At 37.0% G+C, this 72089-nt stretch overlaps 2 protein-coding genes across 3 annotated transcripts in view; one reads left to right on the top strand and one right to left on the bottom strand.

Moving 5' to 3' along the window:
• Positions 1 to 3999, top strand: part of CHST11 (carbohydrate sulfotransferase 11) — a 262676-nt gene extending 258677 nt beyond the window's left edge. For both annotated transcript variants that reach the window (XM_060776906.2, XM_060776905.2), the window contains exon 3: positions 1 to 3999. This exon is cut by the window's left edge and continues 3434 nt beyond it. The gene's annotated coding sequence lies outside the window, so the exon portion shown is untranslated.
• Positions 4000 to 18995: 14996 nt separating this feature from the next.
• SLC41A2 (solute carrier family 41 member 2) lies at positions 18996 to 63384 on the bottom strand. Its single transcript, XM_060776903.2, has 11 exons — positions 63199 to 63384; positions 53465 to 54205; positions 52713 to 52820; positions 52073 to 52144; positions 48147 to 48291; positions 46428 to 46574; positions 40054 to 40201; positions 38906 to 38985; positions 29705 to 29836; positions 27683 to 27831; positions 18996 to 20755 (listed from the first exon to the last, which is right to left on the bottom strand). Exons 2-11 carry the CDS (start codon positions 54020 to 54022, stop codon positions 20570 to 20572), a joined length of 1725 nt encoding a protein of 574 aa, XP_060632886.2. The 5' UTR covers positions 54023 to 54205; positions 63199 to 63384; the 3' UTR covers positions 18996 to 20569.
• Between the last annotated feature and the right edge of the window lie 8705 nt (positions 63385 to 72089).

Here is a 72089-nt window from a genome sequence, read left to right as displayed (position 1 = left end):
CAGATTTAATCAGTTGGTCAATTAAAATCATATCAAATATTAATTTACTAAACTGAATGACAATAATGATTATTATCATTATAAGAAGGCCAGCGTGTTCCAAGTGATTAGTGATTAAGTTTCTAGACAAAGAGCCTGATCCAAAGCACAAAGGCATCAATGCATTTCTTTGAGCCGTTGAAAATCAGGTCAGAAGAATGTTTTCATCAGGCAGATAAAATCATATCTGACCAGGCTTCAGAGATGTGTACAGCAAACGATTCTCACTTGATTCAGTTATGATTTGGTGGAAGATTTATCATCTGTAAGAAACATACACAGAACATTTGTTGTCCTAGGAAGACAAGACCTGGAGTCCTTTCTACTACACACAGAGAGCTACGATTCTACTTTAAATGCCATTAATGCCAGCCTATGGAATTTTGGAATATGCATTTTGGAAAGAAGTATTTAGACCTCTGAGCAAGGGAGCACTAGTTTCTCCAAACTACAGCCCATGGGATACAACCACAGTTAAAGTGGAATCACAGCACTATAAATGCATAATGTGAAAGATTCAGATTTCTCTGTGGTCTAAGTGATGGGCTAATACCATCTCCCAGATATACAGGACCCATCCCCATTTGTAGATATACCTTTTGCAAATATGATTATTTACAGATTTGATCAATATAGCCTTTAAGAATCTACAACCCCTCTCTAGTGTGACTGTGGAGTTGTCTGGAAAACCCAGGGACTGCTAGAAGGAACACCTCTTTAGGAATCTCTTCCAGCACCAACTTTATTATAAATTTATGGTGGGAATTAACTACAGAATTGCAGTGGAAAACCTAGAGATTCCTTGAGAGATTTCCACTTTTGCGGGGGTCCTGCACCCTTAACCATGGTGAATATGGAGGGCTGATTGTATATAAGCCCAGGATTAAAGCCAGCACTGCTCTCACAAGTGACTTTGTTCAAGAAGCAGAGTTATCCAAGCTGACCATTAAACCTAGGCAATGTTTCACCCCCATACTAAAGAAGATGATGCTTCAGAAGTATCCGCACTGCCAGTTGAAAACTTTAGTGGGCTGTCTCAGAACTTCTATGAGGGATACTCTTGGGTCAATAACAATGTCTTACTTTAAGGGCATTATGAACAGGAGGGGAAATCCAACATCCAAGTGGTGTGTTCAGTGAGAGTTTAAATGGAGAAGCTGGACAACACTTCTCTGTGGGGAGTCACACCAACCACATAATGCTGATGCCAATACTCTCCTGGCCCACCCAAACATGTAATATTGAAATGCTGTTGCTTCTTAATTTGTCAGAGATTTCATGTCAAGTGTCTCAGTGATGACCACAGAAAGTTTAGAAGAAGAAGGCCAATATTTCAGCATTCCAGTCAAGAACATGGGGCAATCTTCAGGTATCATAGCATAAATGCTTCATTAGGTGTTATCCAAGATGGTACGCATCACCTATTACTATATACGTATACTATTGTTATATACGTATCACATGCACATTCCTTTTTACAACCCCTAAAGAAGGCTGTATAAGTATTTCCTGTCTAAAAAGCATTGAACTAATTTAAGAAATAAAATATTCTTTTACATATTCTGAGACTCCATATCTTTTCCACATTAGATGCGCTGAATGCTTCCAATTCCTCTGCATTCCCCTCATCCCACAAGCCTAAAGCATTTACCCTATATACTGATGTATAAGTCTGGAAATTTTAGTCCAAAAGGCAACTCAAAAAAATTGAGTCGACATATCCATGGATATGTAATACTGTACCATAACCAAAAAATAAGCAGTTACCCCCTTTATCTGCCACGGTGCTACTTCTGGTCTTTTTTAAATGTCTGGACAGGGAAATGGTAGCAGCAACCATGGGCAATTGGCATTGCTACTTTCCTCTCTCCACAGAATGACCCTCAAGTTATCCACAGATCATACCAAAAATCCATAACTGGCCTCCAAACTCACTCGATTCATACACGAGGTCAACTTATACATGAGTATATATGGCATTTTATTCCTGCCCATATCGCTACGAGTCCACCAGATCATTCAATAAAACAGCCATGTTTCCAAAGACAATACTATGTCATATGAAAGAGTTGTGGCTTGCATATCACACAGGCAAAAGTTATCCTCGATCCATCTTTTACCACCCCAGTTCTAGAGAGGCGGGTATGCTCTGAATGTCTCTTGCAATAGCAACTTAAAAGTAGAGTATAACCTTTCTTACACTAAAATTTACTTCTAGTGACAAATTTTACCGTTCTCTGGAAACAACTTCTCTTGGGAGTTTCCTCTGTAGTTTTTAAATATCACTGATCACTTACTGATTTGAAATATTAATTGCAAGGACATCTAAGGTTCACAACCTGTGGATTCCCAGATGTTTTGGCCTCCCAACTCCCAGAAACCTTAACAGCTGGTAAACCGGCTGGGATTTCTGGAAGTTGTAGGCCAAAATCCACAGATTGAGAACCACTGATCTAACTAAGGACATACTCAGGTCCCTTCCACACATCCCTTTATCTCGGAATATCAAGGCAGAAAATCCCACAATATCTGGGTTATCTAAGTCCACATTGCTATATATGCCAGTTAAAAGCAGATAATGTAGGATTTTCTGCCTTGATATTCCGAGATAAAGGGATGTGTGGAAGAGCCTCAGAGTAGTATTGAGTTAGACCAAAGGTTGATCTTGCAACCTAGCATTTTGTTGTCTGCAGTGGCTGTTGGCAACCACCAAATACAGTCCACAGAAAGAACACAAAGGCAAGAATCCCTTCCAACTGTTCTTCCCTAGCCACTGCCACTATCCTACAGCTGATATATCACTATGACTGTTAATAGCTATAAATAACTATATTCTAGATGGGTTTCTTTCCTAATCCTCCTTTATACCCATTCAAATTGTTCTCCATCGCTATCATCTTGTGGCAGCAAATTCCATAGAGTCACAATGTGCTATATAAAGAAATTCTTCTCTCAGTCTATCTTCAAATCAGAATATTGTGTTGCATTTCAGAACTGGAATGTCACTTACTGTTTACTACCCATGCCATTAAAACTTTAGCTTGTGGATATTTAAGGTTGCTTTAAATCACATTAATAACGCATTTAAGCATTAAATGTTAAAGGAACGCTTCTCTTTTAGGTAAAGCGATATTCCAGTTGCAGCTGCTTTGTGTACTTTGTCTGAGACAAAGGATTTTTTACCTAGAAATTGTTTTAAGTAGATAAGTATGAATAATTGATTCACTATAAACAAGAGGGAAACCATGTTTTTGACATCACAGGCTTAGCTGGTTCAACGAACAGCACTGCAGGACTTATGATTTATGGCATCATGTCATTCTTTGGCTTATTTTTTTACTTATGGGAGGTGCAACCGAATAGGAAACCGGAGGGCTATTTATGATGCAATCCCATGATTTTTATCTATAAAGCTGTTTCAATGGAGGGGAGGGGAATATACCAAGGGAAGAATAAATTGAATTCTTTTCTTTATAGTACTCATCTGTCTTATTTACCGTGACTGGAAAGGGGAATAGAATTCCATTTGTGAGCAAGAGGGTGTTGATCAAGCACTTTTTGCCTGTCAGTGCAGTGTGAGATTGTCACAGGAAGGAGGATGGGGAAGAGGAGGTTTGTATGAAAAGTTGACTTTAATTTTTTGCAAAGAAAATAATGCTGTTGTTCCTGCATTCAGTGGAAGGACTTGTTTATAACTGTATATTGCCTCAATCAAATAATCTACAAAAGCATCAGAACTTCTAGGGTGCCGAAGTTCTTTATCCTTACATAGGAAGAATTTCATTCCATTTTCAAATTGATATAAATGTACTAAAATGGCTCTTTCTATCCAAATCAATATGTAAACTCAGTTGTCCTTTGGTATTCACACCCTCCTTCAGTTCTGAGATTCAGTAGTACAATTTTCTAGGCCAGAAACATATAAAGATGCATACATAAAGAAGACGGCAATATGCAAAGGCAATATGCAAAGAAAAAGAGCAAGTATTATAGAAAGATGTGGGAGAAAATGTTTTATAATAAAAGCAAATGAAAAGAACCATTTCACAGTTTCATGAATGTCATAGTTTCATGCATTTCAACTGAATCACTGTTCCTTGTTCACAGTACTGTACTGTTCACAGTAAAGTAGGAGGGCCTACTTTACACAAGATATAACATAGAACAGGAGGGGGAATCATGCAGCTTGCAGATCACATGGAAACCTCAGCTGGGTCCTAAGGGTGACCCTCAGTCAACTGATTGGCATCTGGAGAGTTGAACAATTCCCAACTTTGGCCGGTTCCATGTCCAATAGACTCACTGAAGCAATGGGGTTTACATTTCATTTCCCATTCAGATTTCCCAAATAATTTCAATGAGTCTACTATAGTTGGGTCTAGCAATTGCATCATGTGGTTTGTTGGACCTCCACTCTCAACATTCCTTCTTCTGCCTGCTAGAGCTGGTGGAAATTGCAATCGGAGACATGATTTGTACCCTGATTTGGCCCATTAGCATAACAAAATTTGATATAGCTCAATCAGGGCTGTACCACTTCAGAATACAGAAGGATTAGATGTTTGAATTATATGCCATGCATGTAAACTCCTTGTTTGTAGAATGTAGTGATCCAGTAGAGACAACACAAAAATTAAATTTCTTGAAACTTGGATTGAATTTCCACTGGACAAAAATGGAAAACTACATTATACCACATGAGATTATATGTTCATCTAATCTAGGACTGTCTTTTCAAACTGGCAGAAACCATTCATGATTTCAGGTAAAGGTCTTTCTTGTAGCCTGATGCCTGATCTTTCTACATTAAGATGCTAGAGACAGGTGTAGACAGCTGCCTGCAAAGCATATGCTATCCTCCAATACCTGTGATCATTCCCCTCTGATATGGCTCAGCAAATGGACAAATATGGTCCCAATGTATTCTGTTTCCCTACTAAAGGGATAGGGAATATTGTTCCTTCAAGATTTGGTGGTGGACAACTTCCATCAAGCTTAGCCAGCCGTGAAGGATTGCAGGAGTTATTCAACAACATCCGGAGCTCATCAAACTACTATAGTACTATGATCCCACTTTAGCTTTCAAGGTTCCATACTAGGCCATCCTGGGATTTGCAGTTCACATAAGGTTGTTTAGAAGTCTCAGCTTGAAGGGTGCACTGCCTTATCAAACTACAAATTCCAGGATACTATAGAACGTTACTGTTAAAAGTAGAATCACAATGCAGCATGAAAGGCAGGGCTACACTACTATCACATACAATGACTCTGTATTGATAATGATTAATTTACAGGCAAATTATTATTTGTTTAAATAGATATAGCCTCTCCTTTCTCTTATATGGAGGCTACATAATCATTGTATGGTTATTTTATATAAATCCATGCAGTATACTGAAAGAACCTTCCCAATGAATCAATCTCTGGTTGTTTCAGGTATCCAGTGTAGGCATTTTAAATTTTTTGAGATGATGACTCTTATTGCCAGATGTGTAAGTCTACAATTCTCATTAGCCAGTATACAAATTTGGGAGCTGTAGTGCAATTCATCTTCGGTTGGCAAGACTATTATAGATTACCAAGTTCAGTTCTTGTGGGTTTTTTCGGGCTATATGGCCATGTTCTAGAGGCATTTCTCTCTCCGCCTCTAGAACATGGCCATATAGCCCGAAAAAAACCCACAAGAACTGAGTGATTCCGGCCATGAAAGCCTTCGACAATACGATTACCAAGTTCTTTTTAAATGTCCAATGAAAATCCACTGACTGAAATCAAATTTTATAATCCACATCTGTAGGCATGTAATCAATTCTGAGAACATTATCAGGTGCTTCTGATGTTCAGTGGACCATCAGTTGCTTCTGGTTAATTGAGAGCACTAATTAGACATTTATGATATGCACTGGAAGATAGGAATTATAGTTCATCAACCTCTGATGAGACAAAAGTCCTGACTCTTGATCAAAGGGAAGAGGGCAAAAAGCAACAGATTTCAAAGGGACAGTCCCAACTACAGAAAAATAGAGAAACATGGATGCATAGTGTAGTCCTATGCATATATTTGCTGATGCAAGACTTCATTCCATTAGGGCTTCTCATGTAAGCATGCACAGAACTGCAGCCTTGAGAAATAAAATACTTCTATAAGCAGATTGTTAGAGCAGGTACGTAAGCCCCCCCCCCCCCCCCCAATTCACCTCTGCTATATTTGTGTCCATTGCTATCACAAATGTACTTGTATCTATATTTTTAGTTTCCTCTAAATCACCAGAAGCAAAGCATTGGGTGTGGCCCAGGCTAAATTAAGCAATCATGTTTATTTTAGTGGAGGAGACTGAAAGATGTATTTGTAGTGTCATTGAAATAGATGGGAAATATAGAATTACTTGTCTGTTGAAAAATAAGTTTCAGTGAGATTCCGAGTATGAATAAGATTGTTGTCTAAAGCGCTTTTCACTGCACTATGCCTATTTTATTTTTGTGTAAGATAACTGCAAAACATTCAAGGTTTAGTATTGATGGAATCGAACTGCAACCAAGAATGGGTGTGATGCAGAGAAAAGCCTAAAATGCTTACCACTGTATAATAACTATTTATTTTATTTTACTTTAAGATAATTGCAAATCATTCAAGACTTCTTAGTGTTGGAATATTTTACTGAAAACAAGAAAACAGTCCATTTAACACAATTTCAAAATAGATATGTATACTTACCAATCAATTTTAAGGCCACTCACTTGTTTTCTTCATCCCGAGAGAACACATATCCTTACCCACCATCTTCTAGAATATTTACCCTTCCAAAAAAGGAAGGAAGGTGGTTTTCTTGGGGTTTTGGAATGCCTTTCCCTTAACCTTCTTGCCAGGTATGTTTGTGTGCACAAAATCCCCAGGACCCTGGAGAATTGGATAGCAGGGCAAAAACAATGCATTACTAGTAGGGTTCTTAGGTGAAAGGCAGGGCAGGGCTCCTATCCCTTCAATAGATGTTTAGAAGGAATTTCAGCAGGTGCTGCTTGTCACACAAGCTTCACCTGCTCAAAAGTCCTTCCAAGCAGACATTCAAGGAACAGGAGTTTTATTACCTTTTTCACATGGAAACCTTAATTACCATATAATGTATTTTTTCTATTCAGAAAGGGAAGCACAGCTCTGGGCCCACTGCCAGCTTTCACTAGCCCTTACCATCGGCTGTGCTGGCTGGGCCTTCCAAGAGTTGAAATCCAAAGCATCTGGAGGACTAAATGTTCCTTAGCCCTGCTCTCATTAATTATTTGTAGACTGTCTTTTAAGGGCAGTTTTGCAAATTAGTCAACTCAGTGGATGCTTACACAATTTCCTCTCTCAAAACATACCTATTGGGAGGGATAGCCAATAGTCCAGAGGACAGGAGCAGAATTCAAAACGATCTTGACAGATTAGAGAGATGGGCCAAAACTAACAAAATGAAGTTCAACAGTGACAAATGCAAGATACTCCACTTTGGCAGAAAAAATGAAATGCAAAGATACAGAATGGGGGACGCCTGGCTCGAGAGCAGTACGTGTGAAAAAGATCTTGGAGTCCTCGTGGACAACAAGTTAAACATGAGCCAACAATGTGATGTGGCAGCAAAAAAAGCCAATGGGATTTTGGCCTGCATCAATAGGAGCATAGTGTCTAGATCTAAGGAAGTAATGCTACCCCTCTATTCTGCTTTGGTTAGACCACATCTGGAATACTGTGTCCAATTCTGGGCACCACAATTCAAGAGAGATATTGACAAGCTGGAATGTGTCCAGAGGAGGGCGACTAAAATGATCAAGGGTCTGGAGAACAAGCCCTATGAGGAGCGGCTTAGGGAACTGGGCATGTTCAGCCTGAAGAAGAGAAGGCTGAGAGGAGATATGATAGCCATGTATAAATATGTGAGAGGAAGCCACAGGGAGGAGGGAGCAAGCTTGTTTTCTGCTTCCTTGGAGACTAGGACGCGGAACAATGGCTTCAAACTACAAGAGAGGAGATTCCATCTGAACATTAGGAAGAACTTCCTGACTGTGAGAGCCGTTCAGCAGTGGAACTCTCTGCCCCGAAGTGTGGTGGAGGCTCCTTCTTTGGAAGCTTTTAAGCAGAGGCTGGATGGCCATTTGTCAGGGGTGATTTGAATGCAATATTCCTGCTTCTTGGCAGAATGGGGTTGGACTGGATGGCCCATGAGGTCTCTTCCAACTCTTTGATTCTATGATTCTATGATTCTATGATTATCCACAGAGTATACCAATACTCTATCTAGAGCTAAATCATATTGCAGAATAACTCTTATAAATTGATGGCAACATCCTATATAACTCATGACATTTTCGTTTGTAATCTAAATACACCTACCTAAACCAAAAATCTCAAGATTCTATAGGATGAAACCATGGTAATTAAATAATAATTTGTGCTATAATTATGTAATGTGAACCTCAGCTCCCCCAAAATGTCTCAATAGGCAATCCCTATTTTCTATCTACAGCAAACCTTTGAAATGTACTAAGATGTTGCTCTGCTGTCTACTCAAAGTTGGATGCAAGAAAAGGGTCAAATTGTTAGTAGTCTGTATTGATCAGAGTTGTTCCCAGACTTAGATGAGTGTGTCTGTTTCTGTACTGTAAAAATACAGCTGCCCATTTGTGACAGGGGATTCAAATACTATTTTTCTCAACAACTCAAGTTCAAAACTTTTAGCTAAAAAGATGTATGTCATCCCATTCTCTGCCTCAGAGTATTGGATGAAGATATACTGTGTGTTAATGTCATTTAAGCAAGTATCATGGGCAGCTATTCACTATCATGTATTTTATCACTACCAATATCATAAACTCTGAATGTGTATTTGGGCTGCAATATCAGGTAGATGTAACATTTTCCTAAAACAAATCAGAAGACTAAATCTTTAAGGTATTACCTGTATTTCATCTCACCTTTCAAGAGGTGCAATAGTTGTGTTTGCTGTCATATCATGGTGAAAACATCATGATGAAGCTGATGTATCCTTTCCCAAATAATGAGATATGTGGTTCAGAAGGGCAATATAGTGAAGACTTCAAATCCATTGAAAATGACTTCACTTACAGTATTCATTTGAACATTTCTCATGTGTTGAGGAAGTTTACAAATCTCAATTGACTGCTATCACATCCACACTGACCATAATTCCAGTTGGTCTGATACCCACGTTGAGCTTCCCCATATTTTTAGACCCAAGGTCCCATTTCACCAGGAGGCGTTCTATACATCAGTGAGTAGATAAGGCTGCTTCACCATCCTACCAACACTTACAAATCTGTAACTATCCTTTTCTGCTGCCATCTCTGTTACTTGATTGAACGGTGCATCTCATAAACCCCAAAATAGAAGGGAAGCCCCCAAAAAAACACAGCACTGGGAGAATATTTGACAGAGATACCATCACTTGTGACATTGTGCATCCCCTTTGCATCGTGGAAATCTCGTGATCTTACCTGCACTTGTAGAACTGTCTAATTCTGGTACACACTAGCCTGGACGATGTTTCCTTTAACAAACATTTTTGTTATGAGTTTCAGCACACTGATAAATGTACCCAAAAGGCAACGTTTTCCCCAAACATTTTTCAAAGGTTTTTACCAAATGTTATCTACTGCAACAGGCATGCAAGGCAATGCACAGATAGTTTGAGAGCTTCTGCAAAGCCAGTTGATTCTTGGCCTTTTACAGTGAATTATATTTAAAAAGCTGCGCTGTTTTCAGGTACAAAAGGGGATGTCCTTAATATTACTCTTGTTACAGAGAGTGTTATTTTCTTACATGCATGAACAAAACAAAACGTGTATATATAATTTAACATCTATGTGGGTCTGACTCTTTTTTTTACCTATTTGTATGCGGTAGAAGGCTTGTTGTAGGAAAAGTATCTCTTCATATCTGAATATACTGTTAATAAAAAGAAACTAAGTTATACAATGCCATCACAAATGTTAACTGCTCATGAATTCTTTTAAAAAGCCATTCAAGCCTGATTATTTTTCTAAGTAACTTCAATTAAATTGAAGAAAATAAATACAAAAATGTAGTTGTGTTTTTATTGGGTTTCAAAGAGACAAAATGGAAGAGCAAGGCAAGCCAGATAAGAAGTGATGTACTAAAAAAATAGCAAGAGGAAGAAGACTATCATATTGCTACTCTTTATGGGTGGAATGCCTCATGAACTAGAAAATTTTTCCTCTTACAGATGATGTAAAAGTGTGTTGTTGAAGGCTTTCATGGTTGGAATCCCTGGGTTGCTATGAGTTTTCCAGGCTGTATGGCCATGTTCCAGAAACATTCTCTCCTGTTGTATCGCCCACATCCACAGCAGAGCACCTGATGAACCAACCTGGACATAGCATATTATATGAGAAAAAATAAATGCTGGACCACTCTAACAACTACCATGTCAGACTACACAGAGAAGCCATTGAAATCCACAAGCTGGTGGACAATTTCAACAGAAAGGAGGAAACCATGAAAATAAACAAAATCTGTCTACCAGCATTAAAAACAACTCTACAACCAGCAAATAAAGAACAACACTCAGAAAACAGGGGAATTCCAGACAAGAATCAATCAGGGCCAACAAAGGATCCCTCCAGGCAGCAATCAGCCAGGCATTGAAGCTCCAAGGCATTCAATGCTAATCAAGGTGACCAACTGCATCATTCACACTTGCCTCAAACAGACAAGGGTTCTTTCTCCCACCCTGGACATTCCACAGATACATAAACCTTACTTGCCTAGATTCAGCCCAGAAAGCTCACAGCAACCTAAATGATGTAAAGTCTGTGCAGTATATTTATTTCTAAACATGTGCCTACTTTCCTTTCGGCAACGTCTTAAGAATAAGTCCACATTGCACTTGTATATATCTAGTGTTGAGGTGTTTCACATCCATCCTCTACGACAACCAAAGGATTCACCCTCATTTTCCATAAAGATTAAATCACTGCTTGTGGGAAATGCATTTGCAGAAAGTTTGTGCAATAGCAGCTTCCTGTTCATGCTAGCTAACAAATGGTACTGAGACAAAAGACAGCACACTGATGATAATATATAGCCATCATAACTAGTCGCCATCGATTCTGTCAACCTTCATTTTCTTTCCCAAGGGAAAGGGAATTAATCTCACTACTCTGTTCTGCTTTGGGAGCTGTCTTGGTTTGAGCACTACAGCTGAAGAAGGATACCAGTGAGTAGAAATGCATCCCAGAGATGGTGACTAGGATGGTAAAAGATTTGTGAGGAATAGCTGAAGGAAATCTATGTGTTTCACCTTGAGAGGTGATGCGACAACTAATCTTCACATTTCTGAAGGGCTGAAAAAGTAAGAAAGTAAGGCTAGTCAGTCCCCCCCCTCCCCCCGGCTGTTCCTAAATGATAGGGTTCAACTCTATAATCCCAGGATCCTCAGGACTGCAGGTGACAGATCACCTTATTGGATACACATAATTGTTACAGTCAAGTGTGCCATTTCTCTTAATTTTCAGGTGCAACTTTATTTGAAATGTTAATGCCAACTGGGTCTCTGTCTGTACAAGCAAATGATTTCAATTAATCATCTCTGCCTGACTTCATTAAAAGGCCGTCTTTTCTGGAGAGCAACTGAAGAGGTTTAATATGGGGTGTTAATGATCTAGTTGTTACAGATGGGTAAAGGCAAATAGATGACAGAAGGTGTCAACATGAAGACAACTGCTTGGTTGAATCTGAAAATGCTTATGTTCATTTTATAAATTCAAGAGGCTGTATAGGTAGCTATGGCAGGTGCTTTGATTATATCCTCCCCCTCCCCCCTTTTACATTTTAAAGAAATGCTTGTTGTTGCTATGAAACCAGGCAAACACACTATAACCAATGATTCCAAATAGGAAATATCAAACCAAACACTATATATGGATCAATGTTATCTCAAATCTTGTCAGTCCTTGTACATTGCAGTTCCTATAAATGTCAATTAAGACCTGTTCTCTGTGAAATGATTGTCTTGCTGTCTACATACTTGGCCAAGTACTCAGCATATCCCCATCTCCTGTAAAGCCATTTCATCTTTGTTAGAAACATTTCCCCATTTAATGCATATTCACACATCAGCAACTGTACAATGTATCCTCAAATCACTGTTCATTTAGAATAGCAAAAATGGACCCAATGGCAAAACATAATCTGTCATATTTCCAGTTTCCTGCAAAACAGAAAATGGTACTGTCATTTGTGTAGTATAGTTCAGTGCTAAAAGCTTGGTAAATTATAGCTTAAAAGTGGAAGGCTGCAGGAAAAGAAGACAACCATATTATGGGTGGATTGACTCAAGAAACCATGGCCCTGCATTTGCAAAATATGAGAAGGGCTGCTGATCATCAGGAATTTTGGTGGTGTCTCATTCATTGGTTTATCATAAATCAAAGTCCATGTGAAGGCAAATGGGGACAAAAACTTCATAATCTTAGAGATAAATCCTTTGAAGATATGACCAGAGCAAGGCTACCAGTGAGGCAGAAAAATTAAAAAGCAAAGGGATGAATTTGAACTGCAACCCCCAGCATTCTTTAACATGGTGGCTAAAGCTACTAGGAACTGTAGTCCAACAGCAGTTGAAAGACCACATGGCTCCCATCCCATTTAGATAAACCAAATGTGTATGCTCCGCTACGTGAACTCTTGGGCCGGGTTGTAGCACAGCTGGTTAATCACCAGTAGCAATAGATTTACCAATCAAAAGGTTGGCAGTTCAAAGCCCAGGTAGCAGTGAGCACCCAACCTTCAGCCCAGCTCACTGTCCACCAGCACTTCAAAAACAGTTGTGAGCGGTGAATAGATAAATTAGGCACTGCTTAAGCAAGAATGTATTTTACAGCATCATAAAAAGGAATACCAGAAAATGTTGGCAATCAAAGGAAGAAGTCTGTGATCAAGGGCTCTTCATCATAGAAGATTGAGCGATAGTATCCACCCCACCCCCATTGCTTGTGGCTGTAATCGAGCACAACTTCCAGGACACCAAAGCTGGGGAAAATGCCAACATAATACCTCTATCTGCAGTCTGTCTGGTCTGTTTAATGGCATTGAATGTTTGCTTTGTATGTGTTGTGATCCATCCTTTGGGGTGAGAAGGGCAGAATATAAATGCTGTAAATAAATAAAATAGTCACAGTAAACCATGGTTTGTAATGATGTATGCATCTCTAGTTGAGTGTATGTGCATTTAAAGAAATATTTTTCTATGTGTAATATACATGTGTTCATCTGACTGATGTCTTCAGCACAAAAGTAGCAAGTAGCAACACACACTCACAGAGCAAGAATGCAAAGATCTACATAAATTTGTATCCCATTTAACACTCAAAAAGTCTTAAGATGCTTAGCTTCATGGTGGCCATTCCTATGTCAGCAACATGATAACTTTCAGACTGACATTTAAATTGTCCTAGTAGCCCACACATTTTTCTTTCACAATCCATATTTCATGTTTTGTAGGAAATACAAGACACTTGGAACGGCTGAATTATTTCAGTGGTCTGTTCGTATTTATCTTGATGAGTGAAAATGGTAATTTATAAATGTTCCTGCCATGCCTGAGTTATTACTACATTTGTCGTCAGTCAAATGGAACTGCATAACAGCTTGGTCATCTTATATTAAATGTGCATTATTGCTCTGGTATAAAAACATTATTACAGTGAATGCAATAAGCATTTATGTGCAATTTGTATCACAGAAGGTGATTTTAGAAATAAAGTTTAGTTTTGCGGTTTGGAAAAATGAAATGACAGGAACTGTGCTGATCTGATATTTTTTGCCCAGGAAATGAAAACTTAATGACTTCTAAGGAGGAAATCAAATGTAATCAGAGATGGGGAATCACAGACATATTGTGTTCAGTATATCAGTCGTTGTTAAATTTTCTTACCTATGAACTTTACACAGAGATCTGATAACAGAGTCACAAAATTGGACAGGAAATCAAGCATCATTTTCTAGCCCAACCAGCTTCTCAAGAACCATGTTCCTTAGTGATGAAAGTTCATTTTTCTCATTGATTTTTTTTGCTTCAGAATCACATTCAAATAAAATCTGTATTCTGAAAAAATCTTTTTTGCTTCCACTTCTGACACATTAGGAACAAGACAACACTTTAGAATGGCATACAAAAGACTGAAAGCTTTTACAGTGTTTGGTCTCAATTTATTGCTCATGTCAATAACAACTCTGGTTCTATTCATCACATCAGCCTTTGAAACGATGTTCTCTTTTCTTGACGTTTGGATCAATGGAATAGATTCTGTCGTTTCTTTTTTTTAAATTTTCTTTTTGCATTTAGACATATTGTCTAGTTTTTCTGGTTGTTGCTTTTTAAAGCATATGCCATGTACATTTACTATGAATTTATTATCTAATTTTTTTTTGTTTTTCCTAAAAAAGCAATGAATGAAACATTCCTGCCATCATGCCAGCATTACATTGTGGGTTGGAATTATTTCAGGGAAAGTTGGGTCTGATCATCTGATGGGGTTGTTTTTTTTTCTTGGATTGATGCTCCGTCTCTACTCATAGTGGATAGAAGCCCAGCAACTACAAGGTTTCCAAAAATACATCTGTAGAGGGTTTCAATCAATGTGGTACCTGAAGGCTTCAGATTTATGTTCTTGCATTATTCATATACTTGATGATTGCAACAGCCACAATGTTGTAATGTTATGAGCATTAATATTAGGTAGGATGAGATTGCGGACTGGCAGAACTATTTCCCTGTTCTCTCCAGTCAAATTAGCTAGCTTTTTACCGCAGGGTTTGCAAGAAATTAATAGGTAGTATTAAACATGTCGTGCAGTGACACTGAAGCAATGTTCCACTTCCTCTAAGGAAGTCATAAAAGCTAGGATCTACAACTCAGTTCTATTTCCATTCCAGGAGACCTAACATTTCCAAAAGGTGCATATTAATTGTGACAATGCGTGTTCCAACTGTGTTGTAGTCTATGAAACATTAATGCAATGTAATAATCTCATAGTTTGAAAAGTCTTTAAAATATTTATTAAGATATGTAAATATTTAAAGTACAATTTTCATACCAAACAGCCAAACTTACCATTCTGGGCTGGGTTCTCTATGTTAAATATCTTACAGTAGTTGACCATTTTACTAGAGAATGTCTAAGCTTCCACTTGCTTTAATTATGTCTTGGTTAGAGCAATCCAAACAGAATACATCCAGATACATGTATACGCCACACTACACATGGAGACACTGTTACTTTGGTGGACAAAGAGGAATGGATGTGTCCAGTTGATGCAAGTTGAGGTGGAGTTCCTCATGTACAATAGTAGATGTACAATAATATACCTGCAATAGTGTATCCCTTTTGGGCTGTGCATTCACTGTATGTTGGACTACTATGGTATTCAGTATAAGAATAGCATAGGGCTAGGAAAGCATAACTCTACAGGCAGATACTTATGCTAATCTTAGATAGTCTTAGCTATGAAATAGATACTTGGAACTAATCTTTTCATGGCTATTGCAATTTTATCGATTCTCCTCCACTTCCTCCTCCTCTTTAATTTATACACCGCCTTTACCCCAAAAGTGGAATTCAAGGCAGCTTACACATTAAAAAACATACGAATGTCTACATTAAAATCAAAATTAAGCTATAGCCATATTAAAACATATACTCTAAAAGAATTCAAAAGTTACACAATATACCAATTTCCTGCAGTGCAGTGCTTCTAACCCTTTGTTAAAAGTATGTCCAAATTTTCAAAAGTCTTCTGCTGCTATTGGAAGGACAATAAGATGGACACCATTTTATAGTCACCTTGAATCCCATAAATAAAGATTATTATTATTATTATTATTATTATTATTCTGAGAGAAAGGTGGGATATAGATGCAATATCTGTGAAGAGGTCTTTCCTATCCATCTTCGGGTACAGGAAATCCAAATGCAGACATTTTACAGCCAAGACACATATTTAACTATAAACATTAATGTGTCCATGCTAGAGTAGAACCTCTTAATGGTGTATCTCCAATAATAGAACTCTGCTCAAATTGCTGTCTGCCAGACTCAATCATTGCAAACCTTCAGGGATGTCCTCAAGACATACTTCTTTAGCTTGGTCTATAAATGAGCTAATTTATTGGGTGCATTTATGGAATTGGTGCTAGTGACTTTTCCTGGTTCGGTTTATTTATTCTCCTTTATTTTTTTATCATTTATTTATATTAATTATGTATACTGCTATAGGATGATTTCCTCTAAAAGGCTGCCTTTAAACTGATACATAAATAAATAATAAACTAGTCAATGGTATGACAGAAACAATCCATCTGAATGTGAGTGGCCACAAAGCCTTGAGCAAGCTAAGGTTGGGCAGCTAAAATACTAAACGAGAGATCATTCCCAGGACTTTGAGGAGTATGCAACTGAGTATAATTCATCAACAAAACACCCAATATGTCTTGCATTTCTAAAATATTTATATGATAGCATTCTACGTACCCTGAGTATTCAGAATGCTATCATATAGCTAACATCACTGCTAAGATATAACCAGTCAAAGACCAAGTCTCTCCAGATGAAAGCAGCAGAAAATGAATTATTTTGCACAGGTTGCTTTCCTCAAATTGTTCAGGAACCCTCCATCACTGCTGCCACACAATGTCTCCCTTCTCAGGGACTACTTTCAACAAGATTTAAGTGTCCATTACTAGAAGCAGGAGGCCTGAAGCTACTGTTGTCATAATAGCTGATCCAAACTTAGGTCCGTTTGGAAAAGGGTGATAGCAGAAGTACAAATCCCAGCACATATATCTGTCCTTTTCCAGATAAGTTACATTGGGAAGACCAGGGAGTTATAAAATAAGAAAACCCAAACTACTCTAAGGTTCTAAAATATAGTAGGCTTTAAAAATAAGTGTCAGATAGCAAATCAAGACTCTTTAAAAGTATTCTTTCACTGAAATCTTACCTAAGAGTGATCTCTTTACATAACATTTAATGACAACTCTCTCTTTTTAAAATCTTCTGATAGCGAATAAACTATTCTTAAACTGCAGAGTAAGTACTGGTAGTTGAGCTAATCTGTTCTCCAAAGTATTAAGCATATTTTAGGCATCTTAGTTGCATGCACATGCAAACTTATAGCATAAGCAAATTAAGATAATAAACATATAATAAATAAACAGTACTACATTAAAAACAGAAGACCTTTTATTTATTTCATTTGGTTCCCAAGAACTTTAAAATGTCATTGTATCTTCAAATTTTAAATTGTTTTCCATCAGACAATTCCATCAGACAAATGTATCTCAACAAGAATTGAAAACATAATAGTATCTAGAGCTATTTCTGTTAGAAATGTAATATAATTGACTGGTTGCCCTGACACGACAAATAAAATCTAGAGCTATGTCCTCAAATATTAGTGAGTTGAGTTCTTTTCAATCTCTCCTGAAAACAAAATGACATAAGTAATATAAATAAGGTACCATTAAAAAAATGTCAATATCCTCTCAGGGGAATAAGGGGGCCTCGGGTGACAATCATATTTTCTATTCTCATTATGAAATATTATTGTCAGTGCTAGGCATTCAATAATTATGAGTTACTGTAGTATAGTAGCTTTAATAGTATAGTAGAGTGGACTGGGATGTGGGAGATGCAGAGCCATGAATATGATTCCATATCATTTCGCAAGTCGTCCCTCAGTTTGAGCCACTTCATTGGTTTGTTTCAATGATCAGTTGGGGGGGAAAGTCATGTTCCTGCTTTAAGCTCATTTCAAGAATATCCAAATATAGACTTAACTATAAATACATATTCAAACATGTTTCATTCTTTGGGGAAAGTTATTAATGGAAGGTTTTTACTAGGAAGCTAAACAACTGCTAGCTTCTTGATTTTCTTGAAAAGGGGGCATTTAGCAAGCAAGTATCCATAGAGTTATTTAAGGATTCAACATCCACAGCTTGAAAATACATATTTTTAAATCCAAAAAGCAAACCTGAATTTTGTGATTTCATAAAAAGGACACAATTTTACTATGTCATGGTAAATAACAGGACTCTGTAACCACAGATTCTGTATTTACGGATTCAACCATCTGCAACTTGAAATTATTTTTTAAAATCCAAAAAGCAAACCTTCATTTTGTCATTTTATAAAAGGGACACCATTTTATTATGCCATTGTAAACAATAGGACTTGAGCATCTCTGGATTTTGTTATCTGTGAGTGGTCCTGGAAACCAAACTCCAGCAGATACCGAGAGCAAACGGAATGCTTCTAGTATATTAATAGAACTTATCATGTGGATTTCTGTAAATATATTAAAAACAAATCATTTAGCCTCTTAAATCTTTTTGTGAGGAATGAATACTTTAAAAAAAGTTTGCCTCTCACAGAACCCTTACATCAAAATTATTTTATCTACAGCTCCCCCCCCCCCCCAAAAAAAATCACAATCTCCCACATAATTCATAGAAACCTCTAATCAAATCTCATGGTTCTAGGAAACCCTGGTAAAGAAACCCTAGTCTTGACCAATTCATATCATCTGGATATATAAAAAGGGAACAACTACACATAAATTTAATAGGTGTTGATTCAAAATGCTCATTCTTCACCATTCAATTTGTATAACCTTCCTGGTGGTTTCTAAACCTTCCTGGTGGAGTGGGGAACTGTGCTGTCATGATTTGAATTTTTTATTTAGACAACACTCAAGGCACTGCACAACTGACAGAAAACCATAAACTGAAACAACGGGTATGGAAACATTTTTATGATCTTCCTCCAAATTTTAATTCTATATTCAGAATGTATTATGCAGCACTTGACTAAGAAATAAAGATTGTTAACTCAGGCGATGCAAGGGATTTCCTACATTTGAAGTTCTACAAAGAGAAACACATGTTCTTTGTAGATCTTTTATTATAAAAAATGGAATGATGCAGATGTTATACAAGCTTTATTGCTAATGAGAGTCCCACATGAACTTAAAGGGTATCTGTACCGCACAAACCCGTCCCACAAACCACATAGGTTACAAACATTTGCACACTAGCCCTGGGAAATGATGTTTTATTAGCACAACATTTTCTGGTTCAAGCACTGAGAAAATGTGATTTCCTTATTACAGCAGTGTTATATCCGAAAAGATGCCAGAATCTTCCAGAACACTGGAGTAGAAACAACATTGGTATTTCACAATAAAATGAATTTGGAAAAGCCCTTAAATGCCCAACTGCTGCAGGGTGGCACCTACACAGTAGTAATAACCACTATTTGTATGTATCTGTGCAGCATTGTTACTGATTATAATGGCTCCTCCTTGTCTTCAACGGCATTTCTTAAAAATATAACATATCGCCATCTCTATCAGTTTTGTCTTTAAGATACACATAGCAGCTTTCCCATAACTACATATCAAAATCTAGTTCCCCACACTCATCCCCTGTGTATTCTAGGTAGCCTTCATTCCCTGTAGAACTTACACTTCCCTTTACAATAAATTGCAAAGTACATAACTGAACATTTTAAAACGGTGTTAATATGCCTTTTGAAATGCAATTATTAATATAACTTCATTAAAGTCCATGCATGGTCAAACTGTATTATCTCTATTATTAAAAAATCCTTCCATTTTCTGTGAAGAACAGAAGTTATTTTATGGCAGTGGTTCTCAACCTGTGGGTCCCCAAATGATTTGGCCTTCAACTCCCAGAAATCCTAAAAGCTGGTAAACTGCCTAGTAATCCTGGGAGCTGTAGGCCAAAACACCTGGGAACCCACAGATTGAGAACCACTGCTTTATGGTGTTGTTGCAGCAACTAAAAGGAAGTACTGAATAGAATATCCCTATGGAATGTCTCTTTTTGAGAGAAAAATTACAGGCAGAAAGCTTTGGCTACTATTAAGCAAAATGTACCCAAATTCAGAAAACCTAACTATAAAATAGAAACATTTGATTTTGTGAACCCATTACATTGTGTGAGTTGAAATACAGCCAGACTGCCTGCAGAAACATACACTGATCTGTGATAGACAGATAAAGACATAGTAAAATCATATCATTTTGTTATTTACTGCACCTCCATTACATACCTGGGCTTTGTTTCTTGGTACACTACTGACCAACATTTCCCCTTCTGTAGTTGGATGGAGTGAGATAGCAACAACTACACTCCTGTGTAGTGTAAAAAATATTTAAACCTTTTGTCCAGTTACGTTTCATAATTTCAAAATGTTAAGGCCATTTAGTATCAGTGATAACACAATGAGGCTAGAATCCTAAACACTTTTACCTGAGAATAAGTTCCACTGAAATCAGTCAAATTTATTTTTGGGTAGATGTGTGTAGGATTGCACCATGATCAAATTCAACAAACAAATTCGTCAAATCCTTCAGAGGAAATAATATATTAAGTGGTTGTCTCCTGTTTCTCATCTTCATCTAGCAGGATCAGCTAATGTGAGCATCTGGTACATTAGTCTCCTACATCCCCGTCTCTGTCACCAATGAGCCACAGAAAGTGAAAACTCATTGCAAGTAAGGCAGTTCCAAGAAGATCTCCAAGTGCAGTGAGATAAGGGATAGAAAAGCTATCTGGATCTTTTCCTTTTTTCCAAAAGTGGTGCACCATCCAGTCAGCAATCCATAACAAGATAAACACCTATGGGAAAACAACAGCAACAAGAACACCTTTAAATTTAAGTGTTGTTATATCAAAGCTCAAAGAACTAAATCACTTATTAATCAAGCGTAAACTCAGTGGATCAATGGGATTTACATGAGTGTGAACTTACAAAATTTTCATTGATTCAATCGATCTATTCTAGTCAGCATTAAACTGGGATTAAACTGAAAAGATTTCTTGAGACAAGTAATTATGAAAAATGTGCACCAATACTGTGCATTATGTGTATTGAGTATTTTGCTTTAGTATTTCAAAGACCATTTTGAACATTCGCATTTCCATAACAATTATTTAAGTACCTAAAATGAAAGTTAAAATGATGTTACAGCATTAAGGATGATGAAATAATTTAATACTTCTAAGAGAATCCCTACCTTTGATTTTTTACTACAAAAGAATATTTAAAATGTAACCATATGGTTCTTAAATAAGCCAATTTCTTCCCTCCTTTTCCATTATGGAACATGCATAAGATATTTAGATAAATATCCCTGCTGAAAAAGCAACTCTGTAGTTGAAGCTAATTACGCAAGTGCTAGGTGCACTTCTCTGCAGTCCAAACACATACATTTGAAAAGACGTGCTTTCTTTGGAGAAACCTGTCAGATTTTTCAAGACAGTTCCTCTTTGTCCATGTCTATACACAGCAGTGATGCCCAATAAAATCCCCATGCAGAATCTGTCAACTTTTAGAGATTCCAAATAAACAACAACATTCTCCACAACAGCGATACATGGTCAATCTCCTGGCACTCCACTTCACATGCAGAGTTATTATTTAGTTCTCTTCTTTCAGTTACCCAAGACCACAGCATGACGCTCAAAGACAAATCTCTCCCTATTCCCAGTCCTGAGAGAACTGCTTCATCATCCTGTCAACTTTCCTCTCACATATGTTAGCCAAGACAGAAATTGTGCATGCTGCAAACTACCAGATATTCCCATCTCTCAGTGGGATGGGACCTGCAGATGCGCAGAAATCTGTAATCAGATGTGATAGGTATGAAAGAACATGAAATGACTGTGCGGCTCTGTATTACCATAGGGGAGAAATAAACAGAAATGCTTTTTCCACCAAATGGATTCTAAACTAACTAAAATACTCTATTTCATAAATTCTAAGACACACTTTTCCCCACAAAAACATCTCAAAAATGTAGGTGCTTAGAATCGCTGTACTTTTTTTCTGCTGGTGGTACTGAAATGTCATTTGAGGAGGTATGAAAAAAGATACCGATGTTGCTTCAAAAGAAGATACTGAAAAGGTTTTGCTTGAAAAGAGAGTATTTTTCCCCTTTTGGATATGGCATAAAATCATGGTTGATAAAAGTTCAAGGTAGAACAAGATACAGATATGTGAACCAGTCAGAGTAGAAGATACAACAGACATGGGCAAACTTTGGTCCTCCAGGTGTTTTGGACTTCATCTCCCATATCCTTAACAGCCTACCAGTTGTTAGGAATTATGGGAGTTGAAGTTCAAAACACCCGGAGGGCCAAAATTTGCCCATGTCTGAGATATAAGAAGTGATTCTACACCTCACCAAACCCTTGCGGCCAAAGAGCTATATTATCAATCTGTAACACCTACACAGAAAATTTTTGCCACTTGATTTTCTTCATCTCCCCAGAAAACTGGAATAAAGATATGAGCTTTAGATCTCTGTCAAACTGAGACTAGCTTCCTCAAACTTGAGAAGCATAACATTTTTTTAAAAAGAAATGTATGCCATTTTAATAGGAATTTGGCATTCTCAATCCAAAAATAACCTCAAATTTGTTCCATTGTGTAGTTTTTTCATAACTTGCTATGATATAAGATGCAAATGAATGAAATTAGTTATAACATTTGTGAAAGAACTGTGTATGGTAAATTATTACTGTGTCTTTCAAGTTTACCACTCTGAAATACAAGAAAAATGACCACAATATTGAAAAAGTTTTTTTTTTCATTGCATGTCTGTGCTCATAAAGACTGGTCACCAAAAATAATCTTGGATTTGGTGGGTAATATTTTGTCTTGGAGAGGCTGAGAGAAACATTAATTTCCACACTATTCGAATTTTGTCTTTGCATCTTTAGACTCCCAATGTATACATTATGAAAGAAAAATGTGGAAACCCCAGGAAAGTACTGAGAACAACCATCTGTATATGTAAGTAAACACAAGAAGCTGAAGAGAGTTTATGTTTCTGCAAGTGCTGAAATGAAATCACTGTATGACCATCAATTCATCTGTGGTAGTCAGCAGTTGCCTCCTGCCATGCCATCTATTCTACTGCTGTTACAGAGCCTGCCTCCAGGCATTTAAAGTGGGACTGTGGAAGTAAATTACTGCCCACATGGAGCTCAACAGTGGTTTTCTAAACAGAAATGCATGGCAATGACTCTTTCTTTGCCTGTTTTCCTTGTGGGTCAATGCCTTGCAGCCTGAAGAACAAAACCTTAAAAGTTTTATAGCAGTATATCACATGCGAAACCAAAACAGCTATTTATTACATTTCTCAAGCCCAAAACAGAGTGAAGTGAATCTACACAGGTCATTCCCACTGTCACCTTGCCTTAAGCCACCATTTGTAACACAAAGCATGCTCCTAACTCAGTAAGATGGCCAAGGGCCAGCTGTGCTGGTAGTTTCAGCTTTGGGATTCTGGAAATGATTTAGGACAATCCTGGGCTTGGTCTAACATTTCCGGACACATTAATTGTTGGTTTGGGCTGAGGGAAATTTAGAACTGGCATAACTTGATCCTTCCCATGCTCTTCTGAGCCAGCAGAAAGGCTATTGTACTGGCATAAAGGCAGTTTAGTTAGCAAAAGGCCATTTCAGCTGGCACAAGAAACTCTGGCCTCCTCCTGACCCTTCCAGCCAAACATTATTCACTGATCTGAAATCAAGCACATTTTTACATCATTTAGTAAAAACATAAAAAACAAAAATAAGAAACTGGCACAGTAACTAACAGAAATCCACTGGAACTCTGCCTTCTTCTAATCTCTCTTATGTTCTTTGTCTTTCTGACTTATAAAATGCCAATTTGCTATCTCACATAACATCTTAACTGTCTCTAAAAATAGGGGTGCAGCTGCTTAACATGCTACAGATACTTCTGGACCCTAACATAAATAACATTGGTTATTAAGTAGCATATGGCATGTGTGTGTGTAAAATAAATAAGTATTGCAAATATGCCTTTCCAACCCATGAAATTGCATCTTTCCAATTGAGTTCCCCCCCCCCCCCCCAAAAATACTTTGAGGTAAGAAATAACCTGTACTGTTTTATGACTTGTCTAGTCTAACACTGATATTTGGCTCAGGTATAAATTACAGTTGTGCCTTAGATTGTTTCAAATATTGGGTTACATATTCCATGTTTTCACATATAGAATTTAAGAAACAGTTCCTCTGCATTAACCAAAATATTAAATATGTGTAGATTGTAACTGAGAACATGTCCATCTCACTTATGGAGGAAAATGTGACATCCAAAAAAAAATTTCAACAGGGTAGTTAAAGATAAACTATGCTTATATTGTTAGAACATAGTTTGCCAGCAAAAATATGCTCTTAATTGTGTTTTTATTAATTTTTCTTCTCAAAACCGATGAACATTTATCACTGTGTTTTTGCGTTAAGGCAATTTTGTTCACCTATTATTAAAGGATAAATGTTCTCAAATGATAATTAACTGCCTGGAGGCCAGAGTGTTGTTTTTAGAAGGGAAGGGTCAGCAATTAATATAATGAAGTCTAGCTTCCACAAGCAGGAAAACGGGGAATGTGATATTTTGCAGAACAACAATTCTGATTTTTAGTGGATACAATCAATTTTATTTTACCTCCGCAAATTTATTGGGCAATAACGTCTAGAGTTTCCCATTACTTGTTTATTCCCATGGTCCTTAACACAACTGTGTTCAGAGATTTGCCTTGGAGGTGTGAAATTTCCAGAGGGCTCTTTACTGGCTCAGCAGGGACCCCGAGTACAGAGGGCACCTTTGAAAGTCACAAACACTGAATCGCAAACATGACGGCTTGGTTACTGGAGTCTGGCCTCCAGTCTGATGGTGGCTGACAAGTCTGAAAATGAAGTCTTTTTTTATATACCCAGATGAATATCGTTTGTGCAGGCTGTACTTTATTATTATTTTAACAAGAATCATTCAATCACACACGCATAGCTGTCTCAGAGCAAGATTATCTTCCTACAAAGTATACATAAGTTTCTTGAATTTGTATCATTTCCAGAGCATGGTTTGTTTTCCTAAACTACAGATAGGTCTGCACATTAAGTCATTATCTACAAAGAAAGACTATAACTAGGGAGAAATACTTATAAATGCATGGAAATACTAGCTACGCATGAATACATAATCTATGGGCATTTTAAAGGGATGTCTGAAGTTGTGACTGAAATATGCTTAAAAGCTAAAGTAACTACACTATTTTGAAAAATCTGCTGTAGTATTTTTGGATAGCATGCCAGCTATTTAAAATACACTAAAATGCACAGGTTCTTATCAAGACAAAGTCAGGTTCCTTCAAATCTATGAAAATTTGTTAAATTTTAATCCCATTAATTTGATCAATTCCTCTGGGCTGGAGCTCATTTTATTTTGTCACTTTTTTAAAAAAGAAGATTTTTTTTACTTTATGCGATATGTCATCCTATAAACCTAAAATAGCCAGAAATTAGACATCTCCGACTTAAAGTCATAAATTTGAATAAGGGATTATAGTATACTTCTCATTGGCCTTTTATATATTTTACGCTGTTATGCATTAGCCCCCCTCTCTCTTTTTCTTTCCCCTCCCCATATATTAGAATTAAAGTGTTAATTTCAATGACAAACAAAAGTTGAAAATACAAAATAATTGCATTAATCTAGTAATGTCAAATATATTTAAGAATCATATATAGTGCTATGTGGCAGACAACAGGAATTGTGAAAGTTATCCATGTTGAAGATATTTCCTACTTCTCTCTAGCTTCTTTTAGAATAGAAGCAACTGCCAGTGTGATTGGAAAGATGGCTAAGTCTGCAAAAGAGGATAGTATTTTTCCGAATCTAAAAAGTCACATGTTTTATTGACTTAATTTTGATCTAACACAATAAACAATCATAAGAGACCTAGAATGCAGAGAGACCTGCAGCATTTTTCACTAAAATCAATTCAATGAATAATGAATTAGATAGGGCAAGGCAATGCTATAGCAAATGAACTCACATTTCGGAAAGTTCACAGATTATGTAGCTTTGGGTCATTTTTTCATCTTGGCTTTCTAGAGATGCTAATTTCTACTTCAAACGCTGTATATTTAAGCTCATTTACTACAAGGCAGGTAGTGTAAGATAAAAGGGTATGGCCTCAGCATGGTTAAAAGAAGCAGGAATGAATCAGTACCAATGGAGCTATCTTGTATAATTAAAGAGGATGATAATCTAATGAATTTGGTTAATAATTTAAATGACAGAAATAATACAAGAAATAATGCTATCAAAAGGTATACAAGATTTGGCTATTTAATCTTCTTAATAACTTCAGAACTACTTATGAGTGATTGCCAGGGTGTTTAAAGGATGTGAGACCCAGTAATTTTCAGAGGAAAATAAAAAGAAGTAATGTATTTACAGAGTTGTGAAATTCCAAACTGTCTGAGTCTGATCATAGTGCATCATAAAGAAATTATATTGCCAAAGTGCTTACAGGATATTTAAACCACTAATTGTGGATTTTTTCCCTAAAAGTACCAAATCCATATTAACAGAATAAAAAATGATGAGGATGTGCATTCTTTTGCTATAAAATGCAAGACTCCATTTTGAGGGTTTGGCCTGTGCATAATATTGTAGCCAACAATATGCTGCCAGCTGTAAGTCAGCTGTAAGTCCTTCCTTCCTTCCTTGATTTGGTACCTTTTGGAAACAAACCCCACAAATGTTTTCAGGCTTATGACATTAATTGCCCCATCATGGACCTTAGGCTATTACTAGCTATGATGTTTTCTGGTTTCACTAACTAAAAAACTAAGAGATATAGCAAAGAAACCAGAAGAAAAAACAAGATACAGAGAGCCAAGAAAGGAGCTGAAAATATTTAAGAGTTTTTTCCCCACTTAAGTTAAAATCTGAAACAAACTTACACTGGGTAAGTTCAATAAATTCATTTGGGATTTACTTATGAATAAATATGAATTGTGTTCTATGTCTTGCCTTAACTGGTACACTATTAAGGCAAGAATTACAGCACAGTCCTTTTCTGTCTCTTCAGCATGAAGTTATGCGTCAAACCTAGAAACTACTTCAGTTATTCAGAAAGATTTTCAGCCACGCACACACCCACACACACACACACACACACAGACTGGGATGCAAGTTAATACTGAACTATGCACAGCATCTTACTAAATGAATGATGAAAGGAAGGATTGAAGTGTCAGCATCAAGCATATCCTCATAAATGCTACCGTCTGTCAGCATAAGATGCTGACACAGATGCTGCAGAACAACATATGCAAAGCTAAAGAGGGAAAGCTTTAAAAAGCAGTGCTATGCACTGCATATGATGTTATGATTCTTTCTTGATAAGAAACATTATGAATGCTAGTATATCAAATAAAACTATAACAACATACAGCTAAGGAATGGAATGAAATAAATTGATAAAATATTTTTGTGCTAAACGGCCCAAAGTGGTCATCCACAAAAAAGGGAAGGTAGTTGGAAGAGGGAAGACAGAAATACCTCAGCACTTGCAAACTATAATACCTTGAAACAAAAGATGCAAGACAACAGATATTCATGAAAAGAACAGTTGCTCTATTTTAAATCTTTGCAAACAAATTCTAAGCAGATTATGTAGAAACAAGTATAAACCTTGCAAATCTTTTTATTCTTACCTGCAGGAGAGCTGTGAACAAATATACAACTATGAAGATTGGAGTCAAAGAAGTATGTCCACTTTTCATTAAATGAATAGTGTACAAGAAAATTAAATGTCCAGGAATCACTAAAAGTAGAAGAACTTGTGCTGATTTATTGTTTACTCCTGTAAATAAAGATAAATAACAATACAGTCAACTTCGTATTTTCTGTGAACAACAAAAGCAATGCTGATGCATACTTTTGGTACTTGGGGCCCCTTAAATGTAATGAATTAATTCTGATTATTGCCTCATTCATGTCTATATGTTCTGGAAAGACAACCAAAACCTGATTGCACATTAAAATGTCATTTTAAAAATGTCATTTTAAAAATCAATATATGTTAAATAAAGTTTTGCCTACACATTGTTGATCTCATTCTAAAAAATATTTATTTATTTATTTATTTTATTTACAGTATTTATATTCTGCCCTTCTCACCCCGCAGGAGACTCAGGGTGGATTACAATGTACATATACATCGCAAACATTCAATGCCATAGACACACAACATATATAGACAGACGTACAGAGGCTATGTAACATTCCAGCCTTTTCATGAGGGTATTCTGGCCACCAGGGGAGCTGTCGCTTCGCCGTCCATTTGTAACACTGATGAAGTACTTCCTCATTCTTTGCATACTTGCTGGAGATTTTTATGGTGTTATAAATTAGCCTCCCCTCATAAGTGGTACCTAAATTTCCTACTTGACAGATGCAACTGTCTTTCGGGCTGCAAAGGTCAACAACAAGCTACACAAATTGGTCAGAAGCTCACTCTGACCTGGACTGGCTTTGAACTCATGACCTTTTGGTCAGCAGTGATCTTAATGCAGCTGACTCCCAGCCAACTGCACCACAGTCCCGGTGCTTTCTTAAACAAAAGCTGTTGGCTCCTCTATCCTTCATTTAATAAACACAGTAGCTTCAGCACTGAACAAGGAGATTTTGGGAATTAAGATTCACAAAGCTGACGAGACTCACATTTTGAGTTGGGCGTAAAATGTTTAGCATTTTATCCTAACAAGATGCTATGTCGCCAGAACAACTGCACCCTGAAGGCCAACTCTCTAGATTGCTCAAATATCAGAGTCTTAAAATGCAACTCAAAACACAAATTATTGAACTTTGATAAAACACCAAGGCCAGAGCATTTGATAACTGATGATTCTATATGTTTATGTTTCTGGGTGGGAATTGGGTAGCTCGCAGGTTGCAAATGATTTGTGGGACTCGAGTGACATATCCGCAGCCCTCATACTGCCTTTCCATAAATTTTGGCCAATCCCAAAAGTTCAGCTCAACGACATCCTAAACACATTCTAGGATCAGTAAAATGCTGCTCTGCAGAGTAATTTACCCAACACCGGGGGAGGGGAGGGAAGACAACTGGGAATAACATGACAACACTTCTAATCCCAGTATGGTCCTGCGGAACTCCAGGAGCCAAAATTGGGCCACTGTGGTCCTCTTGGCTTCAGAGCATGACCCTTCTTTAGATTCTGGTATGTCATACTAATGGCTTTACTAACTAAATAAACACCATTGGACATGAAGGAGGAGGAAACTCTGGCTACCTTAGGTAAGCTGGACTTGGGGACAGAAAGTGGAATTTTAAAATTCTACACAACATGCAGGTACTATTAGACCACAGCATTTCTTAATTTGGCAGTTCATCAATCATATAATTATCTTTATTTTGCTGAGCTAACAAAACGCAACCACTGCAATACAAATGAATGTCCTTTGAGAGAGGAAACTCAAGAGAGGGACAGTAAAACAGGCCCCTTTGTTATAGCAAATCTAAAGTATTACAAAATGCCTCTTGGTGGTTTCTGATTTATTCTAACCTGCGCTATGTGAAACCTCAAAAAGCTCAGTTAAGTCTGCACAGCAACATTGAATAATAATGATGTTTTCTTTAGGGAGAAAAAGGATGCTAAATACTGGAAGTCAAAATACACAAAGAAAAATGATAGAATGAATGTTATACACACCTGTGCCATAGTATGTCCTGCAAGGGTAATAGCACCCCTTGGCTTCCTCTGGCAGTTCTCCAGGAACACTATGTAAATGTAAGTATGTAGAAATTCTGCTTGCTTGAATTGCTACAAGATTGCCACCAATACCTATACAATAATGTGTGAGAGAAACGTAACTATTTAGTAACAATCTTAACCTGTGTATTGATACTTTAATAACAGACAACATAGTAAAGTAACAATTAAAATATTCATATGTATCACAGTAAGCTCATATATTGTTTTATGTCTGTTACACATAGGAAAACACACACACAGCATCATCTCAGCTCATATTTGTTAGCCTATATAAAATTGATGTAATTGCTAGTCAAGTCTCCTTGACATTTAATTACATTGATATTTATTTATTTACTGTATTTATATACTGCTTTACTCACCCCCCTGGGGGATTCAAGGCGGTTTACAACATACAGTAAAACAAATAAATCATAATCACTAATCACTACATATAACTATGGCTTAAAATCATTAAAAACATTAAACATAAGACATAAACAAAACTTAAACATTCAGACAAAACATTAAAATCATCCTAGTATAAATATTAAAATAATATAATAAAAAAATTAAAATTATCCTAGTATAAATATTAAAATCATATAATCCAACAATGATAAAATCGATCCTCCTCTAATACATTTTCAAAACAAGAAATAAAAGAGCTATGTTTAAAGGTATGGATTTCGTGAGAGTAAGAATGTAGGCTGCTTAGATACTTAAAAAGTGAAGACTTTATTCCGCTGTAATTTTTTTTCTCTTTCTAATACCAGACGCTGACTATTTTAGCCTTTTTAGACACACAATAAAAATCGAGGGTATACTATCAGGCCCAGGACATTTTAGTAAGTCTGGTCTGGATGAATGAAGGCCTCCATCTGTGGCAAACAGTGCATCCCTTCTTTCTCCCACATCAGGAAAAAGCTAAAGACGTGGATGTGGGACCAAGCTTTCAGTCAGTAACAAAGCAATAAGAGAATACAGAATGGTATAATGGCATTTGGAATGGCCTTGGATTATAGCATTTGAAGTAAGTGGTTTAAATGCTTGATATGTTTTTAGCAATGGTTTTCATGTATATGTTTTATTTTATTTTATGTATGTTCACGTTGGCATTGAATTGCTGCCTATGTATGTAAGCCACTCTGAGTCCCCTCAAGGGTGAGATGGGCAGGGTATAAATATAGTAAATAAATAAATAAAACACAAACAATTGTTAGAACATTTTAATAACTACAAAAAGATAATGCAACTTATATAGCAAAGAAAAAATATATGAAAAGAACATAAGAACAAATGTTTTGGCTGATGCAAGGTTTGTAAGGAGCTAATGTAATAATTGAAATACATCAAAGCAAAACAGTTAGACTTTATTGATTAATTATGACTATTTGTCTCTGAGGCACATATAGTTTTTGGATTTTGTATAACTGAACTACTAGCACATGGAACAAAATATCACTCACTATGAAGTTGTCACATCCTTTTATATGTTTTCAAAGGCTTTAATGTATGTATTTTATCATTGTTATTGTAATTTTTACGTTTTTAATGGCATTGAATAGCTGCATATGTTGTAAAGCCACCTTGATTCACCTTCAGGTTCATCAAAAGGCGGGGTAGAAATATTATATATATATATATATATATATAAAGGTGGGGTAGAAATATTATATATATATATATATATATATATATATATATATATATCTCTTTAGTGGGTATTGTGAAGGGCTCTGATGTGAGGCATCGTTTTTGGTACTTTATGAGCACTCTCCCATGAAGTAACTATTGTACCATTTATCATTGTGTTTTTATTTTCATGTCACCCTGTGCTACTCCTTAGGCTTTCCTATGCTTATCACCTTTGTGATACACTGCAAAGTTTGCTTTGGCATAGAAATCCTTGGATGAGAAATTGATTTCAGAGTAGTTGTAAAATGGGGTGTATTTTGGTAGTTATGAAGAAATCAAGATAGCCCATATTTCATATGTCCTATTTTGATTCTGGGGCATATGCCTTCAATAAGTAGTACTGTTTATTCTTTAAGTAATTGACAATTTGTTTTTTCTAATAGCTTCTATGCTAACATGCCTGTTGAATTACCAGTGTTGTTCTAGAGACTAATTACTTCACCAACAGTAGTAAAAAGGCTATTACAAGGTACATGTGGTAGAGATTAGTTGGTGAACACAACGGGTCTTCAATGAACCAAATTATGTGTGCACATTTTAAAAAACTGAATTACATCTTTAAACTCTTCCACTGTGAAATGATTAGATGCTCATCATGTTACACAAATATAATATGTACACCCACACAAATAGAGATTATATACATACACAGACACTGGCTATCCTTAATTGGTGTATTGTATTGGTACTGGATGAAGCTCAAGAAATTGAGACTGAATCCTGATAAGATGGAGAGGCTATTTGTGATTCATTTGCCCAGCAAACTGGTGCTAATCTTCTCCTATACGGACTTCCATTGCAAGAAGCAAGTTTATAGCTGGAAATTCTCATTGATATAGCTTTGTATCCTGAGGCCCAAGTGACCTTAGTAACATAGGCATTTTCTCAGCAAGATTGGGGGGGGGGGGGGGGGTTGCCATTGTCCTCTTTGGGGCCAAGAGAGTGTGACTTCCCCAACAGGTTTCCACATCTGAGTAGGGGATTCAAATCCTGGTATTCCAGAGCTCTAGTCCAGCGCTCAAAAAACTATATTGCACTGGTTTTCATCTTCAATTTATTAGGAACTTCAAGCTAAGCCTTTCCTCTTCTGGCAGGCACTCAGGTCTTAATGTTTATTTCTTTCTTTGTAGTATTGCTGTCTCTAAACACTCACATGTTTTAAAATGTAGCAATTATTGACTAGGGCTTTTTTTTTACTATTATTATTGGGGTCTTTTTGTAAGTTGCGCTTAATATGCAACATATCAAGTACACAAGGAGCCAAATTTACTCTGTGTCCCCAAATTATCCACAAATCCTCCCTTTTTCTATTCACTTCCATTTTCAATTTCCAGGTTTAAAGGCTAATTTGGAAACCTTTGGGAGCAAACATGGGGAGTAAAGAAGCTTCTGACATGTTCATGGGAACTTGAAGTGTTGCAAAGGAGGAGTCAGGCACTTTCTTCAATGTCTGTGTTAGTGTGACACCCTCTTCAATCGCAGACACCTAGCTCCAAAGTAAGGGCAAAGGGGAAGCCAGTGCTGTCTGCAAATACAAGCAACTACATGTTGAGGGACCACACAATCACAGAATTATAGAGTTGGAATGGACTTCATGAGTCAATAAATCCAACTCCCTGACATGCAGAATCTTCAGGTTAGTAATGACCAGCCTCTTTTTGAAAATGTCCAGGAAAGGAAACCCTACCACCTTTCTAGACAATTGCTTCCATTGATACTGCTCTTACTTATCAAACATCTTCTTCTAATGTTCAGCCAAATCTACTCTCCTGTAACTTCAAACTACAAAAACAAGTGTACTGTTATTCCACAAGTGGAAAAACAATTGGGTCTCTCTGCTACCATTACATGGAATTTAGGCCTTAAAGGCTTGAACTGGAATTTAGGCCTTAAAGGCTTTGACCTCAAAGCCAAAAGCAAAGGATAAGAAAACATAGATTGGTTCTTATCAATAAGAAAAGTGTCTTACACCAAGTCAGAAATGGATTTCTACCATTTCAAGCAGGGAATGTGGAAATGCAGGAATTAAATTGAAAACGTTTACATGTATTAAATTACAGATCCTTGCCACTCTATATTTATTTCTATTGAGGTGTACCACAAACACTGTATAAAGGCTTATAGTTTAATTTGAAATTCTGTGCACACTTACTTTACAGTAAGCCCCACTAGTTAATGGGGCTTATTTCTGAGTAGAAATTATTGTGCTGAGTTTTAGTTTCTTTACCTTGGCTGGAGGACATGCTCTCCCTGATGTTTGTTGAATGACTACTTCCATTGTCTCTGACTAATAGCCAAGCTTGCGGAAGGTAGGAAGCTTCATAAGGCCTAGAGCAGAGCTTTCCAAACTGTGTGTTGCAACACATTAGTGTGTTGCATGAAAAATGCTCCCCTGCCCCTGCCCACAAAGGCTGGTGCTGTTCAAGTTTAGGTACTATTATAATTTTTATAATATGCACAATTTAGTGATTGGTTTGCACTAATTTTCACTAAAATTGAGAAGTTTCTAATTAGGAAAAGAAAATTTGTTGACAGTGATGTTTGTGATGAACTACATGGAGGGGCTACAGAGGAAATGAAACAAGAATCAACTGTAGTATGTAAGTGTAAAGGGAAAAAATCCAGACCTTTTTTATACAGTAAATGAAATATATATATTATACATTATATGAAACGTATATATATTATATTATACATGATTTAATGTATATATTATATAGTATGAAACTTTTATAAGGGGTTCGTTTGCCAGTAAAACTGAATTGTGTTGCTAAAGGATGCATATCTAAAAAGTGTGTCACCAACTAGAAAAGTTTGGTAATGATTCTTTTCAAGTTTACTCAAAATTAATATAGCTGGTACAGTGCTGAAGAATCACATTCTGTGACATTAATCTTGGTTCATTCCACACTGCATAATTAGAGCAATCTGCCACTGCTTTAACTGGCTCTGTTGCATCCTGTGCACTTCCGGGATTTGTTAGTTGGGTTAGCCTGGAGGAGAATTGTAAATACTTCATAAAACTATAGATTCCAGGATTCCATATAGTGAAGCTACTGCAATTAAAGTTTTATCAAAATGTTGTATTTATGTGGTGTGAAAAAGACATTTATGAGCTAGATCTTACTTTTGACAAAAAAAGCAAATAACAATCATTTTGATTTTGTTCACTACCATAAAATATAATGTTGTCATGCCAAAGGATCTAAAGTAGGCCATACCATTCTGAACTCCAACACTGTAGACCTTTATTTCTGTCTGAGAAAGAGAGCACCTCTTTTAAAAGACTACAGTAGAAAAAGTCAGTGTTGCCAAATGTGTGAATTTTGTGTGGGAGACTTGAGCTTTCTGGCATTTCTCTTAAAACCACAGTTCCTGAGCTGTGTACATAATCAAGGAACAACTTTATGTAAATGTGCTACATTTACTATCGAAGACAACAGCTTAGAAACACAGCCCCTAAGTACTCAAAATAAGGGCAGCAATAAAATGTTGGAAATGACAACCTTCTTCAAGTCTTCTCTAGTAATGTTTATCTATGATCCTGCTGCTTACTGTTCCCTGTATGTATGTTCTGGTATGCAGCTTCTTTTATTCTAGGATTCCTGAGAAGTTACAAAAGAGGCTTCACACCTCATGCTCTTCTCTTGCTCTCCTTTTGACTATGTGACCTGTTGATAGCTGTTTTGTTACAAAAGAGATGCCCTGGCCAGTTGGCACAAGGAACCACCTCAAACATATTTGAAATTGGAATGATAAGTTTTGCACCTTTGTATGCTGAACACCACAAAGGTTGGAGTAAACCAAATATGTTATTTCGTCATTTGTCTCTTGATTGCATGGTTATAAACAAGTTGTTTTATGGAAGAGTATATATAGTTAGGGCACCCAAAAACACTTCTAAAGCTGTCCTGTTTTTATGCACTGGAAAATCTTTGTTTTTCTAACAGATCTGGGATAACAGGTTATTCAGTCAAACATAATTTTTTCAGGTTGTATACCACAAGAGAAGATTCTACAAACTACCAAAAAAGTCTAAGATCTTCTGGGGAGGCCATGCTCTCAGTTCCGCCATCATCACAGGCATGTTTGGCGGGAATGAGAGAGAGGGCCGTCTCAGTGATTGCTGCCCAGCTATGGAACTCCCTTCCCGGCAATATTAGATAAGCTCCCTCCCTTCTGTTCTTCAGAAGGATGGTGAAGACCTGGCTGTGGGACCAAGCTTTTGAGGCAGTGCAATGAGGCAGTAATAGGAAACCTACTCCACTGACTGGAGCCAGCATGGTGTCCTGAGATAGTTTTAAACAGCTGATTTTAAAGTAGATATAAGTGATTTTAATGTTTGTGAATCTTTATCGTTTTGTGTCCTGGCATTAATTTTTACTGTTTATATGTTGTGCTCCACCCTGAGTACCCTGCGGGGTTAGAAGGGTGGAATATAAATGCTTCAAATAATAATACATAAAGCATTTTTGGCTCTTCTCTGAAAGATCACTCATTTCTAAAAAGTTATGATCTCCAAAAGGTGTTTTTTCCCAAAAAGGTTATGAATGCCATTTTTCAAAATAAAATGAAGGGTCCTTTTAAAGATCTAGTAAGTTTAGAAATCTGGAATTTTAAATGTTTCTGCTTTTGTGGGCGCTGATCATAGGAAACAGTATGTGGGTCAAATATGTAGCACAAAACAATTGAAAACATCAAAAGGGGGAAGTGAAGAAGCAGTAGATTAGAAATAACTCCTAAACTATACTTGACTGGATCAGGGCATGACTGACAAGCTGGTATAATAAAACTGTTAGTAAAATGGGCCAGGACTAACCACAAGAAAACCAGAGTTTCTGCTCAAAATGTCAACCTTTTTGTTGACAACTTGTGTGTTCACTTCCAAAATATCTCAAATCCTAACCCATGAATTGACATTATTAAATGAAATGTTTCTCTATACTTTCCCAGCCATTTTCATGGAGTGGTGGTACAAAGCACAGCATAATAATGTCAAGACACAAAATCAGTTATACTAGATATTATGAAGAGAAATATTTGACACAAGGTGTCTTGACTGCAAAAAACCTACTCAAGAAATGATGTGCTTTATTATGCTAATAGCATAAGATAATCCTATATACTAACAGGACAATACAAGCACCCCTCCTTAGGCTAGCAATAGGAACAACTACTGCTAAACTACTCTTGACAATTGGGTCTTTCCTACAATTATAGAGATATAATTTATTTTTTAACTGGCATGGCATGTCTGCATCTTCTATCACTCTGGGGCTTGCTATTTGGGAAAATGATGGATTTTCCTGTCTGGGAATTTTAAATGATTTCCCATAAACTACAAATCCCAGGATTGCAAAGGATGCAGAAGAATTACAGTAATATAATTAGGTAGCAAGAAAGGGTCCAATATGCTGAAAGAATTCATTAACCTGCACACAAGTTCCGGCATCCAGAATAAGCGAAACAGAAAGGTTTTGTGTTCATCAAGTCTTGTTAGTTTTGTGCCAACTGTCTGCACAAAACTAACATATTTCTCTTTGTGAAGCACAGCAGACAAGGCAGCAGTTATCATATATGCTGTTTGTACAAGTTTTCCTTGCAAAAGTAAAAAAAAAAACTCTGTTAAGACCAACATTAAATGTTATGCCATTTTCATAGATTTGTGGATTGCCATTTTTATCCACTAGAATGAAAGAACCAATTATTGATATTCCTAATATAAAGTCAGACTATAAATTAAAGATGCAATGTGCAGTGATTTTATTTATTTTTTTTATTTTAAAGAAAACATATGTTGTTTCCATCCAGATCAGGACCAAAATGTGGAATGGAGAAAGAGAAATGCAAAAACTTCCCCCATCTGTTTTTTTTTTTAATTTACAAATATACTTATATAATCTTAAAAGTTGGAAGGGCTGGAAGAACAATTTAGTCCAACCTTGTTAGGCAGAAATACACAACTAAAGTGCTCCTGAAAGATGCCCATCCAACCTCTGTTTAAAAACGTCCTATACGGAGAGTCAATCCCACCAGGGCAGTCTTTTCTTCTATTAGAAAGATCTTGGAGTCAAGAAGTTTCTCCAAATGTTTGGACAGAATGTCTTTTATTAGAATTATAATTCACTGGATGCTGTTTTAGTCACTGGATCATCATAAAACAATATCACACTATCTTCTACATGACATCCCTCACATGCAATGCATGCCACCTCTCCATCTTCTCTTCCGCCCATCTTTACAGATGAGTTTAAAAACAGTGAGAGTGAAATCCTTAACAGTGCTCCTGAATTATATTGGGAACATGTGTGTTTACTGTACTTTTTACTTTCAACTCTAGAGTTTTGTATTTTAAAAGGTGATATTGAGACAAACTCTATTTAATGTAGTTTGTAGTTTGGCCCTTTAATTTTGGGAAGCTGTTGCAATAAGTGACACAGATAGGGTGAGATATATTGCACTGATGGTATTCTATACCTGAAAGCCAGTGTGGTGTAGTGGTTTGAGCACTGGACCGCGAATCTGGAGTTCAGGGTTTGAATCTCCATGGAAACCCACTGGCTGGCTTGAGAAAGTCACAGACACTCAGCTTCAGGAGAAGGCAAAGACAAACTAACTGTGAATTTATCTTATCAAGAAAACTCCATGATAGGTTGCCTTATGAGCTGCCATAAGTCAGAAATGGGTTGAATGCAATCAACAGCAACTCTACATCAAGTTGGAAACCAATGATTAACAAATGTTGACTTGACAAATTGTATGTCTGATATTATAACATTGATGCACCAATGCAACATAAGTGCTAGTAGGTTTACGGAATTCATTCAGAAGCAATCCTTTCAGGATTAAATATTTGTAAAAGTTTCTAGTATTGTAAGCCATATGACATTCAAATGAATGCATTCAAGGGTATGTAGGTATATCTGCAGAAAAATCAATAGTTTTATTCACCCATCACATACATTTGCAAATCTGCAGCAAATACACCACTGTGTCCTCCAATGCTGTCAGCTAATAAAATGTCCGTGGAATGTAACTAGAAATCGAATATGATCTCATCCAAATAATTCACTACACTACACTATACTATTGTACAATTGGACTATGGTAAGAAACTGAGACACTGTATTGTACCCCATTTCTGCCTACATACATATTTAAATAGATATAAGTACATATTTCAAAAAGAACATTTTAAAATCTATTTCAAGGATCTGAAGTACAACCATGACAGCTCTAAAAATATGTTTTCTTCATTTGTGTTCATGCCCTGAAGGTATGTTTATCTTTTCCCTCAGTCACAACACAAACCCATGAACTGTTTATACTCTAAAATTATAGTGTGGCACTACAATCATAGATACCCATCCACTTTTGTTTTAGTTTTGTCTAGAATAATATTGTATCTAACCAGCATATATTGAACTACAGCAGTTTTGAGAAATTCTAAGCTTGCCTTACCATTTATTACCGGAGTGTAAACAACAATCCCAACTAAATTAGGATCCGATACTGTTGTGTCCAGAATAAGGCCACCAATACTGAAAAAGAATCCAAGTTTTCAAATACAGTCAGAAAAAATGGGAAAGTATTCAGAATCTATGAAAAGGAAGAAAGTTCCTGAGAAAGTTTTCTTTACTCTACTTTGAATTTAACAAAAACAGGAAATATTCTTAGCATTAAAATCAGGGTGTATGACTTGAACAAGCACACTCACATAATAATCATAACTGTTACATTTTTCCACACCAGCAAAGTCAGGTTCACTGTCCAATTACAGTGGAGGAAGTTAGTCAATATACAACGAATAAACACAGAGGCCCCCAAATTTAAGCCCATTTAATGTATTTCAATGGACAAGGTCTAAGCAGCTTGGAATATCTATCTATCTATCTATCTATCTATCTATCTATCTATCTATCTCAGAAAGCACATTTTCTGAAAACAGCCTTCCTATGTCTTGGGATTTTCTTCAGAGGCCCATTTATGTTATATGCCTTCCTGTCACGATTTCTGAACACCCTCCCCAAAGAATTACATCTGGAACTTGGCATTACAATCTTTACAGCACCAGGTTAAGGATTTTTTAAAAGCCTAACCCATTTTAATCAATAGCCTTCCTTCTTCATGCTTTGTTTTTTTTAGTTTCATCTCCTTCTTTGCTTTAATTATTAGTAATGTTTAAGTGTATTTATATTATCAAAATATCAAATGGCCAGTTTAATGTCTTTGTACATTGGGATGTTGTAGGTTTTTTGGGCTATATGATCTCCTGACATTTCGCCTGCATCAATGGCAAGCATCCTCAGAGATTGTGAGGTCTTTGTACATTATCATAAAATCCATTTGGATGAAGGGTAGTTTTGAAATATTTTTAATAAACAAAGATAATATCAGTATAAATAAGAAAATACACTTTGTTCAAACAGAGCATGGTGTTGGGGGATTGCATATATGTTTCATTCTACATAGATAAATGCACGCATATTCTTAGAAAGTGTCTGAATCAATTTACCAACTGTAATGGTATCTATGGCACACATACAGTTGTGCGGTGTTCCTTTTTTTAAACTACCTTTTCTCTATGGAGCTCTGATGTAATTACTTACCTGCTTATAACCATAGCAGTTATAACAGGTTCCCAGCCTGAATGGAGAACAGTTCTTGTAGCTGGATGTTTAGCAGCAATTACAATCCACATAGGAGTCAGAGCCAAGAAAAAGGCACCAACTAAAGGAGAGATATAATAATATTTCTCTGCAAAAAAAAGTAACAATGTTCTGTTATTTATTATTGAATTTGTATAGCATTCTATAAATATTACATTTAGGCAGAAATATTACATTTAGGCAGAAAGGAAGAAACCATGAAAATGAACAAAATCTGGCTACCAGTATTAAAAAATTCTAAAATTAAAACAGCAGAGAGAAAAACAGGCAGGGACTTCTAAGCACCTTTCATTAAGAGTTTGCTCCAGGCACAGTCAGCCCATTGTATGCTAATCAAGGTGGTCAGTTGAAAAGATTCACACCTAGCCCAACTTACAAAAGCCTTTTGTCTCACCCTGGTCAGTCCACGGATATATAAACCCCTTTTTTCCCAGCTCCAGCAGACCTCTGAGGAAGCCTGCCATAGATGCAGGTGAAACGTCAGGAGAAATGCCTCTAGAACATGGCCATATAGCCCGAAAAAACCCACAAGAACTGAGTGATTCCGGCCATGAAAGCCTTCGACAATTTACCAATTGATTTTCAAAATTTCTTGGTTTTACTCCACATTTTGCTTGATCAACTTTTCATTCTAAACTAATTTCTTTGAAACAATTCTCACTGTCTTTCATCAGTTCCAAGATGTAATATCCAAAAAATAAAGTTAAGAATATTTTCATCTCAACAATATTATTTTATTCAATGATTGCATTCCTGCTGCTTAATGAGTTTAATGAGAATTATTGTTCCTTTCTAATAGATGAAGACAGCATTACTTCAACATAACACATTAGTAAATAAATATCATTGTATTTATTATTGCCTTGCAGAATTCTATCAACTGACCTGTGACTATAGTGTTTTTGAAATTATCTATAATTTTTTAAAATTCAAGAAATGAAAGATGGATTTTATCAAAATATGTATATTCTGTTTTTTATCTGAACATCTCTAGGAGACATACAATAAAAAATTGAAATGATATTGTCTCCTAGACTTCTCATTCCATATTTGACTATTTTATTGACACCATTGTTCTTGCATCTCTGTTAGTTCCAGCAATGCTAAAACGGGATTAGTTCTAGTAATAGCAAGGATAATTCTGAAAACGTTTCAGTATAAAGAAGATAAATGGATTATTTTATGGATTATCTGATTACTTTGCATGAATCCATTGTCATCTGTTCGCTAAGACAGCTAAACTAATTGTTTCAGTGAAAAGAAAATATTACAGAATTGTTTCTCTATTTTTAGAAGTCTTAAGAGAAATATGTACTTTGCTGTGAATCTTTCCACTTTCCATTTTTCCTTTTTATATAACTATGGAATAAAGAGAACTCACAAATTGTGATGGTTCAGTTTACTTCTCTTGATCAACATGTGTCCTTTGATCCACAATGAGGTCTATTTATGTAACTGTTTAATTAATATGCTGTAACAATGCCCTAGTGCATTATGGTACTCAAATGGGTCTGTTCATAATTAAACAAGTTTTCTTTGTAGAATAAAGTAGTAGCAATGGGATACGATACAGGGGAGAAAAACACATGCTGGCCCATAGGGAATCTGAATGAATGCATTGACAGAAAAGCCTGCAGGGATGCCTATGGCAATGTCTTCTATTTCCAGCATAAGGTGAAAAGGGTGAGCATTGAAGCAAAGTAGTTTTGCAATCTCAACAGGATTGTGGAAGGAAAGGAAGCAATGCTGTCTTAACGCATGGGCACGCTGGGCAGTTGCCCAGGGGCCCCACAAGTATAGGAGCCCAATGCTAATCTATGCACAGAAAAACCTTAATACTATTTTTCTGATCACCCATCTCAACATTCAAATTTTCTGCTAATTCTTTAGAAGGAGAAAAAAATACAACTTGTAGCGGAGGGTTGGCATGTCTGCATGAGATAAAGTTTACTGTTTGTATTGCTTGCAATAAAGACATACACTTCGCTTTTGTTCCTTTTTTCCCAAATCTCCCCCTTCCTCCTTCTCCTCCTCTCTCCCTACATACCATATCAGTAAACTAAGGCATATGTTTGCATACTAAATTAGCAATACATGTAAGTGCACATTACATTCAAAGAATATTATAGACTGCAGGAAGTAAAGAATGAGCACTCTGAGTCCAAGCCATATATAGTTTTAAGGGTCATATTCAGTATTTTGAACTCTGCCTGAAAACAGAACAGTAGCCAGTGAGGCTGTTTCAACAAGTGAGTTATACATTTCCTTCAGCCAACCTGTCAGAAGCCTGGACATTTTCACACACCGATCCTTGAAATCACACAAAAGTACCCTTATATTTTTATCACATAGCACAGGACAGCTTCTATTCCAGCTTCTTTGTGCAGCATTGAATGTTGGTCTTTTTATGTTGCCCTGAGCCCCCATGGGGAGATTGGGCGGGATATAAATAAAGTTTGTTGTTGTTGTATTCCTTAAAATCTAATTTTAAAATAACTGTAATTCCAAATAATTCCATACAGCCAGTTAATAGATGTACAAAACTCATAGGCTGATAAGATCTTGATAAAATATCTCAGATTGGGTAGAAAGGAAGACAAGAATTGTGAAGTGTTTATAGTCAGTGAGCCTGAATCAAAATATAACAATATAAATAAACTACATTTTGATATAGACAGTCAATATAATTTGCTAACATAATTCAGAGGTTTATGTGTTAATTGAAGATATTATTTTTCAGATGGACTAATCAGAGTATTATTTCCAAATAAAACCAATGAAATTTACTTGAGTGGTATACACTTCAGATTTTCCTGTTCCAATTTCTGTCATTCATGTGTTCATATTCATTCCTCAAACTCATTTGACTTGTTCATTCCATAATACTAAAAATTTGGCAGTCTTTGAATATACAGTACTTGTTTCCAAAGTTACTCAAATGACAGCCCAGCAGAGCCCTCTAGTGTCCAAAGTGTGTACTTTATTACTGAAAATAATGTTTAACGTGAACACAGAATAACTTTTTTTAAGATCACTTTTCATGCAGGAACATTTACATTCTTACTCTTTGTTTTCCAAATGCTAGCCATAAAAATACATGAATGTGGTCAGCTAACTTGATTGAAGACTCTGTTTCTATACTTTCTGAACTAGAATAGTAGCTGGACTGATTTTGCTGGACTTCACACCACAGCGGGAGACGTCTAGAAAAGCATCATATCTGGGGTTCCATCAGAGTGGTTTCACTAAATAATGTGGCTATGTGGGAGGGTTTTTCAGTGGTGGTTCTTAAGTTATGGAATGCCCTATTTGTGTGTGCGCGTATGAATTACGGGTCAAAGACCTGATTGAATCAAAAGGTGTTTGCCTGGTGCCAAAAAGGAAACAGGTGCACCAACCACCCTCTCATAGAAGGGAATTCTGCTGTGAAGGCTCTCTGATGTGGCCTCACCAAACATAGATGGTAATGGCAGCAAGAGAAAGCCTTCCCCAAAGATCTTGAAATGTGGGCAGGATTAAATAGGGAGATGTCTTGATATAATCTGGACCCATGCCATATAAGGCTTTAAAGACCAGAAACAGGGCTTTAAATTCTGCCTGGAAATGGTGAGGCTGTTTCAACAAGGGAGGCATGTGTTTCCTGTAACTGGCCATGCTGAAGTTTATGAGCAGTTTCCAAAGGCAGTCAGGCTTGAAGCCAGACTGGAATGGATCTAAATAATCCATTTTGTGCAGGAACTCCAGGAGGTTACCTTATGATCCAGAACAATGGCCAAAAAGGTATGTTGAAGACTAGTTGGTAGTTATTCAGGAGGGCTATTTCAAGTCAGGTTTCACCTTTTCTAAATAGCACAAAACTCTACAGGATACAGAAACCAAAATGTATCCAATAAGATAAGTCAAGCCAGAATCAAGATTACATCCACTGAACCTATATGAATGAACCACAGCATCCAAAAAGGAGCAGAACTATTTAAACCGTAAAGGAATGAGCAAATTCTTCACAGTGGGCTTTTGAGTGATCTACAATGTGTAGAAGGTCCTGACCACTCAAGGAAACTCTACTGGGCTAACACAGTACAAATGCAAGCAGGAAAGAATTATTTATTTTCTGTCACCAGCATAGGCGTTCCAATGGACCATAACCTGTGATCAGTCAGATTTGCTCTGAGTTTTCTGTCTTTGATGTCCATGGGAGGAGATAATTAGGGGCAATTTTGTCCACCACACTTTTAAACAGTGGTTCCCAACCTTTGGTCCTCCAGTTGTTTTTGACTTCCAACTTCCAGAAATCCCAATAATCTTACCAACTATTAGGAATTGTGGGAGCTGAAGTCCAAAACACATGGAGGACCAAAAGTTGGGGGCCACTGCTTTACAGCGATCAGTCAGGGCTTTAATGGGTTCACCTGCCAAGACAACAGAAAACTCCCCGAGAGCTGATAGGAATCCACCTGAATTTTTAGGTCTCCTTATAATTTTATCATATATTTTTTTACAAATTTTAAATTTGATTGCTTACTATTATTAGTTGCCCTGAGAATGCTCTCATGGGGTGGGATATATATTGAGCTTCTGTCCACAGTGTCATTCTAAAGCAATTTAGGCTTCTATGCACATGGAAGTGCCTCCGAGCTTCCCAACTATTTGCCTAGTTGTTACCTGCTTGCTTGTAAGGCTTCTAAACCTGTTCATTAATTTGAAGGCGTTTGTTTTATAACTCAAGTTTAAATAAAGTCTTAACTGGCATAAAAAAGTACAATATTGGACCTAGTATCCTATAGGGAAACAATGCAGCTTAACAAATACTTTGCACTTTGAGCATTCATTTATACATTTTTACAACTTATTTGCTTTGCAGTAGCTGCTTTTCTTAATCTACCACATCTACCTTACTTTTTTTCCTATATCTCAACACATTAGGACAGGACTTTTAGAGGTAGAAGGGTAGGTTTCTGTAAAATAAGGCCAACTTATATTTAACAAATTGTGCCTATTTTAATGTATAATTTTCATATCTAACTCCAAAATGTCCTCTGTACTGAACACTGGGTTAAACTGCAGGGAAAATGGGTGAAAGTATACAATAGGGGAGAGGCAAGGAAGGGACTGAAGGAGGAACAAGGTAGCTAGAACAGGTTTCTTATCTAGCTACTAACAGGTGTCAAATTCTTCTGTATGATTGCTTTCTTATTCCTGTTCCTCATGAGAATACCTATGCATTAGAGAAAATAATAGATGCAGCCATTAAAAATAATGTAAAACCTGGTGTGTAGAATTGTTTTCCTGCTATTTTGCCCTTTGCTGATTTGCAGTAATGTCTTAGCACAAACAACTACACCAGATTAAACAATGAGCAATCCCATATTGTCATACTCTGACAATATTATTTACATCCGATATTATCCAACTGCAGGTCCCACAACAGAAATGATCTTCTGACATTCCTCTTGCAAGAACAGGAAAGATCCACCATAATCTGAGTAAGCCTTTTTATTCTGAAATCCCTTAAGAAAAGAGCACATTTCCTGAAAAAAGAACCAGGAAAATAAGACTCTGTAAATAGAAGGTCAGCTACTGTCCTCACCTTTTTGCCTTGTCTTTTACTCATATTGTATTTTGAAATGATCATATGACTGGTCAAATAAATAAATTATATTACAGCTTATACTCTGAATAAATGTGTATCAATATAACATTTTAAGAAACCCTTTAAAGAAAACAGAATGTAAATATGGCATAGAGACCAGCCTTTGTAATAGGCTATATGCCAAAATATAATTTGATATATGGTGGTCCAGGACATATTGAATAAAACTCATTATAGAAACCAAATGAACAGATACTGGAATTAAAAACAAAATCATAAAAAGAAAAGCAAGCACATCATTTAAATGAATAGTCACAAAACACTAGTTGCCATCAACTCACAATCTTTAAAGATTCTGACATTTGCTGATCAAAAAGGAAACTTGTCATTCAACAAGTAATCTTAATCACACGGGAGAATACTGGAAACCAAACAACTCTTTGCAAAGACAAATTATTCCCAAGGAACCAGATGTTGCAAATAAGAAATATGGCCAACATACAGAGAATGTTTAGACCATCATAACACAGTTCCTGAGAGTTTAGCTTTCAAAGCAAGTTAGGAATGTTAGGTTCAGGTACCAATACATTTCTTTACTGAATTGTTTTTCTTAGAAAAATAAATATTCCATGTTGCTTTGTATTTTTCTATGAATTTGAGACAAATCTGATTGCAAACTCAACAAATAATTCACCACAAAACCTGTGAAAGAAAGAATACTCACCAAGGCAATCATAAAGACCCTGACTTATCCAAGCAAGTATGGCAAGAGTGATAAGGTCTCCAAAACTTGCTGCAATAGGTGTTGCAACATTGTCAGGATTTATGCCTGTCTTCTTAGACCCAACAATAACTCCAACCATTATTATTCCTATAGTCATGATCAGAAAGGAAATGTCAATTTCATGCTGCAGTTCCAAACAAAGAAGCTTTAGAAAAACTCACATAGTCTCCCCCTTGCCCATCCACTCAGGGCTTTGCTTTCAGTTAATTTGCATCTTCCTCATTAAAAGCAACTGTGCTGATTAAAGCAGTTAATGCAAAGCAATCCCTCAAGATAACTTCAGTTTAAAAGAAGTTTAAACTAAATGCAATAAAACCCAGAAAACCCTCTTAGCAGTTTGAATTACTTATTACACAAATATTATTTTATATAGATCCAGTTTAACTATACTTCCATTTATTATTGTTGAATTAAACTTAATCCATGGCTTATACAAATGTCAAGATGTTAAGTCTATGATCAGCAAGTTGTGGATTGTGGTAGCAGCAAGATAATTTTGAACAGATCCAAAAATAATTTAAAACATGTATTGTCAAAGGCTTTCATGCCGGAATCACTGGGTTGCTGTGAGTTTTTCAGGCTGTATGGTCATGTGCCAGTGGCATTCTCCTGATGTTTCACCTGCACCTAAGCAGCCATCCTCAGAGGTTTGTTCAGAGTTCTGTTGGAAATGAAGAGAGTGGGATGTATATATATCCATAAAAATATAAACATCCCACTTGCCTCATTTCCAACAGACCTCTGAACAAACCTCTGAGGATGCCTGCCATAGATGCAGGTGAAACGTCAGGAGAGAATGCTACCAGAACATGGTCATACAGCCTGAAAAACTCACAGCAACCCAACTTAAAACATTTTAAACAGATTTAATCTGGCAGGAAAGTTGATTCCAGAGGAACCAAGCCATGAGGGGAGCGGAGGGGCAAGGAGTGGAGGAGGGAAGGGTATGGGCATGCCTTTAGCTTTACTGCAGCCTTCTGTGCATAGCCCCTAAAAATGAGCTCTGGGAAGCTGTAAAACCCCTGGAACATGGTTTTGGATTAGGAGGAAGGTTGTTGCAAGAAAAAAGTGCTACCAGTGTACAATTTGATTTCGATTGTGTTCTATATCATGTAATTCAGAATTCCATTTGTGCAAAGCTACCTGGGTTATTTTAGTATTACGCTGATATTATTTGAATTTTTATTTATACGTGAAATCATATTAAAAGCTTATGAGTCATGTGATTTTTCAAACATTTAAAAAATAACAATCTTTATGTCTCTTTCATGCAATCAACTAATTACTAATTATTTAAATCAAAATGAATGGCACATTCCTTCTAAGTCTTCTAAGATCTGTTATTTTTCATGCCATTTCAGGAAAATATTTTAATGTAAAGTCTGATACAGTATGCAGAACATGAAACACTTACAAATAGCAAGACAGAAGCTTACGCCATTATAACTGTTTTGAAAAGGGATTTTTTATTTCATGTAATATCAAAATCTAGTTGGAAAATACCTTCATATTCTTGTATATACCTCTGCCACCCAGAACATGTATAGTATAAAACTTGAATGTGGATCTTGAAACCATGCTGTATTTAAGTTTCAAAATATTTGTTTCAAAATATTAATGGACTTTGCATTTGAGAAAGATTGATAATGTAATTTTTACCCTGCAAAAGGGATGCTATGAAGGCTGTTGCTACACTGCTAGAACACAAAAGGACTGAGTGATCAAGGTGGTATTTGCCCTCAGGAATCCAGCCTAATATAACCGCTGCCACAGCTGCCAAAAACCCAACGACTGTTGCTTGTACCTATAAATATAAATAAAAATTAAACATCAAAAAGATATGCTTCTGTACAAATACTCTGATGTACCAAATGTATATTAGTGGGTGGGAAATAGAAGAAATTATCAAGGTTATGGTAGAACACTCAGTGCCCTTTCCTTCACATTCACAGGCAAGGAATTTGTTTAATCTAAGCTCCAGTTTTTTCAGTGAGCTCTGTGTGTTGAAATGTTCATAGCTAATTGCTTCATTGTTATTTTTACTATTACAGCACATAAAATAGAATACTTTCAAGTTGAAATCAAATGGTTCCTATTTATTAAATTTATATTCCGCCTTTATCCCGAGACAGGATTTAGGGCAGCTTACGATAACTTTTAAAAAATCACTGTAAATATTTGTCTATAAATGAACTTCACTTATAAACCAAGGGCAGTTTTTGGTGCCAAATTATGGAATTCGATGTGACCATGAATAAATCAAGGAGGCCAATCCATTGAGGGAGAAAAGTGCAGCAGCACATTATGTATAAGCCAGTCTTGGGCACCACCTCACAAGAATTCAGAAAGGTCTGGTATGATGCTAGATATTTATTATATCTGTTGCTTTATTCACATCTTTGCTGCTGTTTTTCTCTCAGGACAGACTTAGCTTCCCCATTAATGACTTGATTGGCCATCTGTCAGGGGTACTTTGATTGTGTTTTTCCTGAATGGAAGGGGTTTGGACTTGATGGCCCATGTGATCCTTTCCAACGCTGTGACTCAGTGATTCTTCCCTTCTGGGCCACTCAGAGAGGGGTAGAGTTAGTTTACTCATGAGCAATCAAGTGGAAAATAATTCCTATATTTTGTCACTCCCTGCCTTTGGCTAGTAAAGACCATCACTAATGTTCCTGTTCCAGCTCCTTCTCCAGTTCTGGCAACATTTGCATGCTCAGCTGCTGGACTACTGGATAACAGGCTGCTGGACATAACAGGCTGTTGGACAATAGGATATCCATGGCAGGCTTGAAGTCTGGTTTTGGCTCCAGATCAGCCCTACAGCATCACTGGTATCCCAGGAGCTGGAAGAAAGGAGTGCACTATCACCACCACCAGAAAAGAGCTAAAACAGGATTGTGAGCACAGGGTAGTGGCTTTAATAGCAGCAATGAATGAGCTTTGGCATGGAGAGTGGGAAAGCTGGGCTTCTACTTGCTTACTCATGAGTAAGCTCTCTCCTCCCCTGCTCACACAACCAGGGTGGGGAAGCACCAAAGTGCTACTGCTACTGCCATATTTTTCAAACGGGCATTGCAAAAACCAAGAAGTGGCACAATGACAAACGGGGTACTGCAATGACTCATGTATAACCAAAGTTTTTTGTATCAATTTTTTGTCAAAATTTTTCTAACTTATACACAAGTATGTATAGCAAATTAAAATATTAGTTTACTAAAGTTTAAAAATATTTAACATGTTTAAAGTTCAAAACAGTTAAATATAAATTTAAAGAAAATTACTTGTAAAAGATTAAAAATACAGCAAATTAAAAAAAATACATTGACACACGTTACTGCTCCATAATTAAAATTTTAAACCCTGCCTGAATAAAATATCCAACAGGAAGACCAGGGAGGGGGACAATAATAACAACAACCATATTTCCTGCCGAAGAGAGTTCCACAATTTGGAAGCAAACACTGAGGAATTTCTCTCCCTTGTCCTCATAATATGTCTGTGATGATGTTGGGACTAAAAGAAATTGTAAAAACCTTCCCTTATGACTGTGGTATACTTATTTTCCTGTTGGCTCCTCAAACTACCTTTTGGTTATTGACATCTTCCATGTAAAGCTAAGTATTCAGGTGGCTCTTCAGAAATGGACTTCTAATCACAACCTACTTACCTTCTTAGGATTGCTTCATTCAAAATGGAAAAGTAAGTGAAACTCATTTTCCACACAAATGCAGAAATGGAAAAATACCACAGTACTTCTCCATTTCATCTATACGTTCCAGCTAAGGAAAATATGAATTAAGTTATATTAGTCCCCCTTGCAGAAGCAAAACTTAAATGAACTTATCTTCTATTGGTTTTGCAAACTTTCCAGTGTTTGGTGACATCTAAAGACCTTCACCACAATACTAACCTGGTAAGAGCTATAAGAACAGGTGCAAAATTGCTATAATATGAAAAAAAAAAAAGCAAACCCTGGATTAAAATAAGGGTGTGAACAGGTAAGGAAAGTAGGTGAAATGTATAAGGAAGGAGGAAGATATTCATTTATCAGTGATTTATTGTTTTACTCTGCTTTTTTCCCATGGATTCCTCATCAGATGACAAAATTAATTGTAGCACAATCCTTTTCCAGGAACAAATTTAATGCTCCCGGAAAAGGAACATTTTGATATAACCTAGATAAGACTTTGATAAGATTTAGCGCTTTATTGTACAAGGCAAATAAACTGGAATAGTGTAATAGTGCCTCTAGTGGTTATCTACTGCATGATGTCTTTGCTGTTCTTCACCTCTCCCTTGACAGATCGTTTGAAAAGTATTCTTTTTACTAACACTGAAATTTCCCATTAATTATCTCCTTTCCCACTTCTGTTGTGCTATGATTTCCTGTACAAAAGTTCAATTGCACTCTTAAGCCAATTTGGATGGCTAGTCAGTGGGCATAGCTGAGTGTGGATCGTGAAGGGGTTGGCACTTCAATTTGATATCCTTTAAACGGGAAAGGTTTTAAACTGTAAAAACACAATGCCAAATGACCACTCCTTCACGTCATTGGGGTTAGTCAGAGAACCCAAAACTTTGCTTACTACCCTCAATCATCTCGCCTTATTTCCCTCGCCTTATTTTCCAAGCCTCATGGTGCCTTCTGTCAAGGCACCATGAGGCTGCCATGCTGGGCTAATGCCCTCATTCTCTCTTTTTCCATACACACCTGGAAATGTAAAACACAAAGAGCCTTCAGTTTTGAAAAGTAATTTATTTCATTAACCCTCTGCCTCTTTCCCTGCTGTGTATTGTATTTAGGACTACTAGTTGCTACATGAGGATAGAACAGATAAAGTATTAGCTGCTAATTTTCATCAGCCATCTACTGTTTTAGACTGAGAAGTGTTATCTGTCCCTGTAAGAAACTCTCTCCAACATAGGCCAAAATACAAAAAAGAGAGGAGCCTTTTAAATTTATATCTTGGGGCGGGGAAATCTGTGTATGCGTATTCCAAACTAGGAAAGGGGGCAGTATTGGGTGTGCAGTGGCAAATAAGAGTTTATTGATAATTGTGATAAGGTTTTAATGTAAGCATAGACTGCAACGATGTACAGATTCCAAAAGGTGTGTTAGGGAAGAGAACAGTCCAAATTGCGTATTTTCCAAGGAGATTAAAACTCACGCAATAAGATTCTTTTTCAATACATTTTACTTACTTAAAATGGAGTTTACTTGCTTAGAATTTCTGCCTTCTTAAAACATTAACAACAAATAACCATAAAAACAAGCAGCTAGAGACTAAGAAGATAAAAACATTTTGTAACAGTCCCAAGTCTGCATTTTAAGAATAGAAGAACCTGAAAAATATTCCCTAAAAGATAAATCTTCAAGACTGTTCTGCAGCATATTTCATAATTCCACAGAGACGTTGTCAACCCTAACTATATTTCCAATTCCCCTTTACATAAACTTAAAAAAACTATAAAATAATTTCATTATATAATATGTTTTCAAATACAAAGGTTTTGTGCATATGTTCCTGTATTAAGAATGTATTGATTTACAGTGGCGTTTTTGGTGTTCTTTGAATCCTTACCTGTTTTAAGGCCAAATTGCCAATTATTAGATTCCACTTCTCAATTGGTGAATCCATTTTCCCAATATTTACCTAAAAAACAAATAATGCATTTGTTTTGGTACTAGTAAGGAGAGCTGATAAATGATCCCAGACAGTGAATGTGTTATGCTTAAGTCATCAAATTTGTACATTTATATTTGTACATTTATATGGCATCTGTCCTGGGAAAATGGAAGCATGTGGCCAATTTCCACAATGGCCTAAGATGTGAAAAAGAATTACATGCGATCTGTGAGTCATTATACAGAAGTGGTTCCCTAACTTTGAGCCTCCAGATGTTTTAAACTTCAGCTCCCAGAACCCCTGATTGTTGGCCAAGTTGAACCTATGATATGATTAGTTCAGAGAGGTTTTGTCTTTGCCTTCCTCTGAGGCTGAGAGAGTGTGACTTGCCCAAGGTCACTCTGTGGGTTTCCATGGTTTAGCATGGATTGGAAGCCCATTTTCCAGAGTTGTAGTCTAGCACTCAAGCCAGTTTCCAGCTACTACAAATAATTATCCTAAAAGACAGGTGGAATAATTTCCTTCAAACTCAGTAAGTGTAGTAGGTAATGAATACTATCAAATGCCCCAGCCTCAAAATGTTGCTAATACTTACAGCTGTTGACAGTCGGGAAGCCAAAGTCATTTCCAGATTACCTTTCAAACCAAGTAGTGCGGGAACCAAGATGAAAACTTCAGTTATATTTTTGAACACTTCCCAATGCTATTTTTAAAAAGAAACACATAAAATATTTTAAAATGAAACAAAATATTTTAAATATATAGAAGATTCAAGAATATAAGGTATCTCAGTACAGCAGAACACTGTATGACAGTCATACAACACTGTATGACAGTCATAACAGATTATCACTGAATAATAAAACATGTTTCTTTTGCTAGTTTCACTTAATGAGTACAGCCAAAGCCCCCAAACTGTTAATGTCACCCAATAATTGAATTACTGTTGCTTGATAACACAAGTAATACTGATAATACAGAACTACCTTGGCTTTTCTTGCTATTCATGGATTACCTGATCCATCATTACAAAGGGCAGGTTACATTTGAGCTCAGCATTTAAGAACTAAAGAGAATCAAGCAGCTTCAAAAAATGGAAATCTGGGATCAATGAAGTCTTTCATGCAGCTAAAGTTATATGTAAAAATGGAAAAGAAGAAATGGGATAAAAAAGGCTCCTCAAATAAAATAATGTGTCTTTTTGAACGGAAGTATGCAAGGTAAATAGCTTTATGCACACTCCTAAAGAAATGTAAAAATAAAACAGAAGCACGCATTCAGACTTAAAGCAGAAGACTGAAAGAACCAGAATGTGTATAGGAAATATTATAGTAGGTAAACACCAACCTGAACTATATCCAGAACCATCCCAGCTGATACTGTTCCAAATCCTGCGAGCAGAAATGGAACTAGTATCTGCAATGCCATAATGCTAATAGATTCTTTTGGCTGTTTTCTGTTCCCTTCCACAATGGTATCTTCATCAACATCACTAGATGCACTGTTGTCCTGCAGCATAGCATCTGTTTCTGATAAGTCAATTCCATCTGAATAATTATAGCTTGCAAAGTTATCATACTTTGGACTACAGCTTGATGAATTATGTCCATTACTACCATGATGAAAATTTGATTCTGAAAAGTGATGATAATCCATGTGTTGATCAGTCCTAACGCTGAAACTGTGTCCCGTTGGCTGTAATCCATCTTGCCAGACACCATTCACTTTTTTATGTCTCTCTTCCTGGTTTTTGTGGTAAACAATTGGAACCATGCTCATCAGCAGGTTCAAGAACTTGTCAGACTGAATTGTACTTAGATTTATTGTCCAATTTACAAATCCTTCTCCATGATAGGCTTTCTCATTTATTTTCTTGCTGACAGATCTTCCTTTACAATTAGTCATGCTGTTTCAGAAATATTGTTCTAGTGATCACTGAAGGTCCAAAGGAAGTTACTTTGCTGTTACAAACCGTTTCGGGAGAAATTCTTCAAGCTGATGCAACTGGTCACTTTTCTAAACTGTTATGTAGAAAGTTTTCTTTTCCCTAGCCTTTGGTCTTGAATAATCCAACAACAAAATCTGGGTCTGAAAGAAAGAAGTATAAAAATGTTTACTTCTGCTTCTAAATGTTTTTGCTTTTTAAAGTTTTTTTTAATTGATATACAACAATGCAAAATTGTATCTTTACACTGGCTTTATATCCCTTGCACAGTATAGACAGCAAAGCAAGTTTTGTATATAGACACACATTCTAATTAATGCAGAGGCTGTTCCTGATTCTCCCTCTCCCTGCAATATAAGGTATGATTAATTCTGTCATCAATCACAATAACAGTAGAATTAAAAAAAACCCAGTTGGGAAACAGACAGCCCAGAAATTTAAAAATACACTGAACTCCAATGTCTAAGGAATTTCCATCAAATTTTCCTCTGACAAAGTATTTGTTCTGAAACTATCTATGCTTGTATTTGCAATGTAAGAAAGCCTTCTGGTTCTTCCTCTTAAGTATAAATGTTTCCTGTGTAACTCACTGCATTCTAGAATTCGGAAGAGAAATTCTGAATACTTTCTGGCAGCATGTTAATATTTTGTGTATGGAGGAGGGCATGCAATGGCTGAAATATTATCATGGTATTGATGTCATAGTTACTTGTTTTAAATACTTTCTGCATATTGACTATGTAGGAAAGTGGTCACAAGTGATTTAAAGTGTGTGTGCATGTGTGTCTGGGGGGATGTGACAATGTTCTTCATATGTGACCTAATAACAAAGCGAAGTGAATTTCAAGGATGAAAAGAAGTTTCCTACACAAACATAATGGTCACAACTTTGCTAGCTGCAGGTGGAGTGCACTGGTTCAGCAGAGGGAACAGATTTACTGTATTTTATTTCATTTTTAGCCAACTTTTTTCACCATAGGACCCAATGTCAAAAAGCTTTTTAAACTTATTAAATTCTCCCTTATAATAAAACTTTTTAAAATGCTTAACTTGTATTAATTTTAACTCAACTGATTTTAAGTTTTAAACATCTGTATGTGTTGCAAGGCATTGAATAATTGCCATACGTAAGCTGCCTTGAGTCGGGGTAGAGAAAGGCGGGGTATAAATAGGGTAAATAAATAAATAAATAAATAAACATCAATAATTTGTAAAATAATTTTAAAATTAATAACAATAAGGATAAAAGAGCTGAGCATATGTCCCACTAGAAGATATCTCTCCATAACCTGTTAAATATCAAATGCCTTTTTCAATGATGGCAGGAGACCAGAGAGTGAACCACCCTTGGGTCCTTCATGATAAGTCATCTCCAGTCAGTAACAACGATGAGTTCAAGAGAAAGTCCAGATCAATGGAATGGACAACCAACCTGTTGACTGACAAACTACCACTTTCAGAATGGGTTATGAGATCCCATAAGTGTACAAAGCATTATATAATTCCCCAGATACCAGACAGTAACATAGGATAAACATATAGATTTGCTCAAAGCCTGTTTCCAACTTTTACACGAGGTTGACTCATAAACAAGTATATACAGTACACCTTTGTGTAAGAATTTATACCTATAATCTAAATATTAATAATATCTCTTCACACTACTGAAGTGTTACATCCTCAGAATCTACATGTCTTTATGTTCTGATTGATCAATAGATTGATGAGAACTTGCAAAACCACTTTAAAAACCTGTTCTCTGAAATGTTCTGCAAATGTCACGTTACATTTTTTGGTTTATTTTTTTAAAAAAGACACACACACACACAACCCATATTGTTAGCCTATTAAATAATTGCAGCTACATACTTCCAAAGGACTTTAAAGCTTTCAATTTCATTGTCAGGAATCGATGATACGAAAAGCATCTGAACAGGGAGTCCTGTGTATGTTTGCATGTGGCTTCAAATTGCCTGCCAATTTATGCCAACCCCATGAATTTCATAGGCCTTTTTTGGGCAAGTTATATTCAGAGGTGTTTTTGCCAGTTCCTTCCTATGAAATATAGCCTCCAACACCTAGTATTCACTAACAATCTCCCATCCAAATACTAACCAAAGCTGACCCGGCTTAGCTTCCAAGATCAGAGGAGACCTGGGGCATTTAGTGTGTTTTGACCAGGAATCTCAAAGTCTCATAAAAACAGTTACACTTTACAAATCTTGAAAGGACATTGGTTCAAACTAATTCCCACCTACTGTGTCAATCAGATTATGAGACTGGTAGATCCTGTTAATTCTTTGCTCTTTCTAACTGCCAGATTGGATTAGGAGTAATCACATTGTCTTCATTAAATATAACACATGGTTTAAATATCTTAAATGTTTGTTTTTTTCAGTTTGAAAATAACAGTGCGCTTTTGTACTTGCCAAAGAAATTAGAGTATCTCTTCTGAGACACAGTGGTTTCTGCATTTTTTCAGTGTCACAAAAGCACTATGTAAAATTAATAATCCATTTTTCAGGAAAATTATTTGCTCAGATGGGCAGTAAATCTTGCTTCCTTTGCTATACTTCATGTTATGTAAAATTATGGTATACAGTCTGAGTTATATAAATACATTGAATAAATGAGGCTTGCATAATTTTGGACTTTGTTCCATTTGATTCAGCCAGTCAATTCTAGATGTGACTAACAATTCAGGTCAAAATATGTTGTTTATTAGTCTGTACCTTAACCCTAAACATGATGTTAACTCAGAATTGTTAGCTAAATGATTCAACTGAAACCATGCCTATTGGCTGCAGCCCCAACTTCCACACATACACAGTTATTAACGCAGGCGTTAACTGCATGAGCTCATCTGTGTGATGCCTTTTTGAATCATAAATTTTACTGGTAAAAACTGTAGATCTGCTGAACAGCACCTTCACAGCTGCATTCATGTTTCTTCTGAAGCCAAGGATTCAATTTAAAAAGCCATACACAAAATAGATGAGAGATTAAACCATGGTTGGAGCGTCTAACTGTTCAAACAACTTATGGTTGGAGTGGTTATACATTTTTATTTTTTGTCTGCTTAGAAAACCACACTGTTTGCTTTTGTTTTCTGCTGAGAACTCTCTTTATATACCGTATATATTCGAGTATAAGCCGACCCGAATATAAGCTGAGGCATCTAATTTTACCACAAAAAAAAACAAAACTGGAAAACTTATTGGGTGGGAAATGCAGAAGCTACTGGTAAATTTCAAAATAAAAATAGATACCAATAAAATTACATTGAGGCATCTGTGGGACAAACGTTTTTGAATATTTACATGAAACTGTAATTTAAGATAAGACTGTCACACTCTGATTAAATCATTATCCTAACCTTCTTCAATGTAAATGTGCTTATGTATCCTTCCAATAATCACCATAATTTATTTTAACTATACATTTTGGGGGAAATAATGTGTGTATATTAATAAGGATAAGTGGGAAAGACTAGTGCCAAGAGAGGAGGAGAGCAAGGTGTCCACGGCGTGAGAGAGAAGGAGAGGAAGGAGAGCTGGGTTGCTGTGCAGAGAGGTGAGGGTTCTGGCAGGAAGGTGTAGGGCTGAAAGAAGCCCTTCTTTCAGCCTCACACCTTCTCACCAGGACCCTCACCCGAGTATAAGCTGAGGGTAGCTTTTTCAGCCGAAAAAAGAGGCTGAAAAATTAGACTTATACTTGAGTATATACAGTATATATTAGTCTCTTGAGCAGGCATGGGCAAACTTTGGCCCTCCGGGTGTTTTGGACATCAACACCCACAATTTCGAAAAGGCGGTAAAGTGGCTGGAATTTATGAGAATTGAAATCCAAACATGGCTGCTCTTGGGGGGAAAGTAACAGCCCTGGCTATAGCATGGGCTGCCAGGCTTCAGTAATTTATACCAGTTTTTCCCCACTCCAGTCTAGTAAAGCAAAGCCAAAATTTCACTATTTACTTAGAGAAAATAGAAAGATTCTTGGACTGTCAACAGCAGGCAGAAGAACCAGCAATACTAGTATTGCACAAGGCACCCCCCACTCCAATATTCCTTGACTAAATATTTCTAAATGCAACATACCTATATTATTTTACAGTAAAACAGTGAACAAGTGTCTCAGTATGTTGTAAACATAACTGTCTATAACAGTTACACAATAAATGTATTTCACATTCACATAAAACAGGAGACCTATTAAAAGATTTTTAGCGTGAATTCATATACTAAAATATCACACACACATCCTTATATATACACATATAGTAAACCTTCTGTACTTATAGATTCACTATAAACATACACACACATGCTTACAGTCAACCCTGCATATCCATGGATTCTGTATAAGATGGCTATTAGATCACATGATTTTGGCGAGACTCACTGTTTAAATTGTACTTCTAAGGTGCCATGCAGAATCATGGTGGTGGCAATGATAACAGAAAACTAAAGTAAGGCAAATATCTAATGGGAAGGTTGAGTACGTACTGTATATATACTAGTATACGCATGTGCACACATACAGAGTCAACTCTCTTTATCCACAGATTCTCTGTGAGATATATATTAGATAGTATGGCTTTGGCAAAGTGTCATACAGGTTGACATCACCACATGAATAAACGATAATGATGAAGGTGGTGGTGATGAAAAACTGAAGAAAAATACATATCCAACGGGAAAGGTGACTTTGAGTTCATTTGTAGAACTGCAAAGACTGGGTCACTGAGGTCGAGCAAAAGCCATGCAGGTTGATGTCACTCCATAAATAATGCAATTGATTATAATAATGGTATAGTAAAAGTAAGATATAAATCTGATGGGATGCGCATTCATGTTTGTGTGTATATGTATGTATGTGTGTATAAACATTGTGTTGCTTTGACAGAGAACCCTGTTGTTCTGGGTTACTTTACTTGTAAAGTGCCATGCAGGTTGATGTCACTCCATAAACAATGCCATTGATGATAATAATAATGGTGGTGATGGTTCAGGTACCCTGCGAGTTGATGGCACTCCATAAATAAATGCTCATGATAATAATAATAATAATAATGGTGATGATAGTATAGGAAACTGAAGTTGTTTTGGGTTACTTTATTTGTAAAGTGCCATGCAGATTGATATCACTCAATAAATAATGCCATTGATTATAATAATGGTTTAGTAAAAGTAAGATATAAATCCTATGGGAAGTATATTCATGTCTCTGTATGTATGTATGTGTGTGTGTGTGTATATATGTATATATGTTTATGTATATGTGTGTGTATATACATATATACATATATATATACAAATATATACACACACACACACATATATATATACACAATGTGTGGCTTTGACAGAGAAACCTGTTGTTTTGGGTTACTTTACTTTTAAAGTGCCATGCAGGTGATGTCACTCCATAAACAAGGCCATTGATGATGATAATAATGGTGATGATGGTTCGGATGCCCTGCGAGTTGATGGCACTCCATAAATAAATGCTCATGATAATAATAATTGTGATGATGGTATAGGAAACTATACCATCATGGGTTACTTTATTTATAAAGTGCCATGCAGGTTGATGTCACTCCATAAATAATGCCATTGATGATAATAATGGTATAGTAAAAGATATCAATCAGATGGGAAGGTTGAGTTTAAGCGCATTCATGTCTGTGTGTGTATATATGTGTGTGCATATATGTATGTGTATATATACATAAACATTGTGTGGCTTTAACAGGGAACCCTGTTGTTTTGGGTTACTTTATTTGTAAAGTGCCATGCAGGTTAATGCCACTCTATAAATAATGCCCTTGATGATAATAATGGTATAGTAAAAGTGAGATATAAATCCGACGGGAAGGTTGAGTTTATGCGAATGCATGTCTGTGTGTATATATATATATGTGTGTGTATGTATGTGTGTGTATATATATATATATATATATAAACATTGTGTGGCTTTGACAGGGAACTCTGTTGTTTTGGGTTACTTGTAAAGTGCCATGCACGTTGATGTGGCTCCGTAAACAATGCCATTTATGATGATGATGATAATAATGGTGGTGATGGTTCAGGTGCCCTGCGGGTTGATGTCATTCCATAAATAAATGCCCATGATAATAATAATGGTATAGTAAAAGTAAGATATAAATCTGATGGGAAGGTTGAGTTTAAGCACATTCATGTCTCTCTGTGTGTATGTATGTGTGTGTATATATGTGTGTGTGTGTGTGTGCATATATATATATATATATAAACATTGTGTAGCTTTGATGGGGAACCCTGTTGTTTTGTGTAACTTGAGTTGAAGCACATTCATGTGTGTGTGTATGTATGTGTGTGTATATACGTATGTGTGTGTGCCTATATATATATATATATATATATATAAACATTGTGTGGCTTCGATGGGGAACCCTGTTGTTTTGTGTAACTTTAGTTGTAAAGTGCGATGCATGTTGATGTCACTCCATAAATAAAAGCTCATGATAATAATAATAATGGTATAGTAAAAGATATAAATCCGATGGGAAGGTTGAGTTGAAGCACGTTCATGTCTGTGTGTGTATGTATGTGTGTGTATATATATATATATAAAAATTGTGTGGCTTTGATGGGGAACCCTGTTGTTTTGTGTAACTTGAGTTGAAGCACATTCATGTCTGTGTGTGTGTGTATGTATGTGTGTGTGTGTGTGCATATATATATATTGTGTGGCTTTGATGGGGAACCCTGTTGTTTTGTGTAACTTGAGTTGTAAAGTGTGATGCATGTTGATGTCACTCCATAAATAAATGCTCATGATGATAATAATGGTAGAGTAAAAGTAAGATATAAATCCGATGGGAAGGTAGAGTTGAAGCACGTTCATGTCTCTGTGTGTATGTATGTATGTGTATATATGTATGTGTGCGTGTGTGCTATATATATATAAAAAACATTGTATGGCTTTGATGGGGAACCCTGTTGTTTTGTGTAACCTGAGTTGAAGCACATTCATGTCTGTGTGTGTATGTGTGTGTGTGTATATATGTATGTGTGTGTGTGTGCATATATATATATTGTGTGGCTTTGATGGGGAACCCTGTTGTTTTGTGTAACTTGAGTTGAAGCACATTCATGTGTGTGTGTATGTATGTGTGTGTATATACGTATGTGTGTGTGCCTATATATATATATATATATATAAACATTGTGTGGCTTCGATGGGGAACCCTGTTGTTTTGTGTAACTTTAGTTGTAAAGTGTGATGCATGTTGATGTCACTCCATAAATAAAAGCTCATGATAATAATAATAATGGTATAGTAAAAGATATAAATCCGATGGGAAGGTTGAGTTGAAGCACGTTCATGTCTGTGTGTGTATGTATGTGTGTGTGTATATATATATATAAAAATTGTGTGGCTTTGATGGGGAACCCTGTTGTTTTGTGTAACTTGAGTTGAAGCACATTCATGTCTGTGTGTGTGTGTGTGTGTGTGTGTATGTATGTGTGTGTGTGTGTGCATATATATATATTGTGTGGCTTTGATGGGGAACCCTGTTGTTTTGTGTAACTTGAGTTGTAAAGTGTGATGCATGTTGATGTCACTCCATAAATAAATGCTCATGATGATAATAATGGTAGAGTAAAAGTAAGATATAAATCCGATGGGAAGGTAGAGTTGAAGCACGTTCATGTCTCTGTGTGTATGTATGTATGTGTATATATGTATGTGTGCGTGTGTGCTATATATATATATATAAAAAACATTGTATGGCTTTGATGGGGAACCCTGTTGTTTTGTGTAACTTGAGTTGAAGCACATTCATGTCTGTGTGTGTATGTGTGTGTGTGTATATATGTATGTGTGTGTGTGTGCATATATATATATTGTGTGGCTTTGATGGGGAACCCTGTTGTTTTGTGTAACTTGAGTTGAAGCACATTCATGTGTGTGTGTATGTATGTGTGTGTATATACGTATGTGTGTGTGCCTATATATATATATATATATATAAACATTGTGTGGCTTCGATGGGGAACCCTGTTGTTTTGTGTAACTTTAGTTGTAAAGTGTGATGCATGTTGATGTCACTCCATAAATAAAAGCTCATGATAATAATAATAATGGTATAGTAAAAGATATAAATCCGATGGGAAGGTTGAGTTGAAGCACGTTCATGTCTGTGTGTGTATGTATGTGTGTGTATATATATATATATATAAATTGTGTGGCTTTGATGGGGAACCCTGTTGTTTTGTGTAACTTGAGTTGAAGCACATTCATGTCTGTGTGTGTGTGTATGTATGTGTGTGTGTGTGTGCATATATATATATTGTGTGGCTTTGATGGGGAACCCTGTTGTTTTGTGTAACTTGAGTTGTAAAGTGTGATGCATGTTGATGTCACTCCATAAATAAATGCTCATGATGATAATAATGGTAGAGTAAAAGTAAGATATAAATCCGATGGGAAGGTTGAGTTGAAGCACGTTCATGTCTCTGTGTGTATGTATGTATGTGTATATATGTATGTGTGCGTGTGTGCTATATATATATATATTTATAAAAACATTGTATGGCTTTGATGGGGAACCCTGTTGTTTTGTGTAACTTGAGTTGAAGCACATTCATGTCTGTGTGTGTATGTATGTGTGTGTGTGTATATATGTATGTGTGTGTGCATATATATATATTGTGTGGCTTTGATGGGGAACCCTGTTGTTTTGTGTAACTTTAGTTGTAAAGTGCAATGCATGTTGATGTCTCTCCATAAGCAATGCCATTGATGATGGTGATAATAATGGTGGTGATGGTTCAGGTGCCCTGCGGGTTGATGTCACTACAAGAATAAACGATAACGCTGAAGATTAACTACAGATCTGACGGGGAGGGATGAGCTGAAGGGCATTCCATGCCTAGAAGGCTGGGAGGGAATCCCTGAAGCCGGCTTGTGCTCAGTGAGGCTGAGGAGGAAGGAGGCTGGGCCTAGGAGATGGGGCCAGGAGGAGGCCCTTCCCTTCTCCTCCTCAAGAGAGAACCCCGTTACTTGGGAAGATAGATAGATAGATGCACGAGCGCGCCCTCGCCTCTCCTTCCTTTCGCCCCAGGCCTTCTCTGCCGCCTCCTCCTACCTGCTCAATGGCGGCGCGGCGGACCCCGGCCTCTGCCTCTGCCCGCCGCTCTCCATCCTGCCTGGGCGGCCGCTCCGTCTCCTCAGGAGGCGCCTCGCGGGAATGCGACCTGCCAGGCGAGCGGCCCGAGAGGCACTGACAGCTCCTGGAGCGAGCCGACGCCTTCCCCCCCACTGCGCAGGCGCGGGGAAAGAGAGCGGGCGCGCGCGTAGGGAGGCGGGGGGGCGGGGGCGAAAGGGCCCTTCTCTGTGGGGAGGATGAGGTGGCCTCTGGAAGGGAAACTCCCGCCATAAGAAAGAAGAAGAAGAAGACGCCTGGGGCGGATTTGGCCTACAATAGCCACCTCTGGCACACCTTATTTGTTTTGTCTAGGGGGAGTGGGTTCCCTCACATCTTCATGATGCTTCCTCTCATCCAGTCTTAAGAGAACAGATGTAGCCAGGCATGGGCCAACTTGGGCCCTCTTATCAGTAGGCTGTATAATCTGTAGCAACAGTAAGAACTGACCATGGAACAACAGGCTGGTTCAAGATTGGAAAAGGCGTACTGCAGGGTTGTATACTCTCACCCAACCTATTCTACTTGTATTTAGAACACATCATGCAATGTGCGGGGCTTGAGCAATGCAAGGCTGGGGGGAAAATTGCTAGAAGAAACATTAACAACCTTAGATATGCAGATGACACCACTTTGATGGCTGAAAGCGAGGAGGAGCTGAGGAGCCTTCTAATCAAGGTGAAAGAAGAAAGCGCAAAAGCTGGGTTGCAGTTAAACATCAAAAAACCCCAAGATTATGGCAACAAGAATGATTGACAACTGGGAAACAGAAGGGGGAAAACGTGGAGGCCGTGACAGACTTTGTATTTCTAGGTGCAAAGACTACTGCAGACACCGACTGCAGCCAGGAAATCAGGAGACGCTTCTTGGGAGGAGAGCAATGACCAATCTTGATAAAATAGTGAAGAGTAGTGACATCACACTGGCAACAAAGATCTGCATAGTCAAAGCAATGGTATTCCCCGTAGTAACCTACAGGTAACCGGTATTGCACCACCTGACATCCGCCAGGAAGTAGCAGCCAATAGTGAAAGGACCAAGGCAGAGACATCTCCAGCTCATTCCCTGTTTGGGTATCAGCCAGCACATCAACGACTTAAATCTAGAAATAGTTTTCTAAGATCTACAGAGACACTCGCTGGAACACCTCAGCAAGCGAGAGTCCAAAAGTGGCAGGCTCAAACCCAGAACCTCAACCAATGGCTGATACCAAATGAGAGACTCCCCCCTGGGCACACAGAGGACTGGGCGATTTGGAAGGCACTGAACAGACTGCACTCTGGCACCACGAGATGCAGAGCCAACCTTCAGAAATGGGGCTACAAAGTGGAATCCTTGACATGTGAGTGTGGAGAAGAGCAAACCACTGACCACCTGCTGCAATGCAACCTGAGCCCTGCCACATGCAACATGGAGCACCTTCTTGCAGCAACACCAGAAGCACTCCAAGTGGCCAGATACTGGTCAAAGGACATTTAATCAACTACCAAACTCACAAATTTTGTATTTTGCCTCTTGGTTTGCTTTGTTCTGTTAAAAATGTAATATAATTGACTGGTTGCCCTGACACGACAAACAAACAAACCTACAGATGTGGGAGCTGGACCATAGGGAAGGCTGAGTGAAGGAAGATAGATGCTTTTGAACTGTGGTGCTGGAGGAAAGTGCTGAGTGCCTTGGACAGCGAGAAGATCCAACCAGTCCATACTTCAAGAAATAAAGCCTGACTGCTCATTGGAAGGAAAATTTGAGGCCAAGATGAAGTACTTTGGCCACATCATGAGAAGAAAGGAAATCTTAGAGAAGACAATGATGCTGGGGAAAATGGAAGGAAAAAGGAAGAGGGGCCAACCAAGGGCAAGATGGATAGATGGTATCCTTGAAGTGACTGGATTGACCTTGAAAGAGCTGGGGGTGCTGACGGCCGACAGGGAACACTGGCGTGGACTGGTCCATGAAGTCACAAAGTCAGAAACAACTGAACGAATGAACAAATCAGTAGGCTGTTAGGAATTGTGGGAGTTGAAGTCCAAAACACCTGGAGGGCCCAAGTTGGCCCATGCCTGGTAGTCTTTTTAATGAACATCAATCATATTCTCACAAACTTGACCGGTGGAGACGAGAGACAGAGCCTTCTCAGTGATGGCCCCTCACCTGTGGAACTCACTACCCAGTGACATTGCATTGGCCCTACTCCCTCTTAAAAGTTAATCTAATATAATCTAATATATAAAAGAAGATATATGACAAAAACATAGATTTTTTTATTATGAAACAGCAGTGAGAAGGTTGGAAGTTTTTTCTTTTTCTTTTCATAACTTTTCTTCTTTGCTTCAATTCAATAAGCACTCGCTTTTCTATTTTTCTATTTTAGTTTAGATAAGATTTTTTTTTAACACCATAGAAACCTTTTTGTTTTAGAGAACTACTGAAGAAGACAATAACAAAGAATACTCCTACTTTATTTCAATTTTTATCCTTCTCCACTCTCCACACTTTATTAATAAATAATATTTTTAAAAGAGTTATCATTGTTTTTCTAGAATATTGATCATTATTCTCCCCTATTCAAAAAAGAACAAGGAAACAGTTCAAGAATGACCATTGTTCTTCCAGAACGGACTGTGCTAAATCCTTCACTGGTAGTTTACTTGCTATCTCTCTGGTTATTTCCACAATACCATTTTCTAATCTTTAATTCCCTTTACCGAAGAAGTTAAAGAAAGCAAAGGAATTCCCACTGCTGTTTGCAAAGTGCAAAACTGAACAATAGTGTTGGGAAGCCAAGCAAGAATCAAGTTTAAGTTCTTGGCAAATGAAGGTGGCAGATCTGCTTGCACTTCTGAAAGCTTTCTTGGCAACAAAATGCAAGAGTCAACACTTTTTTTTTTTCATTTTAGATCTGAATCATCATCTACTTCCCTTGGAAACATTATCTGGGATAGTTTGAAATAATATTGGTGCAGTGCTTTTTTGGCAGCATCAATTTGATCCAGTCCAGAGACTGAATAGTTATGAAACTAAACACCTGCCCTTTATGAAGGAATGTCTGCATTACTACCTTTGACAGTATTGATTATGTGGGTTAGAGCAAGGCTTGGACAGTATTGATTATGTGGGTTAGAGCCAGGAAATAAGAAGACGTTTATTTCTTGGGAGGAGAGCAATGACCAATCTTGATAAAATAGTAAAGAGACATCACACTGGCAATGAAGATCCGCATAGTTAAAGCAATGGTATTTCCCGTAGTAACCTATGGATATGAGAGCTGGACCATAAGGAAGGCTAGGCGAAGGAAGATAGATGTTTTTGAGCTGTGGTGTTGAGGAAAATTCTGAGAGTGCCCTGGACTGCAAGAAGATCCAACCAGTCCATACTCCAGGAAATAAAGCCCGACTGCTCATTGGAGGGAAGGATATTAGAGGCAAAGATGCAGTACTTTGGCCACATAAGGAGAAGGCAGAAAAGCTTGGAGAAGATAATCTTGCTGGGGAAAATGGAAGGAAAAAGGAAGAGGAGCTGACCAGGGGCAAGATGGATGGATATTATCCTTAAAATGACTGGCTTGACCGTGAAGGAGATGGGGGGGGGGGGTGACTGCTGACAGGGAGCTCTGGTTTGGGCTCGTCCATGAGGTCGCAAAGAGATGGGAGCAACTGAACCAATTTTTAAAAAAACAAACATTTACTATTTATTTATCATGTCAGAAGCAAATTGAGGGTACAATTCTAATGTATTTAACAACACAAAGTGAAAAACTTGGCATTATGTTAAATGTCGTTTGACCAGTGGCTGACCACTTGGAGTGCCTCTGGTGTTGCTGTAAGAAGGTCCTCCAGGACTCAGACTGCATTGTAATAAGTTGTCTGGGTTTGCTCTTCTCCACACTCACATGTTGTGGACTCCACTTTGTAGCCCCATTTCTTAAGGTTGGTTCTGCATCTTGTAGTGCCGGAGCACAGTCTGTTCAGCACCTTCCGATCTTCTCTACCTCCGTAGAGGGACTCAATTCTCTCACACAAAAAGTGACTTGTAGCATGCAACCAAACATTTACTGATAATAAATTAGCCAATATTCCTTTTTATAAAATACTGTTTTAATATTTCAGGTAGGACAGCCTTTCCAAAATAGACACTGGAGGCAGCTCCTGTATCTTTATTGGTTATATAAAAGATGTTGCATCCTATGCAACTGTGTAAACTGAAACCCTTGCTAAAATATTTATTCTACACAACCTTTAGAGACATGGCTGTTTCTAGTTTTCATTCTGGCAACCCTATCTAGTATGAAAGACTATTTTGCTTGTATGACGTGTTTTGTTAGCCAATAAAAATACCTTTCAAATCTATATTATACAACAAAGAGCATGTAGGTACAAAATGCTTAATATGCCTACAGCTGGACTGGACTTTGTGACATGGACGTGAGCATCATAATCCATTATCTCTTTAAATTATCCAGTTGCTTCTATCAGCCTCAAGGTCTTTGTCTAAATAAGCATTACAGTAATAAAACTATAGAGCAAATTCTTCTACTCAGCCTGAGTCAGCTACAACAGTGTAGGTTATTATAACAAAAGATAATTTGAGTGCCTTAAGGGAATTTTTTTAATCTCAGAGGCACCTGCAAAACTCTGACAATTAGCATAGGAAAGGTGTCAAAAATAGCAGCTAGACATCTGCTTGCCAGCATTCAAGCACACTGCCAATTTGTGTAAGGTAATTTAGCATGATCACTCCTTTAAATGCGATATGATCTTCATGCCAAAGCATTACATTACTCTATAAAAAAAGGCCTTGTTTACTACTGTGCCTGCCTTTCCTCCCAGCAGTGCTAATTTGAGAATCCATAGGAGAAGTCCACACCGTTCTTGTGAAATCTGTATTTGTCATTCCAAGCAGGGAAATGCCACCAAGTCAGTACAATGTGTCCCTGAGCTTTAAATACGTGTATCAGTTATTTACTGTCCCACATGGCAATATAACAGTGGAGGTTTTGTGTTCTGCTGATTAGATCTGGTGCCTTTTCTTTTTCTCCCAGAGGGAGTTTAGGTCAGCTAGCATTTTACAGCACTCAGAACACATATACCAAAGCAAGAGACGTTAGCATAATCTAAGAGTTTCACAGGCTAAACAGGCAACCCATCTTAAAACAGGCAAAGATAAAGTTTCTTGCAGAAAGTCAAGATGACTATGAGGCTGTCGCTCTTTGGTCATATTATGAAAAGACATGACTCACTAGAAAAGGCAATCATGCTTTTTTAAAATAGAAGGCAATAGGAAAAGAGGAAGACTGCATTACAGACAGGTTTACTCATGGGGCATGGTCCTAAATCTGCAAGACCTGAGCATGATTGTAGATAGGGTGAACTGGGCTCCTTCGACACTGAAACTTTGTTATAAGGTCACTGACCATATAATGCAGTTGTCAACTATGTCCTTGGGTGTATTTCATTTATTAGGTCACCAGAAGGTGAGGTTGGCTTGACAGCAGTTAACAATAACAATGTTATAACATAGTCTTCAGAGGGAGTTGCAGGTTTCCATAGGTAATGACAAAAATAACCACCCACAAATGTATCCACATTAGAAGTCTCTTATGAAACCTCCAAGAACAGGATATTAAAATATAATATTTTTATATTTTCAAAATGGTTGTGTAAACATTGATTATGAAATAAATGTAAAGTGTGCAAGTTATGTCATAAGGATCTGAACTGTTAATATAGTTTAAAGCATTGTGGTTTGCCCTGTGAATTTTCAGGCAAACTGTCCAGCTGAAATTCTTTCAGGCCCCTTCTAAGCCCCTTCTACACTGCCATATAACATCTAGATTATCTGCTTTGAACTGTATTATATGGCAGTGTAGACTCATATAATTCAGTTCAAAGCAGATAATCTGGATTATCTGCTTTGATAATCTTGATAATATGACAGTGCAGAAGGGGCCTCAGATATGTTTCAAAAGTTAAGATTCCCAAATCTGATTTTTTTTCCCCCCAATGAAACACTGAACATTTGTCTGGTGTCAACACATATGTGTCAAAGATAAGGATTTTCACCCACAGCTGTATATGTTCCAAAGGCCAATGCTGCAGCCTATAAACTTTGCGTCCATGAAAAGGCTTCCTTGCACACTAAAACGTTTCACAAGTAAGCTTGTGAAGTGTTAGTTCTTTAGTTGTGCATGGTTCTACCATAGCTTCTTTTTTGCGTGACTAAACCACATATAAAATAGATCTTTCATGTCTACAGTTTATCTAAATGCTCAACTACAATGCTCAAAATTGGAGAACTGACAACTTAATTGGAGAGAGAAGAATTCTCATTTGTTCATGCATTACTATAGGACTTTGAAAACCATGTGTCTTTTCCGTGTACCATTCTTTAGACTCTATTTTTCCCATCCAGCATGCAGGTTATGTTCATGTTGTTGGTTCTGTTTGTAGTCAAAGCCTTTGTTATGGATCTGATTTGCAGTGGTGTGATGTCTAGCATGTTGCTGCTATGTGACAGACACTACAATGGACTGGGAAGAAACTTTTGTCTTGGGTTTTGTATGTTTGCCTAGGACCAATCTGTATTATTCTAGTATTAGTATTAGTTGTGTTGCCCCGATTCTTTTCTATTTTAAGATCCAGTGCATTTTATGACCTCTGTGGATATTTGTGTACTTAAGAGTGGGGACGGAATATTTTCCTCACAAGGAGCAATTCAAAATCAGATCCTCTGAGCATGAACAGGATTATGACTGTGGTTGCTCTTGCCCACATCTAGGAATTGCTTTTTCATCTTCCGAGTTATTTTAGAACTTGTATGTAGCACTGGTATACACCATACCTGGGGTACATCTACATTATAGAATTAGTGCAGCTTGACACCACTTGAACTACCATGGCTCAGTGCTATGGAATCATAGGAGTTGTAGTATTATGAGGTCTTTAGCATTCTCTTCCGAGTAGTGCTGATGCTCCACCAAATTACAGCCCTCATCATTCCATAGCACTGAGATGCACACTTTGTCGATGGGCTGGAAACAAGTACTTATGAAACCCCGGTGGACAAACAGTTTTAGCTGTGCTAAATGGACAGGTAGTCTGTTCAGAACAAGGAAACAGCACTGAAACATTAAAATATGAATCACATTGCACTGCAGGAAGCACATTTGCATGATGTCAAGGTTACAATCTTCTGACCAGTAGACAGGAACAATTTGTCTCTTGCTTTTGATTTAAAGAACTGCAAATGTTGGAGCTAGCATAATAATCAAAATAATGTGTAAATACTTTCTTCTAGCTTTTCCTCAGCATAGTAATACAAGTCTAAAAATATGTTCTTGTGCTAGACAAGCAGTCTAGCCACAAAAAATGTAAAAGTATAGATAAAGATGTACCTGTGAAGTTGTGGTTTGGCATATATCCTATTTTTGTAGACTGAACATTTGTGGTTTTAGCTAATTTTAGAATTACGAAGGGTAATAGCAGAGAGGAGGCCACCACTCAAAGGCCAGGCCCCTTCCACACACCCATATAACCCAGGATATCAAGGTAGAAAATCTCACAATATCTGCTTTGAACTGGGATATTTGAGTCCATACTGCCATATAGTCCAGTTCAAAGCAGATAATGCGAGATTTTATTCAGCTGTGTGGAAGGGGCCCCAGATATGTTAATTTTGAGGTTGCGTTTTTTTTGGGTTTTTTTTTTTTTTTTGCTTCTGTACCACGCTTGGCAAAAGACTATAAGAGTCTATCTTGTTTGATAATCGAGGAGTCAGTGTAATTTGGGAATTGTCTTTACCTCCTCTGACTCCAAATTACTCAATTTAAAAAAATAAACTTAAACGCTTTCCAGTTAGCCTGAGCCTCTTCGTTGTATTTTTGCTGCAACACAAGAAATGTTATCACTTCCAAATTTTCATATCTTTCACTAATATGATTTACTTACCTGCCTGAGTTTTGAGTCAAGCAGGGGTTTTCTTTTCTATGAACAGAGCTTCAAAATAGCTTGAAGTTTTCTGGTTACTCTGCACTTTATTGTATTTAAGTTATCTCTCTTACAGTTTCATTTTTGGAAAAGGAACTTTATGAGTATCTTGACTGATAAAAGTCTTTCAGCTACAAAGGAACTCTTGTAATATAATTCTGTGCATGTCTAATGATAAATTAATCCCATCAAAGTTAATGGCTTTTACTCCCAACTGGCCAGAGAATAAGTCCTATCGAAGTAAATGAGGTTTATTTTGTGGGATAAGACTGCCAGAGTGAACACTAGCAATAGTCTCTTCTCTTTCAAAGGTTGTATAGAATAGGGAATGTCAATAGGGAACTGCTTGTAATCTGGTTGCGTATCAAGTAACATCTGCTGGACTTTCCTCTTCTATACAACCACTAAAAGAGCCATTTCCCCTTTCCACTCTTGCTACAGAACATATGCTATCACTTTGTTAGACTGAATGTAAATACTTTTATCTCTGCAGTCAAACACAAGAAATACCGGTTCTGTGCGTTTACAGAAAATACACCTGTAATACAAGCTGATAGGACCGTGACATCATGAATCTACCTCTTCCACCCTTAATTCAATTTTTCTGTGCTAAAATAAAGCTCATATCTAAACATAAATATGAATTGCAATAAAATTAAAAATAATTAAAATGATGGAACGAGATGAAGAAACTATAGTAAAAGCATTGACATGATAAAAAACCTTATCAGCAATGGATTTGAATCATAAACAGCTTTGATGACCACTGGAAGAAAATGCTTTTTTAAACAGTACTTCAGCACATGTATATAATTTTTTTAAATATAATAGCCCCTTGGGTCTCTATAT

This window comes from Anolis sagrei, chromosome 5, assembly GCF_037176765.1.
Source record: "Anolis sagrei isolate rAnoSag1 chromosome 5, rAnoSag1.mat, whole genome shotgun sequence".
Taxonomy (NCBI): domain Eukaryota; kingdom Metazoa; phylum Chordata; class Lepidosauria; order Squamata; family Dactyloidae; genus Anolis; species Anolis sagrei.
This window is presented reverse-complemented; position numbering and strand designations above follow the sequence as displayed.

Coding starts and splice junctions, on each gene's coding strand:
- SLC41A2 (XM_060776903.2), bottom strand. CDS start 54,022: ATGACTAATTGTAAAGGAAGATCTGTCAGCAAGAAAATAAATGAGAAA. Junction 52,821..53,464: donor TGGTTCTGGATATAGTTCAG/GTTGGTGTTTAC, acceptor TTTTAAAAATAG/CATTGGGAAGTGTTCAAAAA. Junction 52,145..52,712: donor CTTCCCGACTGTCAACAGCT/GTAAGTATTAGC, acceptor TTTGTTTTTTAG/GTAAATATTGGGAAAATGGA.